This window comes from Hirundo rustica, chromosome Z (assembly GCF_015227805.2).
Source record: "Hirundo rustica isolate bHirRus1 chromosome Z, bHirRus1.pri.v3, whole genome shotgun sequence".
In the NCBI taxonomy this organism is placed as follows: Eukaryota; Metazoa; Chordata; class Aves; order Passeriformes; family Hirundinidae; genus Hirundo; species Hirundo rustica.
In genome coordinates this window covers 34,454,627-34,515,574 of record NC_053488.1, presented here as the reverse complement: position 1 = coordinate 34,515,574, position 60,948 = coordinate 34,454,627, and the positions used below count along the sequence as shown (strand labels likewise).

Below are 60,948 nucleotides of genomic sequence, written 5' to 3'. Positions count from 1 at the left end.
GTGCAGGGGGAAAATGGGCAACTGAGTAACAGAATCAATATGATTTCAGCAGATGCCATTTATTGTTTACATTAAACTCCATTTATAGATTCTAGCACTACTGTCCATGTGTACAGGTGTCTCTTGATTGGCTAAGCCACTTGTTCATGAGGCGCTCTAATTGGTAGAGCGTCCATCATCACGTTGTGTGTCCTCTATCTAGGTTTTGCATTTTTTGTAGACAGTCTCTTAGGCTCTACATTTCTACTTTTAGTCCTGTTGTTATCTCAGTAGACTTGATGAATTCCTGAGAGCTCTGAAAACAAGAGTACATGCGGCTTGCTATCTACAAACATTTTGGCTGGTACCCAGAATGGGCTAAGTTATTCAGGTACATTGATACATTGTCTGGGTTTGAAAAGACAGGTATCTGCTAGGGAGACGCGGGGCCTCTCTAGGAATGGGGAATTCTAATATATTCCCTCCAAGTTATTATAATTTAGAAGATTAAAAAGGCTTTTCAGTCAGAGCTATGGGGAAAGGAATAATAGTCTTTCACTGGTAAATATAACAGGACAAACAAACAACAACAGCAATAATAATAACAACAACAACAATAATAATAACAATAATAATAAACAGAACCAAGAACCTCGAGGGGCTTTGTCTCATAAACCCTGGGCAGTCTGATCTCTCGGGACCCCAAGAGCACCAAGCCCAAACGGTGGAAACTCCGGGCTGATGGCTGGAAAAGGTGGGTTGTCCCGGCAGGCAGGGGGTGTCCCGGCAGGCAAAGTGAGCAGTGCTGGAGAAGCTGCGGCGGCTGGACCCGGGCTGACCCAGCTGCAGCAGGGCAGGCGAGGGGCTCCAAATTCCTGGGCGCTCTGGCAGATGATAGAATTCCCAGGACTGGACCCTCTGTTAACAGTGGACTCCTCACACAGCCAGCAGTCGCCTGACCATCCTCTCCGAGACTGAGGGCAGAAGAGAGCACCCTCAGCTCCCGGAGCCCCTGAGCCTTTTCCTCCCCCTCAAACTAAGAGATCTACTACCTTTTGTGTGGGTCAAGTACCCTTTAAGCATCAGTATTTAGTCTCTTAGCAACTTATGGGGGGGGGGGGGGGGTGGGGAATTCTATAGGAAAACTTAACCCCCAACACACATAAATGTAGTTATTAATCAGAGGAATGAGCAAGTAAAAAAAATCAGGGAGAAGATATCCTAATTTGTGAATCTGTTGTCTTTCCTTATTTTTAAAGTCAAAAAGACTATGAATGTACAAAAAGAAAAGAAAGAGAAACTAGAGGAAAGGTCAAAGATGAAGTATTTAGCAAGTCTGGTAAATACACATAGCAGTCTGGCAATCTTTGTATGACACACCCCACTGTATTACAGAATAGAAGGGAAATAGGGACCACTGACTTCACTCAGGAAGCTTGTTGTCTGCTGACACATTGACTCACTACTGTTCACTTCCAGAAAAAGTGGTTCCATATGAGAAGGCTTCACAATTAGCCGAATAGTTCTGAGGAAAGTCAATGGAAAAAACACCAAGGTTTTGACTGTATGGAGTTTTTTAATTCCACATGATAAACTTTTTTTTTCTTTCTAAAAGGCAGCCTAGCTAGAATACAAATGCTGCCTAAGCCAAAAGCATACCTACTTAATGCAAATAAAACCTGATTGTGATAAAGTAAGAAAAGCTTGAAGAAACACAAGCTTTTGGTAGGTATCAGGAAAAATGACTAGAGATATTTTTGAAAGTAAAGCTTAAAGTAGGTTCCACTTGCTTAAGGTACTAAAGACAGATGCTTCCCTTATAGGGAGATGTCCACAGATGTTAAGAAAAAAGGTTTTCAGAAAGTAGTTACCTTGGAACTCTCCCACTGCTGGAGTAGGAAGGGCAAGGATATTCAAATTGCTCTTTTCATGCCTTTAGATTCAGTTCCTGCTTCCTGGGATTTTAGTGAAAAATCACTTGTAGAGGTCTCTAGTTGTTTATCCTTACATGATGCTAGCAGCAATTTCATGAAATAATTGTTAGTGGTTATCTGTCATAATTCTTGTTTGAAAGAGGAATCACAGCCTTAGCAGTATTTACTTATTAAGCAGATAAATTGGGGTGGATTTATAAACCCATTGGTCTAATCTCATAAAGGAAGAGACATATTGTTACCTTTTTTTAGCAGGCATATAGTAACTTAAGAGAATTACTTTCTGTTTTCTCTTTGTATTATCCTTCTGCTTCTAAGCTTAAATATAGAAACCTTAAGTATCTTAAAGGAACCTTAAGCAGAAAGAAGAAAACCAAAGAAACATAGAAGGAGCAAGAAGTTGGCTTGACAGTAAAAAGAGCTCTCAGCCCCTGAGGTGTTTGGGATTTTTTTGGTTGGGTTTTTTTTTGTTTGTTTGTTTTGGTGTTTTTTTGTGGGTTTTTTTTGTTTGTTTGTTTTTGTGGTTTTTTTTTGTTTTGGGGTTTTTTGGGTTTTTTTTTTGTGTGTTTTTTGTTAGTTTGTTTTGTTGTGGGGTTTTTTGGCTTGTTTTTTGTTTTTTGTTTTTTCTCCTCTCAGATGTTGTTGGTTATTGGAGCTATGAAATACTTGTTTGAAGGGCCCTGAGGCCTTCCTCCTGGAGGTTTGGCTACCTCAGGGCTAATTAAATATTTTTGAGGGCAGACAGCACCACAGAAAGTCCTTACCTTCCTGTGGGAACTGACCTAAGGTGCTGCTCTAGTGATTGGATCTTACCTGAGCTACAGGCACTACTACATCACAATCCTGTCTATGCCTGGCATTTAGCCTGCTAATCTGGTCGAGACCCCAGGGCACAGGATGGTGTCCCATCCTGACCCTGGACCTTCCTCATAACTATGGCCCTGTCTGGTGATCAATTGTTATCCTTACAGGGCCTCGTCCTAACTGAATTGCTGGCTTTTCCCAGCCCTGTCTCATGATCTTGACCTTGCCTGATATCCTGGGCTCTGGGCAAGCTTCTGGGGCCTACTTCAGCTCCAAGCTTCCCTCCCTTATGGAGTCACCAGCCTGTGCAGCGTGGTGACCTTAGATTTTCTTGAACTCAAAACCCAGTCAGCCTGTGAGGAGGGATGCACTTACAGTACTTACATTGGCATACATTAGTGTGTGAGTTGACACAGAAAGGCAGAGGGAACAGACAAAAACTTGTGGCTTGAACACAAAGGGTGAATCAATTTCTGTTACCCTGTGAACTGGGTTATCCCCAGATCAACACATGGCCAGAGGTTTAGAAGTGGACATGCAGGCAGTCTTAAACTCAGTCCATGCTAGAGGATCACTGGCCTGCTCTTCACATATGCTTATTCAGAATTATTCCCAGCTGCTAGTCACTTGAGCAATCTATAATCCTCCTCTCCAGTCTTCTGCTTTTTATTCTATTTACCACAATAATTAGTGTAAATATTACACTATTCAGTGTGTAAAAGTTTGACATTTCTTTTGGCATTTGTAGCAGTCATACTGATAAGTATCCTGGGAGAGAACTGTGAACATTCCTAACAGTCAGCAAAATGAAAGGTGTCTACCCAGACCCAGGAAATTAGGAACCAGATTTCAGTCTGGTTATAGAAAACTGTTGCCCAAAGAGGGGAACTAAAACAGTCTGTAACTGCTACCAAAGGCACATATGCCTTCCAGGAATATCCAAGATTATCTAAGAAAAGATATATATATTAAAAAATCCATTTGCAGTCTCACCTGGCATTAATACACTCTCTTAAAGAGCCTGGTGGTCTTGATCATTCCATCACATTCTTTGCTTCTGTAGTCTACCCTTTTGTCCTTTGCGTGTTCCCTTGCAAGAATAGAAGATGAAGTTCTAACAAATGACCTTGTTCTGTACACATAATTCAAGCTGGACTAATTACTTTAGCCCTGGAACCTTTTATGACCACAGTTTCACTGTCTTACTGCGGAGTTTTTTACAGGCTCAGTACTTACTGTCCATTTGGTTACAGAACAGGGCTTTACAAAGAGAGTATCAAGGTACTCAGTGTACCAAGAGAGAGTACTGTACCAAGAGAGAGTACCAAGTCCTCATTCCAGCTGTTTCAGAATTAAACCCTAGGAGACTATTCATGTATGAAATTATACTTTGGCAAGAACATAATTCTTTCAAGTTCTCTTCTGTGATGATTTTACTGCATGATTACAATAGTGTACAGGGGAGATGCAGCTTCTTTTTGTTTCAACAAAGCTAATGGAAACAGATTGTTATGCTCTACAAAGTTACAAGAGTTCCAGATCTAGAGGTTGATCTTCTTGTGTAAATTATTCATTTATTAACCCATGTGAGGCAATGTGAGATGAGTTAGCAATGTTATTTAAGCTATCTGAAATAACCAAGTGTTATTTGATGGACATGGGCTGGGGAGTATTGCACAATTCTCTCCTTTGGCAGATCTGAGAAGTTGTTGACATCTCTGTCTACAGAAATGGAGATACATGGGAAATGTTAAAGTAGCGATTTCTTCTCTATTTCTTTGTATCATTTTGTCTTTGCATTTAACCTGCCAGGGCGTCAGAGAAATAAGAACGTAGTGGTTTTATGGACTTAAATGCCTTTCATTTCCTCTTCAGTGAACTTTGTACAGGCTTCAGAATATTGTCATCATACCCTCAAATAAATATGGTTGTTCCTTTCCATAACAAATGAAGGATTATTATCCTTTAATTATTTGTGAACTTGATACAAGTGGATACTTTAAGATAGGTAATTGCTGAGCTATCCAAATTCTGAAGGTTTATGACTGATGTAATCCTGCCCTGGTGGGCACATGGGAAAGAAGACCAGATTTCCAGATTTTTTAACCTTCAGAATATACTTAAAATCGATTCAATATCTATTGATAGATATCGATATTGATAGTGCTGAATATCACTTTCAGAAATTCAACTAAGTCTGTCAAGATACTTTTTAATTATTTATATATATCTATATATTCTATGTGCTTTTCTCCACTTTTTGGATTCCATTTCAGTTTCTGTTGCAGGTTTGGAGTTTGTGGACTGCTGATGTGTGTTCTTCTGTTTTTTTAAGTGGAAATAGAACTTGGTAAAGAACCACCTTCATCATCTGCCTGTTTTACTAGCTTTCCTTGAACTTCAGATGACAGAACATTGAGAAACATCATCCCATGTCCTATTGCAAGTTGCTTGTTATCTGCCTTGAACCTGTCAAGGCAAGTTTAGCCAGATTTATCTGGCCAGAAGTAAATTAAGAAATACACCCAGGAAGTCCTTTGCCAATAAATCTAAGGAAGAGGTAACTGCATATAGCGAGAAAAGAGATTGGGAAAGTTACCTTTTCCACATGCTTTTAGAAAGAAAAGGAAAAAAAAATATTCTTAGTTTTGCCTACTGAATGTACAGTCAGTGAAAGTATAGGTTTCACACAAATTTACAGATTAACTATCAGGCTTCTTACACTATCCCACTGATATGAACTCAACAAACATTTTTCCTTCATTAGGACTTTTAGTTAGTCAGTTCAGATGAAGAATACTTTCTTACTCAGATTAAGAAAACTTTCTCCATCCAGTTGTAACATAAAGATGTAAGAGTGCTAGATTAGATCCAGAGCATAAAATCACAGAATCATAGGATAGTTTGGGTCAGAAGGGACCTTAAAGATCACCTAGTTACAAAGATATAGGGCTACAGATCAAAACTCTCCCAGAGACTGGGGGTCACTGAGTGCATCTCATATTTATTTGTTAGTAACACGTTGAACTCATAATTTTATTTTTACAATTGGGAAAATTGAAGCACTAAGAGAGCTAGAACACAGCTTCTAAGGCAACTTGATTTTGAATGTCTGAGTTGGACGTGCCTTTCAGAGGCACTGAATATCAAGAAGCTCCTGATAGAGCTGAGGAAAATTTGCCTTTGCTCACAGCCATGTCAGCTACCAGTTCAGGCTTGCTAATTTGAAAGAAAAGAAAACACTACGAGATTATAAAGCATAGTAGGATATGAATCTGAAACCAGTTACATTAACATTCCTGAGTTATTAAGTCCACTTTACTGCTGGTTTTGAGCACTGGGAGTGAGTGACTCCATTTCTGACTACAAGAATAGCACTCAGAAATAAGCAGTTAAACAGCAGTAAACAGCAACCCTGTGAAGAATGTTTTTAGGTGATATGGAGAAACAAAGTAACTAGTTATAAATTCTGTAACTTAGACTAAGTCAACACTTACGGGCTCAGTTTCCATAGCTTTGTGCTCTAGTCTAATGGAAAGCCACGTGCCCCTGTTAATAAAATCAGATACCTAAACTCTGCTTCTTACTGGAGCTGGTGAATTTGAAAGGAACAGCATACTAACACAGCAATAAAAACTTCAGAACATCTGTTTTGTGTTTAGCAAGTGTGGAATCTAGGGGACAACCTCAGTGTTACCAGTGGATTTTGAACTTTGATCTGCTGCTTTTCATTCCCCTGAATCACTGACCAGAATACATAACCTTGTGTACGTGCATTGCACAGTACATTAAGCAAGCACCTAATAGCCTGATTTAATAGTAGTGTTTGATTTAGCAGGTTGGTGAACTCTACACGGCAATGATGAGTCATTTTTATTGATTGTGGCAAAACAGCCCAGTGGGTCTTAACAGGAGTTTGTGAACATTTCCATGCATGAGTTGCATATCAGTAGCACATATTCAAAGCAAGTATCTCGTGAAGAGGACAATTTCCAGGGCTACCCAGAGATGCTAAAATGCATCTAAGAGAAAGACATTTAGCCTTGTTCAAGAAAAACAAAACAAAACAAAGCAAAACAAAACACTAGGGTGAGGAGTTTGTGGAAAACTTAGAGTATCAAGACTATCCTCTACAAATATGGCACAGTAAGAGCAAAGCTTCCAAAAGAAGGGTTCCAAAAGAAGAATGCCATCCACACTGTCAAACCTGACACTTGATTCTGTCTCCAAAGGCTTTTGCCACAGGATCTTTTGCAGCTAAATCAGGATAGAACCCAGAAAGTCAGTAATACCAAAATGTTTCCAGCAACTGTCTGGCCCTATTTTCCCTTTTTGTATCAAGTCGAAATAAATGTAAGTAGAGAAAGTTTGGATGTTTTGTAGTGCATTCATTTTAGATTCTTATGTAGCATGTAAGAATAAATATACATCTAGCAAGGAACTAGATATTTTGAAACTTAATAAAAGAAACTCTCAGATCCAGATTAAAAAAAAAAAAAAAAAATTAGTTGCTTATAAGTGGCTTGTTGATAAAACATATTAAAAAAGAAAAAAGAATGTGGTTTAGGTGTAGAATAACATGAAGTACCTCAGATTTTGTGGTGGGAAGGTCTCATGGTGCAGCCATTATAGTTTAAATAGCTATATTTTTCTAGCTAAATTTTAATTAGTATTTAGTTATATTAATAGTCCTAGAACAGTTCCTTAGTTTTAGAACAGGACCTGGACATTTTTGCCCTGTGCATTTTGTATATACCCACAAAATCCTTATCAATAACTTCATCTCCTGGCTGTTAATAAAGTACAATTAAACAGTAACAGGATCTTGTTAGCATAAATACAGTACTTGTTGTTTAACTTTTTTTAACTTTGTTAAACTTTGTTGTTTAACTTTGTTTAACTGAGGGTACCTAGGTAATTGCCAAACAAGGACTTTTTTCTTTCTGATGGTAAGTTGTTATGAAATAATTTGTCTTGTAAAATAGACTGCTTTATTGGTAACTTCTGTCATGGCCTCATCTAGTGTGTTTGACAATGTAAAGTGTGAAAACGAAAGGGGTACACATGGGCTGATGGGAATTAAATGTCACATGAGACATGAAGGCCTACTGTTACCTTTCTGAAGGGCGGCATGACACCATGGCAGTAGTTTGCTGTCTAGCCTTATGATGACATCTGGCAGTGTTATAAATGATCTGTAGCCAAAACCAACCAAACAAACAAACAAACAAACAAACAAACCTGTACAATATGTAAATATCTATAACTGACTCCCTCTCATTATCAAGCCAGCAAGAGTTAGTCTCATTCCTTCTTCTTCTGTCTTAATTAAACACATAGCATCTGTTATGAGGGTGGGTTTATAATACCTATCTGCCTGAAATTGATGATATTGTTCCTTGTTTTTGCCTTTCTTCAGGTGTTCAGAGGAGAACTGAGTTTGACCCAGTTGGTCTCTTTTGAAACAGGTGTCAGGTTAATTCTGTTGCAGCTAAAGAAGTAAGAGGTAATGATCTTTGGACAGCTAACAGAATACATACTGAAAGATAAGTACCTTCCAGAAAAAATTGAGTATGTTATAGAGAAAACTGCAGGTTGTGTTATTCAGAAACAAAAGGTGGAGTCTTTACTACTGGACAGAGTAGAATAAGGATGCTATTCTTTCTAAATACAATTAGTGTGGACTTACCAAAGGAGGATCATGTCTCACAAATCTGATATCCTCGTCTAGAGACAGGAAAACTAAGAGAGTCACTGTAGGAAAACTATTGATATGATTAATCAAGACAAGGGGAAAGTGTTTCACACAGGAACATACAAAAGGCTTACTCTCAAACCCAAGAAGTAAAGCAAATAAACAGTTTAAGTGAATAAGATGCTGGTTGCAAGTTCAAAGACAGAATGGTGCAAGACAGAATTACAAAGACTAGAAATTAATTACTGTGAGACTGAAAAGAAAGGAGAACGGTGAGAAAGCTGAGCAAAAATAGTCTTTGACAATTATGTTATTTCACAATTAGCAGTCTCAGGATGTCCAACACAAGTATGTTGATTCCTAGTTCAGTAGAATCATTTGCATCTCAAATTACAAACACCTATAAACACATAAAAGAAAAATGTTCTTTGAATATTAGACACCTTTGAGGTCAGATTAACAGGTATAATGAATTGAATTGATTATTTATGTTATGGACCCTGAACCATCCATCCTTCACAGCTATAAGCTTCCTTTGTGTCCCTACAGCATTCCTGACTGCTGGGAATACTTCAGTGCTGGTGCTGAAGGCAAGAACTTGAGGCAGAGAAGGCATGTCAGTTTTTTTGTGCTTCTAGCTACCTACTGAGAGCCTCAAAAACTGTCTGGAGACAGTCCTTCAAAGCCTGCTGAAATACACTCCCTCTAGCCACCCCCCAGGCTCTAGCTAGCTCAGTTTTTCAGGGATTTTAGGGAAATATATTTCATAGAGACAGAATAAAGATTTCAAAAGAGTGGCTCTCACCCCAGCTTCAGTCCAAGCTTTATTCTCAATGTGATGTTCCAAGAGAGCGAGGAGAGAGAGAGTGAACAGGAAGAGATGAGGGTTTATCTCATTTTGGGCCAAGGAAAGATATTGGCCCTGAGCCAATAGGGTCAGGAGTAGGTAAGATAGGGAAGAAGGGTTAAGCTACATGGCACAGGCTTCAGGGGGACTCTGAGGGGAAAAACCATTCCTCAGAGGAACACAACAGCCTGACAGCTTCTTTAAAGCCGTGGTGGACGTAATTTGTTGACAGCTCCAAACAGCCAGCCTTCTCTGCTCTCTGTTTCCAGGCCAAACAGATAGTTTTTGGATAGTTTCTCATAACACGGTTAGGGGTATGACAGCGCTTCACTGTTTGAACAGTCACCCTAAAGACTGAGAAAATGCTATGGCTAGCTATCTCAATGTGCAAGCATGACTACTTTTAAATAAAAGTAGATCTGTTGGAAGGGCTCTCAGTCCCCTATTTTTTGAGTGCCCAAGATATCCCTCCATTCACTGTCTGTGAGGCCAGGTGAAGATCCCTCCATCAGATCTGCTTAATAGCACTCTAGTTGTCAGTCAGCCTGACATCAGCATATTAGACTACACCTGTTCCTAAAGGAATATCAGCAGTCTACTCAGATCCCTTCAGACTTAGCACTGCTCTCCCCTTTGGCCTTTCTGTCACCTTGTTAGGGAACAGCTGATAACCTGGTCTCAAGAAAAGTGGAAGTACCTGTCTCCAGCCGGAATTGTTGGTCAGGGCCTCGATGGCATAGATGGGGCTTACTGTCCCTGCCCACCCTTCCCTAGAACATTCCTGCATCCTGCCCTCTCAGCTTCCCCGGGGCTGCCAGTCCCTGCCCCAGTTATGCCACAGCAGGGATACTCTCTGGCTCCCCTGAGCACTGCTAGGCCCCGGGGTTGATGTTCCAGCAGTTCCTCCACTTGGCTGTACTAAGATGGTAAGAAAAGCTGAAGGACCCATGTTATCTGTTGCTGCTATCTTTGCCAGAGCTGTGTTACAGAGATAGGAGGCTGAAACCTGAGGTGCTCTGGATCATGAGGGACATTATAATGAGTTTAAAAGTGATGTACAAGAGGATAGATAGGTTTATTGTCTGATCAATTAACTCATATATTTTTTTTTCTGCATTAAGGATACATAGGTGGACTTATATTCTAAAATGTTAGTTAAACAGATTTGGATGAATGAATGTGCTGATGTATTACTGTGAGTTACTTCTTGAAAGAAGTACTTATTTCATTAGATGCATTACGTGACCTTAAACATCTGCCCTTGCCTCATGGAAGAGAAGGGTAGGGTGTACTATTATTGACTTCCTCTTTTAGCAAGCGCTGCTGCATCATGCTTTTATGTTATCTGTTGCTTTTCTTGATGCTGTTCTGCCTTCCTCTTCATCAGTCTCGACATGGACCACACCACTGCTCTCTCTGTTTTATGATATTTGAAGAATTTGATCGATCCAAGATGTAAGGTAATCCTCTCCCCCTTCCTCCCCCTGCTTCTCCCTGGCTGCCTGCCACTGTAACAAAGGCAATGTTCTCAAGAGGCAAGTTTGTAGATTTTCAAAACTTCTGATAAGCCTGTCCAAGTTTATAAAATACAGAAGGGCACCTAGTTGTAAAGAAAAACATGATCACAGTCTATGTTCTTAGCCTGCCAAGGACTGTCAGGGGGTTGGTACGATCTCTAGTTACTCCATTCTGGCAGACTGCGTCACTGGGCTGTGCGAGTCTTGGGTGTTTCTGTACTATAAATAACGGTGCTACTCATTAGTAAATAAACCCCTGGAACAGTCTAGAATTCCCTGTAGAGACGCTCCTGTCGAAGGGAATGTAGCCATGGGCACGATAATCTTGTGGTAGCCACGGGCACGCTGAGTGGTTGACACTTGAGAAGTCACATGACCGGGAAAAGAAACAAAGAGAGCTCTCAGATGACAACAGTGTAATGGAAAGAGCCGAGCGCTTGTAAGTGTTTGGTGGGCGAGCTAGCAGAGGTGTAACAAATCTGTTCAAAGAAGTGAAAGGTTCTGGTTTGCTTCATTTATTCTGCTCTGCTGTCAGAGGAGGTTAAGGTTGAATATTAGAAACAAGTTCTTCACCTCTGGGGTGGTTGGACAGGGGACCCGGGAAGTTCCCCGCTCCCCAGGGAAGTGATCACAGCGTGACAGAGTTCAAGAAACGTTTGGACAATGGTCTCAGGCACATGGAGTAACTTTTGGGGATGTCCTGTGCAGGGCCAGTAGCTGGACTCGATGATCCTTTTAAGTCCCCTCCAACTTGGCATACTCTGCGCTTCAGTGACCCGACCTTCTGCAATACCGGTTGCACCCGAGCTCCCCTCCCCGACGTTCGCGGACAGGGCAGTGCCCTCCCGCTGACCGCCGTGTCCGGCCCCGCCCCGCGCCAGCGGTGACGCGCGCCGGCGGTGACGCCCCATAAATAACGGGGCGAGGCCAGCGCTCCCCGCTCAGCGGCGGCGCCCGTGCCTGCCACCCTGCCCGTGCTCCAGTCGGCGGCGGCTCCGGCTCCGGCTCCTCCTCCCGGGTGAGTACGGCCGGCCCGGTGCCCCGGCGCGGCTCTCGGTGGTCGCGGCAGCGCCGGGCGCCCGCCCGCCCCACGGGGCTGTCTCCGCAATATGGTGGAGCCCGGCGGCGGAGCGGACGGGGGCGCGGCCCCGTGTGCGGCGCTGACCGCCGGGCCGCCCCCGCTGCTCCCGCCCCCGCGGGCCCCGCGGCCCGGCGTTGTTTCGGTGCGCTGGCCGAGGTTGTCCCGGGACCAGAAGGTCCCGAGAGCCTCGTCCGCCCCCGGGAGCGGCGCTGGAATGCCCCATCCCGGAAGCGGCCCGTGGAGGCACTTGGGAAAGCGGTGCGCCTTCCTGCTTTGGGTACCGCGGCGAGCCAGAGCAGGCGCCGCGGCTGGTGTGCGTGGTTCATTGCGCTGCTTTCTTGCACTTCTTTCATCGCGATGGGGGAGAGTAGGAGTGAAGTTTGTGACGTAGCCTGTGTGCTTTCCTCTCCAGAATCTCTTGCTGTCTCTGAAATATGCTTGGACTTGGATTCCAGACGTCTCACTCACTCATTTACCTGCTCCAGAGGGGTGCATCCGACTTTTGCTAGGTCTGAACCTATTCAAGGGGTCTCTGAAACCGTGCAAGAATCTAGTTACCTTCCTTGTCTTTAGGAGCAGGAATAACTTCATAGGCTGACTGACTATAAACCTTCATAGGTTTATAGACTGAAATTCAAACGCGTGCCCTGTGTGGATGGATCTTATGAGACACACTACGAATATTGAATAATCCTTAAACTAACGGCCCTCCTTCCTTCAGAGGCCAGATTCTGTGCTGTTAGCATCTTCTTCTATAGCATGCTTTGCAGTTCATGGTGAAATTCAGTTGTACTACAAGCGATCTAACTTGTTACGCTGTGTGAGAAACATAGCACGTTCTTGTGGGTATTTAAATTCTTGTTAAATGAAAGGAGAACTTATTTGTTACCACTGTAACCGTTGTCTGTTACTTGTTTGCTTGTGTTCCATGTACAATGGTTAAATTTATTACAGGCATTAATTTATGGCACATGTATATTAATATGTGCAAATCTGCCTGCAGAGTCTTAATAGGCTGCCTTTGTGCTTGTTACCCGTTATGTAATGGGGAAAAGTTTTACCTCAGATGGAATATTAACACATTCCTTTTTTGCTGTCATACATATGAGACAGAAAACTGCTGTTGGCTCTTTGACAAACCTAGCAAAAGGCCTTGTAAACCACAATCCTTTTGAGGATGGACTCCTAATTTGGCTTTTTGTTGCCTTCATTCATGCAGAATCTTCTGGAACTTAAGTTTTATGTGGAATAATTAATGGAACAGGTGCTTTTTGCAGATTTAGTTCAGCCTGCACATGTGTACAGGTTAACAGTATGCTTCAGTGTGTTCCTCTTACGTGTTACTGCAATATCCTGCCTCTTCTATATGGGTCTCGTGGGGAGTGCTATTAGTATTTTCTCCATGGGAATACATCTTGGAATGCATGTTGAATGCTGTAGATTTGTTGACTGACTGATGTCTGCAACTTTTTTCAGTGGGGAATGTGTAATAATTTAGTCTAAATCAGCATAAAGGAGATTTATTTTCTGTAGTATGGAAATCTGATGCTTTCCGTGTCGCAGGAATGCTAACTCCTTAGCAAGCAGAACAGTGAGCCTTAGGTGGGCTCCCTAGAAGATCTAATCTGATTAAAGCTATTGGTGGTGGGTTCTTTGTCTGACTCGGACATTCTAAACTAGATTTTTAGTGATTTATGGGCTGGCTTTTGTTTGACCTGTTTCAACAGTTAAGTCTGTCTTAATTCTTCTAGAAAAAACAAATTACTCCACCACTTGCATCAATGAACTTCTGTATCTCAAAGCCTGTCTTGTGCATATGCTTTACTTGCGTTACCTAAACCAAGTCTTGGATTTGTAAATAGTTACAGTACAATCTAATTCCTGTATGCATGAACGTGATCCACCCAGTAAATGGGGTGGATCACAAGAAGGTTGTTGATTTTAAAGTTTGGCGCTTAGATGAAGTAGATATGATGCCATAACTCACATATGCTTCTTTCACAGGCTGTGTAAGGTTCAAGACCTGAAAAAATGGCATTGGCAGCAATTGATCCACAGCAGGTATGTCTGAGTTAGTCCCAAAATTTCTTTGTCTAGATCATAAAAACCGGTGTCAACTCACACCTTTCTCTTTTTAACAGAACGTTGTATCCAGGGTTGCCAACCTTCCTTTGGTGAGCTCCACCTATGATATGGTGTCCACAGCTTACATCACCACAAAGGATAACCATCCATATCTGAAGTCAGTATGTGAGATAGCAGAGAAGGGAGTGAAGACGATTACAGCAGTAGCCATGACAAGTGCTATGCCTATCATCCAGAAACTGGAACCACAAAGTAAGGCAAAGATGAAGCTGTTGATAACTTTAGTTCAACTGATTGTTTTTTATACCCAGATGCACTTATGGTTTAACGTGGTTGTGCTGATCTTGAATGCTGTTTTGGGTAGCTAGCTGAGCCTGTTGCCTGACTTGTTGTGTAACTGATTGCACAGTGATAAGACTTAAAAAAAAAAAAAAAAAGGTAATCCAGAGTGAAAGCAGATTCCAGCTCTCATGATACTAAATTGATGGATGACTTTTGATATGTGAGATGATTACACAGTCTCTTGCCCAACACCTTCCTCACCTTTCACCTGGTTTCAAATGCTACTATTTTACTTTCTTATACTGAGAACGGGTTAAGTTTGGAAGCTGTGTCACAAGGCTGTTGTAACCAGAAGCCTAGTTTCATAGAATGGCAACAGGCCAGGTATTTCTTCTTCTTCTGCCAGTTGCTTGTAAATTATCAAATGATTTTTCTTTGCATGAAAGGATTTTTTTTTTCTGGCACTGTAAAGTTGCCTTGTTCTTTGGCTTCAAATCTCACTGAGAAGTGGAGGAAACTACTTCAAGGATGTTGCATGAGTTCTTTTTCGAGAGGAATTTTCAGTTTGAGTTGTTTTACTAGGGGGAAAATAGTAAAAACTAACTCTTGTAATTTCTTTTTTAGTTGTAGTTGCCAACAACTATGCTTGTATAGGTCTAGACAAAATTGAAGAGAGACTGCCTATACTGAATCAACCCAGCGACAAGGTATGTTCTTTCCATTTATGTATGCAGAAGAACCATACACCTTTCTTTTCTATTATCACTAAAACCCCAAGGAGACAGATTTCAAAAAGCTGTGCCTGAAGCATGGCTTGGTAGCAATGAGAAAGTCAAAAGTCTATTGGTAGAACTGTTAGTTACTATTGAGAGACCATTAAGTTTGGTGTATGGGGGGTTTTTTTGGGTTTTTTTTTTGTTTTTGTTTTAAATTATTTTAAATTGCCCACCACTTTACAACATCTTTCTATGGGTGCAGTTCCCTGGTGGGTGTCTTTTAAAACTTAAGTCTATCTCTTTCTTGTACAGTGTGAAATGCCTGGATTACATTCACTCAAGTTTTTTGAGCTGAAAGCTGTGTGGCAGTCATGTTCTTTTTTCTCTTGTACATTTTTTCAGGGCATATTTTCTCCTAGATAACCAATACTTGTACAAGATTTAGCATAAATTTATTGTTTCATGGATTATGTAGCTCTCACTAGTTAATACCTTTAGTAAATTTGCGTATGTCCTACGGCAGGTTGTTGCCAATGCCAAGGATGTAGTTGTTGGAGCCAGAGAAGCTGTAACAACCACTGTGACTGGTGCCAAGGAAACTGTTGCTCACACGATCACTGGAGTTGTGGGCAAGACCAAAGAAGCAGTGCAAGACAGTGTAGAAATGACCAAGTCAGTTGTCAGTGGCAGCATTAACACTGTCCTGGGAAGTCGTGTGGTGCAAATGGTGAACAGCGGTGTGGACAGTGCTCTCACAAAATCAGAGACCCTTGTAGACCAATATCTTCCACTTACAGAAGCAGAACTAGGTAAGACCAGTTGAAGGTTTGATTTTGTTGAAAAGCTTATTTTGGAGAGAAGCAAGCAATCATTCATTTATTGCTTACTCATAATGGGTCCCAAACTGCCTTTTACCTTGCTGATCGTAATAGCAGCATCCTCAAAAGGAAGCAGAATGAAAGTAAGGATTTCTCTGTAAAGGTAGTCTATCAGCCTAATAATGGTGCTAAAGGACTACTCAACAAGCTCTATATTCAGCTGTTACTAGGCAGATAAAATTGTCTTAGATCTCTTAAGTTTTCCTGCAGTGATCAATTTGCTTTCTTTCTACATACCTAGAGAAAGAAGCTGCAAATGTTGAAGGCTTTGAAGTTGGAGTCCAAAAGCCAAGCTACTATGTTAGACTAGGATCCCTGTCTTCAAAGGTCCGCACACGTGCCTACCAACAAGCCTTAAACAAAGTTAGAGATGCTAAACAGAAAAGCCAGGAGACAATCTCTCAGCTCCACTACACTGTTAGTCTGGTAAGTTTAAGCTTTCATTTTATGTGTAAAAAGCATATGTTGGTCTTGGTTTAGAGTGAAGAAAACAGCCAAAAGAGCCACGGGAAAAAGGGGATTGCTTTCTGACTAAATGCATGAATACATTATTACGTGTATTACATTAAATACAAAGAATTTGCCATTAAGAGGTTTTCATCACCATTCATGAGAGTTCTAAATCAGGCTAAGCTGCGAACTAATGAACAATTTCTTGTAACTGCAAGCACTGCAGAAGTAGAAGTGACATGTTTAAATTTATTCCTGTTTTGTAGTGCTGCTTTTGACACATACTTCATTCAGTGAAGAGTGTCATGCAATTTAGAAACACATGAGTCCTTTTTTATTAGTAAAATTTCAAATTCTCTTGGGACTTGCTGTTTTGCTGCTTCTGTCTCTGAGCTTTTCTGGTACTTCAGTAGTCTTTTCCCAGCAAATACCTTTATGTACATGACAAACTGTACATAGAGTCATGGCCTTCTATACACTTTCAATTTCTCCTATAGAATGGAGGGCAGGGGAAATAGCTGAGGCAGAGAGGAACAGTACGTAACATCTTTACACTGCTTCCGGTTTTCAATTCATTGATGAGACTAAACACATTCTTATACTCCCCAAAGTTGCTTATCTTGATTTTCTGAAGTATTTTAAAGAGAGGTTACAAAACAGTCAAGGTAGAGTAGCCCTAAAGGAACTGTTTGGATTCTTGGCTCTACTTCCTTATTTGGCTGTGTTTCAGATCGAGTATGCCAGAAAGAACGTGAATAGTGCCAATAAGAAACTTCTTGGTGCTCAGGAAAAGCTTTATCAATCCTGGGTAGAATGGAAGAAAAATACAGGCCAAAATGATGGTGATGATCTGCATAGTGCTGAGGTAAATAGATGTAAATGTACACCAGAAATAAATGTATTGTATCCCATCAAGGTGACAGCGACCTAAGAGTTCCCTGAAGTGTGCAACAGAAAGGCTGGATGTTGAAGCTAAGGGCAGCTGAATTCTGAGAAGCAGGGAACCCAAACTCTTTAAATGAGCTTACTTCCTCCAAACACTCTGGGGTTCATTCTCTCTTGAAAATGCGCATCCTGTTTAGCATGTGAGCCTGTGTTGGGATACGTGTATGTAGATTAGCTAGAAACCGTTTATATGATGTGTCCAGACCAGAATTACTGATTTGTCAGCAGTCTTAGGCATAGAATCACTGAGTCCTATATGTAGCTTTCAGGGATAGCTAATTGATTTGAATGTACTTACCTGCTGTGACTTGTTGTCCAGAGTTGAAACAAGAATCTGCTTGACTGGCGCTCACTAGAAGCTATCAGTTTCTTTTCACAAAGTACTTGAGTGTTGAAGAAATATCAAGTACTTCTAAGTCTTCAATGCTTCAGACTTAAAACCTGGTTTATTATCTACTATAGCTTTATTTCACTTATATCCCCATTACTTCGCTTCTTTAAGTATCTTGATCAACATAAAGGTGCGACAGTCATAAAAAGAAACTAATGTGCTGTTATACTTGTTCTTTCTAGCACATTGAGTCAAGAACTCTAGCTATTGCACGGAGCCTCACTCAGCAGCTTCAGACCACCTGCCTCACACTGGTCTCAAGCCTACAGGGGCTGCCACAGAATGTACAGGATCAAGTTTACAGTGTTGGGTCAATGGCAGGTGATGCCTACCAGAGTTTTCGGTCAGCATCCTCCTTCCAAGAATTATCAGACAGCTTTATTGCAGCTAGCAAAGGACAGCTGAAGAAAATGAAGGAGTCTCTGGATGATGTGATGGATTATCTTGTTAACAACACACCGCTCAACTGGCTGGTAGGTCCCTTTTACCCACAACTGCCTAGCATTCAGCATGCTGAAATCAAAGGTGAAGGGAAGGAAAGTTCCAGCCAGAAAGACAAACAGCCTGAACACACTACTGAATGAACTGCATAGCATGCATGTACTCTGCTGACTGACTAAATGAGTGGCCTTGCTAAGAGTAGCTGTCGAAAATATAAATTTTCACTGTTTTTTGGTGAAAATGCAGGAATAGGGGAATCTACAGGCCACGACACTTACACATGGGCTGTATTGTCCAGTGTAAAGCCACTCTTTTAAATTTCAAAATAGACTCAAGTGCCTAAGTATTGTCAAACACCTCATCATGCTTCAGTGGTATTAATGCCATTAGTCTAAATGAAACCCCCTGTAGTTGAAAGCCTTTGATTTGTTGCTTGATCTCTACCAGAATAATACAAAAGCCTTACATACTATGAAATGCATTTAAAAGCTCTACAGTCTAGCTATGTATGCTTAAAGGCTATGTTTGCTGCGGATCACGCATTTGATAATTATGCATCTGACTATCTCAGACTGTATTGCTACATAATTCAGGACAAAAGTTCTGTGAGTGCAGAATGCCAAAACTGAAAGTGGGGTTTCTGAATGAGTCAGCTGGGGTTAAATGCTGTGACAGTGTTAACATTAGCTGTATAAACTTAAGTATTGGATAACACAGTAATTTGACCACAGAATTATAGAATATCTCCAGCTGGAATGGACCCATAAGCATCATCAAGTTTGACTCCTGCTCTTTGCAGGACTACCTAAAAACTAAACCATATGAGTAAGAGCATCATCTAGATGCTCCATGTACACTGTTCCAGTGACTGACCAAATAATTATCAACACATTTTTTAATATGCAGTATAAAGGCATGATTCATGCTGTTTGTACCCAGGTGCCTGCTGTTGTTCGTGTGTGTTTTTGTAGCCACTGTTTTGTATCTCATTTTTGTATGTTAGTAATAAATGCTTTAGTAGCTAAAGTCTGTCTCCTTTGTTTTAAAACAATCTAACTTGCTCTTCTGTGACTCCTCAAACTGGGTCCAGCAAAAGGCAAGTTTGACATGCAAATGAAGTAGATGTGCATTGAAAATGTTTGTGTATGTACTGATAGATAAGATACTGCTGCAGCAGTATCCTCCCTTTTGAATTTGTATATCCATCCATTGAATCTTAGCTTTACTGCTGCTTTTGCTGATCCTTGCTGTTGTCACCTTTAAAGATGATCTAAGCTGTGAGCTGCTGGATGTTGTAATACTGAAAAGAGATGGATATGGACAAAAGAACTCTCTCCTCCCTTCACAGTAGGTGTTGAGTGTGCATGACATGGCCATCTACCTGCTTTGTCTTCTGATTCCCTATAAACAGTGTTTACTTCTCAGCTGCATCGATAGTTTTAACTTTATCCTTTTCAACAAGTGATGAATGTATGTTAATACTCAACTACTTCAGTGGAATTGTTTTCAGTAAGTCCTATGAACCCCTCCACTGGAAAAGAAGTAGTAACTAAGGAATAAGCTTTCTTGGGTTAGTGCTGTCCAGGTAAGTGTTATCGTTTTTTCCTGATGCATGCCCTATACAACTTTGGGTTGCAATCATCTAGTGTAGCAATGCCAGCCACCATTTTCAAAGAAGTCACCAAATAGTGTGAGGCGAAAATGCAGTTCAAAGAAAGCTTATCACATTCTCACACATTGCTACATGGAACAAATACCTCCACCTTGCATGATGTAGGCACTAAAGCAAATTACATGCTGTCCAGCCTTCTAATATGAGAGGGTTAGTTCTTAGATCAAGGTTGGCCTAGAAGTGTGAGGAAGACTTTTAAGCACAGTATTAAACAAAACTCCAGCAAAACGGCATTTCAGGTAAAGATTCTGTAACTTACAGCTTTTAATACTCCGTTTCTATAAGGGAGGTGTTTAACATGAAATTAACATGAGATGGTGAGATTCCTGTGGGAACCGAGCTAGCTGGGATGGCTAATACCTTAGCCCAGGTAGCTTATGCAGAAAGTGTAAACCTGAGACCATGGGAGGTGGGGAATATTCAAAGGATGGGAATTAGGATGCTAATGGCATCATTCCAAAATAGGTCATGTCTCTGGTTCTGGTTCTTCATTGGTTCAGGACCTTTGACATATGAGGTAATGTTGCTGTCCTGCATTTGGGATTGGGCCCCTGCCCTTGGGTAGCCTTATATATTGTTAAATTAGCCCTGCCCCTTGGTCTTTGTATGCTGCCCCTTGGACCATGCAGTCTCTGCGTTTTTTTGGGGTTTTCTTTACAACTATTAAAGTTTTATTTTTTGGGCGCTCTGTCGTTCCTGCCCCTCTATTTTTGCCACACTCCCCTGGCTGGACTGGATCTGGAGTCACAGTGAGCTGGACTGTGATAGGCTCCTTTCCAGCTAGGGCCTGAGTTAAGACATGTGGAGACAGCACTTTCAGGAGTTAATTTCTTTTTTTAAGTTTATTTTACTATTGCATGGGTCCAGCAAGATTATCCTTTTTATCTCTATTTGCAATAGTACTTGTAGAGTGCATCCACTGTTGTAGATGTCCTCAGGAACTGAATTGAACTCATTAGGTGTGGGAACAGTGGGCTGTTCAAAGAAGGGAATACCCATTCTTCTATACGTGTTTTAAAGTCTAATTGCTCTGGTGAGTCTGATTGCTGGGGTGATCAATCAAATAAGGTATTTAAACTTTTCAATGTCTTTTAAGGCCTGAGAAATAAACAGCATCATCTAGCATTAGTGCAGGTTTAGTACATTGTTTGTTTTGTCCTGTGTTACTCGTTTATATTCTTGCATGGCTGTCCAGCTTTACTAAATCTTGGCAAGCATATGAAGTAGAAAGCAATGAAAACTTGTACCAGCCTAGACCTTCAAAGCACTTCTTCCTTCCCATGCACTGTTGGGTGGCTTCTGTTCAAAAGTTACTTGGACTTCCAGCAGCTGACCTACAACTGGTGGCTGCAAACAAAGCAAGATGTGGTTAGATGCTTACCTAATGGCCGGGCTGGACTTCTGTGTCATGCTGGGCAACTACATGCTGTGTAGGTGCTTGTTTTGTTGGGTGCTGCCCACCCCCCAAAATGTTTTTAAGTTCCTATTCACACACAACCCCCCACTCCCCATCAGAATTAGGAACTCTTCCCTAGTGGAAGAGATAGCTGAATAACAGCAAATTGGTATTTCCCTGATTTTTTTATATAGAATAAAGTTCTTTGATTAAGATTATTAGACTCTGCTAATAAGGAGAGCATTGAACATTTAAACTGATTTGCAACTATACTTGCATGGGTATCTTATTGCAGGTAATTTAGCATAGGCCATGCCTCACTCCAGTCTAACTGCAGCTCTACAAACAGAACTTCTGATTTTTCTCTAGTGCAGCTAGAGAGAGTGACTATTAATACGTCCACTAGAGGGAAGAATGATGCTTTCCAAAGGGGTTTTTTTTTTTTTGCCACTTGTTTTTGACTGAAGGTGAGGTGCTTCCTCACAAGTAAAGAAGGGAAATCTGAGATATTGGCATCTTACCTGTTTCTCTCTAAAGAACTGCATGTATTGAACAGCTCAGCTGCATTGTACAGAAGCTTGCTTCCTCAGTCCAAAATCACGTTTGAGGATATAGCTTGGGCTAGAAAACTGTTAGGTTTCTCTGGAACCTTTTCAAAAAATTAAGACTGGATGTGTTGAAAATGATAGGAAGTAGATCCAACTATTTTCAGCAAGACAAGTAAACTAGAATAAATGGAAGAAAGTCAGAGTCACACAAAACATAGGATGGTAAAGGTTCATTATCACCTGTAAGGTTATTTAAGGTTTATTTAGAATTCAGAAAATCACTTTGTCAGAGATCCCTCAAAAATTTTTCATGCTAGTTGACACTTCCTCCTACCAGTTGCTTTTAACAGAGAACTATTATTCTATCATTGTTAATAATTTTTAGAAAAGCTTACAATATAAGCACTTGTAAATAGCTCCATATGGTATGCAAGTTTTGCAAACATATTTATAGTGTTAGCTAAAGCCAAGTTACAAGATTCATATAAGGCCTGTAGTTGCAGCATTTTGCTGCAATCTAAAAAGGTGTAAAGCTTTGGAAATGTCTCTAATTCTTCAAGATTAATATTTTTGCAATAACCTTTTCCAGAATTCAACTTAGGGTAATATTTTATAGCTAGTAAAATAGGTGAAAGAATTTGGGAAGAACTGATGATTTATTTATTTTTATTTAAAAAAAAAAAAAAAGGCTACCACCAAAATATACAAACTCTAATTAAAAAGGTGAAATGGAACCAAACTTATTTTTAAGCATGCTCAGTTTGTAATTTGCACGATCAGAGAGTCTTGCATGCAGCAACTTGCTGGAGGCATTATGCACAGTGCTTTGCTAAATGAATTTATTTATTGCCAATTCGTGGCAATTTAATTTCCTTTGGATTACGACTAAAAACAAGTGCTTGTTTTGGAAGTTCACAAAATGAGAATGTTATGTCAAAATGCTAGTGGCTCAGTTTTAAAAACTTAGCAAGAAAAAAAATGGATTGAAGTTCTTAGTATTGACATTAACACTTGTATATGAAGACAGCAAAATGCCAAAGTATTTTTTGCACTGTGCTGTGTAGGGGTTTTGCCAATATTACAGCTTTGTAAATGGTTTACTGAACCATACAGAGAAAATGCATGAACAAGAGATATATCTGGTCTTTCTCTTTTATTGCAAGAATTGATAGGAAGTTGAAAGCAGGGAGTCAATGGTGAAAAGTGATGTGGAAGCAAAGGTCTTTTACATAAGCAATCTCATAACACTAAGTGCTTTGCATTGTTTCTGGTGCAGATGTCAGAATTTGTAATTCTAATAAAATTTAGCAAGGTCAAAACTGAGGTGAGTCATACTGACATCCTGTTTGTTTTACTCATGCTGAGATATACTGCAATTTGAAGGTCTCTCATAGCTATGAAAATCTTACTGTTACATTAAAGGAGTCATATTCTTCTACTGCATGCATTAAACAGATGAGCAAAGCAGAAACTTAAATTTGAGCAATTACTCTGTTGTCACTAAGAACAAAATGGATATAAGTAGTAAAAAACCTCTTAAATGTATGATAGAGAAAATTCTTACGAGTCAAACACACTTACTGAGCATGGCAGTGTCCTGGTCAGTTTAAATACATAGAACCATCCATTTGAGTACATTTTTCTTAAAAATTGCATATGGACTACTTAGACTTATTAGGGTGCCTGTTTTATACTACAGTATGAAATACAAGGTCATGTGCTGATAGTTGGGGAACTTGTTGCTTTCTCTAAGTGCAGTAATGAGAGTTTTAGGAAAACTGCCATAAGCAGAAAGATGCAAGACAATTACTGCTGGTAGAAAGATGTGGTTCCTGTATTCCTAGTGCCTTTTGATCTTTTGGGAAACAAAATTACTGATCTTATTTTGATGAAGCTTAAGTTCTCAAAGTTGTCCATGCATTTTATGGTATTCACAGTAGTGCCTGGTTAGCTACACACTGCTTAAGTTCTTCTAAAGATCAGTTTTGATAAATAATTAGTATTTCAAAGATCCCTGGTGTCTAATGACTTCCTATTCTGTAAGACCAGTAAATTAACATGCAGTGCTTCTGTGTTAAGTACAACCTGGTAGCTGAAGCAGTAGTCTCTTTATTTGTTATGTTGTCCGTCCTTCTGACCTGTCTTCATAGCAGGCAAAGCATAGATTTTTCTTGCTTCATTAAAGTAAGTCATAAGGTGTTTTGCAGTTAGGGGATGCATTAAAAATGCCTCTTCAGTCCGTGCTGAGCTTCAGTAACAGAAATGCCTACAAGCTGCTGTTGCTTTGAATGTGCAGATCCAAAGTCCTGTCAAAATGCAGCAGTAGTTACTTGCTGATACTGTGTCTGGCTCCAAGTATGCCATATCACCAACATTAAAACTAACTATATGTCATCTTACAGATGTGAGTATTTTTCACTTAGGCCAAAAAACTTATGAGTAAATTGCTTAATTTTCCCCCCATTTTTCAGAAGTCCCTAAGTAATCTAAGTCCTACAAAAGGGACTTAAGGGTTGGGACTTAAGCTCCTAAGTGTATTAGCCAACATTTTTAGAAGTCTGTAACATCCACTGATGTCTCTCTGGCAATTCCTGAAACCCTGTGCTGCTTAGCAGTACAGAATAGTATACATGTATTTAAAAGAGAGGCCATAGTGAGATTACATTTCTGGGTATTTGTTTTGTCAGAAAAGGTCTGATGCAGTTGGCAGGTAGAGGAACACAGCAATCTGCATCAATCTCCTCAGGGCAGATTACTTTATATAATCTACTGCTTCTATGAAAAGAAGAAAGGCAAAATTAGTTTAAAAACCTCCTTTCTTAATTTTCCATTTACCAGTTTCAACAAATTCAGTCCACTACATTCAGCTCTTTTCTATCTCTACTATAAAATCCTTCATTCTAAGCAACTGATTTCCATTTTGAGCTGTCTTAATGGTTTGTGTGTCCTATGTGTCTGAGCACATTTCACTCTGTAATCAGGATGTTTTGTCAGATTTCTAGAGGTACTGAGCATCTTTGTGTCCTGTCTTCAGTGAAGGAGTACTGCACAAACTTGTTTAGTTTTACTTTTAAATTGACTGAAATTTCATTCCTACACAGGTTCCAGATTTCACTATTACAGACCTGTCTTCAGAGTCAGATGATGTCCCAGATATTTTGGATTTGGATGAAGAGGATCAACAGGATTTTTCACGCACAAATGGCCCTTACACTACGGGGCAAAGAGCTGAATAGAGAAGCATAAAAATATCTTTTTGATATGGTGTACCTTTGCCATGTTTAATTTAGATTTCTCCTTTTTAAAGATGAACCTGCCTAGCTTAGGGATTATGGGGATATTATTATTATTTTTTTTTAATCAGTACTGTTTCACTTAGCTGCATCAAGAATCTGGGTTTTTCAATGTAAGGAATGCATGCTACATTAATTGGTTAGCATGGGTGTCAGGCTCCCATTCTACAAGCCAGGTATAGCCTAACCAGTGTATCCAACTAATATAATCTTTGTTTATGATGGTAGCAGCCATGAGAACACCCCAGTGCTTTGCATAAAGGGCTGCCAACAAAAGGAGTTCATGAGGATTTGCCCACAAAATTTCCCCTTTCAGTCTACGTGAAAAGCAGTGCTGCATCTACCTCTTTGCTGCTGGAAGGGGTAAGAAACTTCGTCTATCTCAGATTTTCTCAGGATCTTTCGTTAGGCTCTACACCTACGGAGCTTAGATGCTTAGAGCTTTTTTTTGTCAAGAGTGCTTTACGCACAAAAGGACTTCCTTTCTTTCCACATGCCTTCTGAGTACAAATGCTTTGGCTGTCATTATGCTATCAGATGTGGTGCCCGAGACCAAAAAGGGAGTAAATACTTCAATAAAAGTGTTTTGGGTATAAGGGTAGCATTTAAATAAGAAAAGGGAAGAGACTGTAAAAAGAAAGGAAAAAATAGCGTAAAGAGGTAAAGACTTTGGACAAAAGAAAATTTGGAAAAAAAGGGGAACTGAATGTAAGGAGAGTTCTGGTGAGTGATTTTTAAAAAATGTTTTAATAAAAATCAGTTATTTGCGAAGGACTGGTGCGTCTGCATTTGATTGCACATAGTAACTTCTCTAGGAGTTGGGGAGAGTGGGAAGGGGACTGGAGGTGAACTTCCAACGTTTCTTTCCGAGGACCAGGCTAAACTGCTATCGCAGAGGTCTCTCCGGTGTGATTGCAGCGCAGCCACGGGAGTTGCAGCAGAGCTCCGATCTGCACCGCCCTCATCCTTGGACTGCTATCGTGTGGGCCTGGAAGTCTGGTCACTGAAATGCCTTAGAATAAAAGTTTGAACCGTGCAGCCTGCTTGCCGATGCGAGTTTTTCTTGTTAGGCTTTTGTTGTTGTTGTTGGTTTTGTTTGCTTGTTCCCCCCTCCGCCCCCGCAATCTGTAATTTCTGCAATCCATTTACAAAAACCCTATTTTAAGGAAGGGCCCTTTGGAGGTATAGAGGCACCCGGACTACAGCTCCCGTGAGGCAGCGCGCTCTGCTCGCCTCATATCGGGCGCGGGGGCGAACGGGAGATCTCGCGAGGATAGGGGCGTGGTGTGAGCGGGCCCGCGCGCGAGAGTTTTTGGCGGGCTCGGGAAGATGGGGCGGCTATGAGGCGCGGGAGAGATTCACTGCCTGCCTAGCCTGTCCGGAGAGCTGCCATGGACGCCGCGTGGAAGAGCGATCACCTCTGGCTCTGTTTGCTGGCCTTGGGCTTCAACCCGACGCTCCGCTCTCTCGCAGAACTAGGGAGGTTAGTGCTAGGGAGATCCGGGGAGGGCGGAGGCAGGGGGTTCGAGCGGGGCCGCGGATCTCACTCGGGAGCGCGAGGTGGGAGCGTATCGCCATGGCCGCATAGGGGCCCGGTGCCCCTGGCGACATATAGTGCCCGGGAAATGCCCGCTGTGCCGCCGCAGTCCACATTATCTCAGGCTTTCTGAAGAAGTCAAACCCAGGAATAGTAAGAACTCTCCCTTACCCGCACAGTTGGGTTGGGGAAGGAGGAGTGAGGGGCTTCCTGTCGCGTGTTTTGAAAACTTTCCTGGAATTGTTTCGTTGCATCGTAGATTGTTAGGGGGCTGGAACGAGCCTTAAAACAGCACACAGATCCTGCCTCCGCCCCACCGCCGTGGAGCGGGACATCTTCCACTAGACCAGGCTGCTCAAGGCCTTACCCAGCCTGGGCTTCAACGCTGCCAGGCTCGGTGCATCTGCAACCTCCCTTGGCAGCCTGTTCCAGTGCCTCACTACTGTCGCAATGAAGATTCTTTCCCAATTAGCCAACCTAAATTTTCCCTCTTTCAACTTGTACCTATTACTCCTTGTTCTGTCACTACAACTCCTGACGAAGAGTCCCTCTCCAGCTTCCCTATTGGCCTCCTTCAGATACTGTAAAGGTTGTTGTAAAGTCTCTATGCAGCCTTCTCTTCTCCGGGCTGAACAGCCCCAGCTGTCTCAGTCTTTGTGGGGGAAGTGCACCAGTCTGCTTTTCAACTTCGTGCCCCTTTTCTGGACTCGCTCCAACAGTTCCATGTCCTTGTTATGATGGGGGCACCAGAATTGTATGCGACCTGACTCCGGGTGGAGTCTCAAAAGAGCAGAACTGAGGGGCACTGACCTGCTGGCCACAACGTTTTTGTTGCAGCCCTGGATTTCACCCGTTTTAAGTAGAGGTGTATACTTTTGCATAGGAAACAAAGCATTCAATTAATTACTCTGTAACATAACACTGTTTTGTAGTCTTGAGCAGCCAGTAAAAATGCTCAGTTAATTTGTCACCACTACTTCTGATGTGGCTGTCTGTTTGTGTATTAGGGATATGTTTGATATACCAAACAGCAGAGCATTTTCTGTCATTGCCCGCTTCTTGTTTACTAAGTTGGATGAACGCCGTGCAAGAGAAGCTTTCAGGTAAGTGTTTGGCTTCTTAGTGTTGGTTATGCCCTTAATTAAGAATATATTTTATACATTTGCTGGAGGGGAAGGAGGTTTCTTGGGGAATATTTTGGAAGAAGAGCATGCAGTCAGAGAATTTGTTTCTTTTTGATCACAACTCAGTCAATCAAACCTTGCCTTATTCTGTTGTTTCTGTTACTATCTGTTCCTTGGCAACTATGATATAAATTTTAATAACTGAGAAGGAATCTACCTGTCCCATTCTTTCTGACCAAACAGAAAATAACATTCGCTATTTGTGGATTGTTGCCAAGACCTTCAACATGACAAGAACCCCCTGTTCGTTAATGGTTTTCTTCGTATAGCATAGTTGTTTCAGCTTATGCATTTGAAGACATGGCAGAGGAAGACCAGTGATATGAAAATGGTCAGGGTTCTGGCCTCTGTTTTTTTCCTTTTTCCCTTGTCCCAAGTTAGAAAGAGCTACAGACAAACCTCTCTCTGAAATAATCTGTAATTATCTTATAGAAAGAAGGCATTGTTATTTAACAAACTTTCATCTATTCTTGGTCTTGGGTATATGCCCCTCATTTTCTGGCTCGGCATCAATAAGAAATGTGTCTTACTCTTGTTTTTACAATGGTTAATTAGGTATCTGAATATTTGAATGTGTTTTGACATGGCTTTTTTTTTTTTTTTCCTTTTCTTTTCTTTTCTTTTTTTTCTTTTTCCCTACTTCCTCATCCTTTTTAAATGAAAAGGCAATGTGGATTGGGAAGATTATCAGGTCCTAGATTTAGGAAGCACTGCTGTCTGTGGCTAAGAGAAATTTCAGTGAGTATTATGAAAAGTGGAAGTTGATGCTCAGTTGGTTTCTGAGACCTTACTCCTTTTTTGAGGGAACTGTTTTATATCAGAGTTTTAAATAAGGATTTTTTTTAATGAAAGAATTCAGTTTTGCCTTTCATATTCTTTCATATTCTTTCGTATAGTTTATCTTGGACTTGAAGAAAAGATGCTGGCATTGGGAAATTTAGAAGACAGAGACCTAGCTGGGTCCTAAAAATTCTATGGCTTGCTCTTGGGTAACAGTATTTGATTAAATGGAAGTCTAGAGAGTCCCCTAGCCCTGGGTGAGAATAACTTTCTTCAGCTTGAAGGGGCCTTGTTTGAGTTGTCTGGGAAGGTGTTTATTATTGTTAAAGCTGATTCACATGCATGAAAAACTTAATAGTATTTTCTTGTATATCGGGAAAGGGGCTAAAATGTAAGGTGAGCTTTTTAGAGACAAAGCAAAACTGATTGCAGCATATACTGTTGGTTATGTTATTTTCTTATCCTGCCTTTGTTGTAATGATTGTTCTAAAAATCGTGTCTTAATGTTCTTCAACACTTTTTAGTGTTGAGGTAGTATTTTAGTAATAGTGAGTGAGGTGAAAACCAATGATACAGTATCTTTAAATATGATTAAAGTACACTGATTCATGACTTCAGTAGAAAATAGAAAACTTGAATGTGTTTTCAGAGATTACCAGCTAGGAATGAGGAAGACATCAATTTTTAACATTAATCCAACACTGATGTCTGTCTTTGCTTTGAAACTGTCTTGTGTACAGAATTAGGTGGGTGTTTGGAACATTGAAAAAAGCTTTATTCTCTTCTGCTGACTACAGTAGGTATCAACTGAGGTGCCAAAGTCATTTAGCTTTGCATGAAGCTTGCTAGAGGGTAGTTTGCAGCATTTTGGTACACAGACAAGTCTTTGATAGCTGTTGTTTTTGCTTTACTTCTTAGATTAATTTTGCATTTAATGATTGTATTTTTCTAGAAGCAAAAGGAAGTAGGTCTTCCACAAATTACAGCATCCATACTGATTTGTCCTGGTGGTGTTAAATTTGTTGACATGGTCTACTCATTTGCAAGATACGTAATGATTGAGGACATGAAAAAGCTCTCTGTAGGTAAGCTGTATGGGACAATAAGAAAGCTTCATTTGTTATGTTTGTAAATCTATAAAGGCTTTAGTATATGGTGGGAGCTTTAAGTAGTTCTTAGTTGGCTGCTCAGGTCAGTCTTCCACAGGATTCTGTGCATTTGCGTAGAGCTACTGCTGATAGAACAGTGCAGGTGGTTTTGCTCTCTATTGCTTTATGGGTCTTGTTCCAAGGTTCACCGGTGCATTGTTCTGCACCATTACCTGCACAAGCAATATTTTGGTCCAGAAGTATTGGACAGCTACGCTATTTTCTTTCTCGGAACTTGGGGAATTTTGAAGGATCAGAACTTTCTGTTTCAGGCATCCTGTATTATTGTAACCTAAAGAATATAGAAAGGGAGTGAGAGTGAGGGAATGAAGATGTATACAACAGGAAAAAAGGCTGTAGAGGCAGTACACTGTATGCTGTATTTCAGTCCAGGTAAAAATGAGCATCTTGATTTGTGATTCTTGCAGTTTGATTTAGGTAGATTAGGAAGTTGTCCATTTTTTAAAAGCAAATAATGTAATCCAAATGCTGACTTCTATTTAGGCACTGGTATACCTTTTGCTGAAGCTGTAATGCAGGGACCTAAGGATATGTCCATAGCAAAAGCAAGACACAGAGTTGCATACAATAAACTGCTGCAAATTCTTCAAAGGGAAGACTTTGTTCTTCAAGAATATAAGAAAAAAGCACAGTAAGTAATGCAGTAAAAGAAAGTGAGTCTTTTCATAAAAGCTGACTTATCTGTATGCGTTTTTAAAAGGATTTGAAAAGTCTATCTGTGCTTTACATCAAACTCATTCTGTTGAACTTCTTCCATATTTTCCCCTTTCACCTTCTTTCATCACCAGTTCTACTGCTTGTAGGTCTTTCGTGAAGCATAATAGTCTAAAGAAATGAATCATTTAGGAGATGCTATATATTACCTGAGCATTAAAATGGTCAGGGAATTCTACATGTAAAGCAGTATGAGTTCTTTTGAAGGTCATATCCTAAAATAGGACATTTTCAGGATGAGACACTTGGTTTTGTTTAGTGACTGTGAGACATTTTATTCACTTAAACCTTAATTATTTCACCAAAAGTATGCTATTCTTAGTTCTTGTTTATAGCAAACACTCCCAGCTTGAGAAATGTTAGAAGCTGGAACTTTCTCTGCAGGCATAGAGTCATGTATCCGCAGAATTTACAGAATTTGTGTGGGATAGTTTACATGACTAGAGCACTGTCGTGGACAGTTGTGAGTTGTTTAGTAAGTGGCAGGAAAGGGCGAGGGGTTGCACTGTAGGTGAAAGAGCAGTGTCAGTGCATGTAGTATAGCTCCATACAAGAGGACCAGTTATGTTTCATGCCTTTGGATGAGGGTTTAGCATCCAGGGAGACCTCAAGGTGTGTTTCTGCTGGCCTTGATTCTCATAGAGGACTTCAGCTTGCCCTGGTATTTGCTGGGAAAGTAGTTCAATGGTGCATTGACAATCTCAATCTTTCTTCAACTTTACTCTTTTCTCTCTTTCTTCTTTACGTCTGTTTTATAGTATTTTTATTTCAATTATTAAACTGTTATCTCAGCCCATAAGTTTTACTATTTTTCAGATTGTTCCTATTCTACTGGGGCTGGGGAAGTGGGAATTGAGTGAGCAGCTGTGTGGTACTCTACGTTCAGTTTTTATTAGCCTGCTTATGGTAGAGAGTAGAAGATGGGAGAGATAGTTGCACAGGACTGCAATGGGTTAGAGGGCTGCAGTGTGTGAAATGAATGAGTAAAAGCTGCAGAAATTTGGTTTGTTTAGCCTGAAGAAGGCAATGCTAGGAGTTCAATCAGAGTTTCAGTGTCTAGAAAGTAGTTGTAGAGAACATGGAGGTAGTCTCCACAAGGATGTGTCCTCACAGGACAAGGCAACGGGCCCAAGGTGTTTAGGGGTAAACTCCATCTGGATTTGAAAAATTCTCTTGTGAGAGCAGTTAAACTGAAAAAGGTTGCCTGCAGAAGTGGAATCTCAGTTCCTAGAAGTATGCAAGACTTGATTTGGCAAGACTGTGGGTAGCATAATTAAAGGCTTTGCTTTCAATGGAAGGCTCAAAAATACAACTTCCAGAGGTCAAAATCTCCTAAACTTCTCCGATTTCTGTAATTCTGTGCCTCATGTGACCTTGTTTGGGAAATATTACTGCTGTTTACCTCGTGAGTGATACCCTTCAAAAATGTAATTCTTTACAGTTTGGTTTTTTTCCATTCTTGATAATGCATCAGAACTCTGAAGATCCTTTTGAATGCAGCATGATTCAGGCACCCAGTGTTTCTGAAAATCAGACTTAAAATGTCAATAAAATGTCAATGCTTAAAATGTCAATAAAAGCACTTTGACAAAAGAGCCCAGCTGCTTGTACTCCAGTATTCTGTTCCCTGGTCTTTTGAAAGTGAGGGATTTGGGTACGGTAGAATTGCTGAATATATTTGTAGTTCACACAGATAATAGATACTTACAGTAACTTACGTACTGTTCCTGGGTATAAGAAACAGCTGCATCAGTATGTAGATTTGGAAAGAAGACACCATTAGTTAGTGACTGTAAGCAATTCTGATAAGCCTGTACTAGCTGTTGAATTTTTTCCTAGGGTTTTAATTGGAGAAATAAAATGGATAAAGTCTGAATATCCAGTTGTGCAGAAGCAGTCTTGCAGGTAAGTGTTTTTTCCTTTTAACTAAGTTAGGATGTATGAAGTAGATTACCTGCTTAGTTTTATGAAGTATGAACTATAATTTCACTGCAGTCCAGTTGAACTTTTGTTTTGCATGTGCATATAGGATGAAACAAAATGACCAAAACAAAAGTGACACAACTGAGAGAATTCAGAAGGTAAGCATTTTGTTCCTGCTGTGGCATGATGTTGGATTTTAACGTTTCTGCAGCACCTACTGTCAGATACTGTTATTTGCACTTTGTCTACCTCATTATTATGCTAGCACTTTCATCTGCCTTCATGCTCTTTTGATACTCTGTCATTATAGGGATTAACAGCAAGCATTTTAACACTGTTTTTGTCCTTTCCTATTAAGGTCCGCAATATGTGGACACTTATAGTGGAAATGTTTACATCTCTGAAAAAGGAAAAGGAAGTTGTGGATTCTGTACTTGAAGACTGTGTTAACCCATGTATTCTAGATGGAGCTGGTGTTGTTTTGAGTGTTCCAGGATTGTTGACTTCCACAGTTGAAAGAAATATATATGGAGTAAGTGGTTTTTGTCCTTCTTGCTAAATTGCTAAGCTGCTTTCATTTAGTCCCCAGGGATGCAATTAAATGCCTTAAAAAATTAAACGGGTGGGTAATTGGATTATTAGAGATGATTGTGGAAGGATGCATGAAATACATATAATTCATATGCAAAGACTTACTATCATAATGCTATTTTGTGTTTTTTATGTCTAACCTATTAGCTTTTAAATTATATATAATTTATATTAGCTTTTAAATTATATTGCTAAGTCTGCCTAATTAGTACTTGACTTTTTTGTTGTTTAGGCATTAAAATTATGTTGACTGGTTTAACCAGTGCTTCAGCTAATTGGCTTTTGTTTCCATTCTGTAGTGTATGGTGTTGTTCAGTTATGGCATTAGTTTTGTTTGTGCCATATCTTTTGGGGCAGTGGTCAAACAATATCTCACTGGTTGAAGTTTTCTTTGCTTGTATTGCTTTAAACTAGAATGTATTTTTTAAAAAATGAAACTATCAGGACCTGAATCTAAGTATAACATATACAGTGTCTTGGCTCTGACTACAGAAGACATAACTTTCTGATATTGGTACCGTCCACTAATTATTTTTTCTTATTGCTTGCTCGACTTCAAGTTTTGTACTGGAAATTTGTATGAAGATGGAAACTTGAATTTCCTAACAGTTATTCAGTTGTTAAATGAAGCCTTGATGACATTGAGAGATGAACATTCTCCATGTGAATTAACAGAAGTTCACAGAATTGAGGATGTGGTTACATGCTACAAGAATGCACTACAGGAGTTGAAGACAAGCAGGTAATTGTTGGGAAATTTTCTCTAATTGCTTGTTCTTAAATGGTAGAATCAAGTCTACTATAGTCTTGTCTAGAAAAATGTTACAGCAAAAACAAGTTGGTTCAGTCTTTGTCTTGTGTCTCTGGGAAAATTAGTGTTTAATTATTTATATGACTTTTTGTTGTGTTGTGTGGCAACAGTGACCGTCCTGTCCAGGGAGGTTACCAGCAGGGGATACTGATGAGACAAGTCCTTGCTAAGCTTGAGAATCCATTTATTCCCCCCTAGCCTGGGCCGGGAAGGGGATGGAGACAAAGACGTGTGAAGACGAAGAGGACGAGAAGGGGCAGGGTCGTGAGTTTTACTGGATATTCTGAGGGAGAAGTCTTAGGGTTTAGGCCAAGGAAGGAGATCAGATTTCAGCCTCCTCAAAACAGGACTCCACAACTTTTTACTGAGATTCTTCTCTAGTTAACTTCAGCTTCTTGCCTTTGTTTCATTAATATTTTAGTCTTTGTTCCTGGGGACCTCATTTGCTTGTTGATCTGATTTTTGCTTTTTTTTGTGTTGTTGCATTAATAAGTTCTGAGATTTTTAAAACTTCCATCTGTAACTGGCTTAGGGAAATCTAAAGTGTTTATTGTGTTTATGTTTTAGTGTAGTTTTTTTCCAATTCTGCTGTAGGAAACATGAAGACTACCTAGCAGCAGCTTTTTTGGTTGTGAATTTCAGTTCTTAGTGTATGCGTAAGTTCATTAATAAATTGATACGTATCAAAGGTTTGTCAGGATAAGGGAGAACATGTAATACTTTCTCCCTTTATGTAGAATTGTTATCTCTAATGACAGGTGTATTCATTTTCCATCTTTATATGTTACAGTCTAAGAAGAAGGGAACAGCATTATGAGCCAAAGCATCAGTCTATTTCTAGAAAACAGGAGATCTGGGAATCCAAGTGGAAAACATTTCTTGGCCAGTGTCCTTTTAATTTAATCTGTAAAGATGATCCAGTAAGTAGTGTTCATTTTATCTGATTCTGGGAAAGAGAAAAGAGTGAAGTGAGAGAGGATGTAGGTCTAAACTATTGTGTTCCTTTGCAACACTTCAACTTTATGTGTAAGGTTGGGGGACTTACATAGAGCAGTATATCTGTTTCTGCTTTAAGAAATAATGTTTCTTAAAGAGAATACATTTGACTTTAGGATACCTAATGTATTTGCTGGAGACATCAGAATGGTAGATTGGCATAAGAGTGAGCAAATTTGGTTTTGTTTTGTTTCTCTCTGTCCCCCTGTGGAAGCTGAACATTTGTATGTTCAGTCTGAATTTTTGCTGATTTCTGTTTTCCCCTTTTAAAGTGATGTACTTGATGAACGAACAGTTCCCATTTTGATGCTCACACTGACAGAAGGTTATGCCCTTGTGTAGCTACCCAGCTGAGAGAGGAGAAACTTCATGTTGAGTCTGACAGCTGGTTTGCGGAAAAGCGTTTTTAAATAACTGTCTTCTAATTGCTGCTGATAGACTGACTCTGCCTGCCTGCTTGTGTAACTTTTTCTTTTCCTTTTGAAAGCAACCAGGTTCATCACTCCAGTCTTCTAGTTCTTCAGATGAAGATGTCTTTTGTCAATCATTTTCAGGTGGGTGAGCAGAAGAAGCTTCTTTCCCTTCACTCCCACCACCACAATTGTCAAAAGTTACCTGGAGCTAAAAAGGCTTCCTGCTTGCATTTGCAGATGGTCTTTGATACTCTGTGGTAATTGGTTTTGAATGACTCTTTGCCAAAATTGCCTTGCATTTTTCAGCTTTGTAGTATCTTGGAGATTCTCTGAAGCTTGGCAAAAACCCAGCGCCAAACTGTTTGATACTTTGTTGTTGCACAGAGAATGTTGAGATATGTCCATGTACAAAGGTTTATTCATGGATTCTAGAGAATACATTTCAGTCTAACAGTAAAGGTTACTTTGGGTTGGAGGAGTAATAGAGAAAGAAGGTAAAACTTTTCCCATTGACCATCTAGGAAAATGTCCTAGGTTACAATGTAAGATATGCGCTAAGTATGTATTCTATCACCATCCAAATGAGCTGTTGAAGCTAGGTTGGGCAGTGTTTCTCTTGCCCCCTCCCTCCAGACTATCTTCTGTTAATGGCCCATCGATGCCCTGCTGCGTGACTCATAGATAACTTCCTCCGGGAGCTATCTCTGTTGAATGGGCAATCAAGGACCCATTACAAGACTGATAAAATGATATCAGCCCATTGTGAGATGCTCCACCCAAGGGGAGGAGCCAAGCATTCCCACCTGGATATAATCTGGGCCTTGGGACAGCACAGGCAGCCTTACCCACTGGATTCCTAGAGGACAAGAGCTACCAGACCTTTCTACAGGAACACTGCTTCAACAAGACCACTTCATCTGGACTGCTACCACCACGGTGTCAGGTTGTATTCTGACTCTGTCAGTGATCTTTTGTACTATTGCATGTGTTTTATTTTATTTTATTTTACCTTTTTTTCTCTCCTATTAAATTGGGTTTTTTGACTTGGAATCTCTCGCTGGTTTTGCCTCCAAGCCAGCACATATTTTCTGGTGCCCAATGTGGGGCAGGAGGTACTGAGAAAAGTCAGAATTACAATTTTGTAGTGAGAAAAAAAACAACTCTCTGCTATGATGCTCAACATGCTTTCATGTATCTTAGACCTAGCTCTCTAAATTTTCCCGCACATGAGGCAGTATATGCAGGTCTTGAAGCTCATGTGTAGACCAGGGTATGGTACCAAAATTGCTTTATTGGTCTGTTATGTTAATTGTATGATAACCTCTGAGGCAATGAGCATCATTCGGAATATATTCTCTATTTTGTTTTCTTGTCCTGGTCCAGAATGCTACATCTGGGCTCTCAACAATTGAACCCAGCCCCTGTGGGGAGGGGTAAAGAATGATTTTTTCCAGTCTTTTAGGCCTGGCACAGCCGTTTTCGAAAGTATTGAGTTCTCTCTAGGTTCCAAGGACAGCATAATATTGTTGTTAGTTCTGCTTTGTCTTCTCTGCATGGCCTGCACCATGCTCACCATGCTTAGAAATCAAACACTACATGGGGTGGTGCAGCGTCTCCTTGAGGAAGAGGGGAAAAAGAAATAAATGCAAAACAACAGCATTCATGTCTACACAAACTGTCACAGAGAAAACAGGAACCGCATCTACGCAGACTGTCACAGAGGAGAAAGGAACCAAAAATAAAGCAACAATGTCAGTGTCTACACAAGCTGTCACAGAGGAGAAAGAAACCAAAGCCGCCATCAGCATCTCCACACAAACCGTCACTGAAGCAGAACAACCTAGACCAGTAGCAGTTGCCTCTGTTCAGAAGAAGAAATCAAAGAGCAAATCAGTCCGCATAGTGACTGATGAGGATGTGGCAGGACCTTTGCACCCAGCAGAAGAGACAGAGCCAGAGATCATCACCCACTCTCTATCCCTGGGTGAACTGCGTGACCTGCGGAGGGAATTCACCCGCCAGACAAACGAGTCCATCCTGACCTGGCTGCTCCGCATCTGGGATGCTGCAGCCAATGACACCATTCTGGATGGAAGTGAGGCCAGGCAACTGGGATCGCTGTCCCGGGATGTGGTCGTTGACCAGGGGATCGGGAGAACCCAACAAACTCTCAGCCTCTGGCGGCGACTGCTAACAAGTGTGAGGGACAGATACCTTTGTAAAGAAGACCTCCAGATGCACCAAGGAAAATGGAGCACAATGGAACAAGGTATCTGATGCCTGAGGGAATTGGCTGTGCTGGAGATCATTTTCTCAGAAGACGAGAGATTTCCTAAAAGCCCAGATGATGTCCAGTGCACATCGCAGATGTGGTTGAGATTCGCACGGCTTGGACCAGAGATGTACTCCCATTACCTGGCAATGCTGCAATGGAGGGAAGGTGAGGACAAGGTGGGTGTCTTGGTCAATAAACTAAGAATTTACGAGGACATTGTCACTGCCCCATTTCGTACCCATGTCTCATCCATGGAAACAAGGCTGGCTGAGCAAGTCTGGAGCTTGATTGAAGAGGGACATCAGAAACTGAAAAAGGAACTTAAGGAAGAAATTTACCACATCTCACCAGAACCAACAAGAGTCTCTGACAGTAGGAGCAGGTATCCACCAGCCAGGGAGAGAGGATACACTCCACAGGGTAACCTCTGGTCTTTTCTTCGGGAGCATGGAGAAGACATGAGAAAGTGAGATGGAAAACCCACCTCCTTAGCAGCCCAGGTACATGAACTGAAGAGAGAGACACCTACCACAGAGATCTCATCTTGAATCAACACTGTTCCAGTCTCTCAGGCACAGAACTCCAGACGGTATAAGAAGAATGATATGACTGATCCTCTTGAAGGGACCTCAGGAACATATTTACAAGAAGAGAGCAACATGTACTATGACCAGGAAGAGGGGGGCCCTGCCTCTAGCCAGGTAGAGGAAAGGGACAATCGGATCTATTGGACTGTGTGGATCCAATGGCCTGGCACATCTGACCCACAAAAAGATACAGCTTTGGTTGACACTGGTGCCCAATGTACCCTGATGCCATCAAGGTATGTAGGAACAGAATCCATTTCTATTTCTGGAGTGACAGGAGGGTCCCAGCAGCTGACTGTATTCGAGGCCGAAGTGAGTTTAACTGGGAGTGGGTGGCAAAACCACCCCATTGTGACTGGCCCAGAGGCCCCATGCATCCTCGGCATACACTGTCTCAGAAATAGATACTTCAAAGACCCAGAAGGATATTGTTGGGCTTTTGGGATAGCTGCTGTAGAGACAGAAGACATCAGACAGCTGAATACCTTGCCTGGTCTCTCCGATGACTCCTCTGCTGTGGGACTGCTGAGAGCTGAAGAACAGGTACCAATCGCCACAGCAATGGTACGCCGTTGGCAATACCGCACCGACAGAGACTCTGTGATTCCTATCCATGAGATGATTCGTAAACTGGAGAGCCAAGGGGTGGTCAGCAAGGCTCATTCACCTTTCAGCAGCCCTGTATGGCCAGTGTGTAAGTCCAGTGGAGAATGGAGACTTGACTGTAGATTACCGTGCTCTGAATGAAGTCACGCCACCGCTAAGTGCTGCTGTGCCAGACATGTTGGAGCTTCAGTACGAGCTGGAGTCCAAGGCAGCAAAGTGGTATGCGACCATTGATATTGCCAATGCCTTCTTCTCCATTCCTTTGGCAGCAGAGTGCAGGGCCCAGTTTGCCTTCACCTAGAACCGACTGCCCCAGGGGTGGAAACACAGCCCCACCATCTACCATGGACTGATCCAGACTGCACTGGAAAAGGGTGAGGCTCCTGAACATCTGCAGTACATTGATGACATCATTGTATGGGGGAATACAGCAGGTGAAGTCTTCAAGAAAGGAGAGAAGATTATCCAGATTCTGCTGAAAGCTGGTTTTGCCATTAAGCAAAGTAAGATTAAGGGACCAGCTCAAGAAATCCAGTTTCTGGGAGTCAAGTGGCAAGATGGACATCGCCAGATCCCCCCAGAAGTAATCAACAAGATCACCGCAATGTCTCCACCTACCAACAGGAAGGATACACAAGCTTTCCTAGGCACCATAGGCTTTTGGAGAATGCACATTCCTAAGTACAGTCAGATTGTGAGCTCTCTACCTGGTCACTCACAAGAAGGATGATTTCCACTGGGGCCCTGAACAGCAACAAGCCTTTGCCCAGATCAAGCAGGTGATCACTCATGCAGTAGCCCCTGGCCCAGTCAGGATGGGACCAGAGGTGAAGAACGTGCTCTACTCAGCAGCAGGGAACAATGGCCTGTCCTGGAGCCTTTGGCAGATGGTGCCTGGGGAGACTTCGGGGCCGACCACTGGGATTCTGGAACCGAAGCTACAGAGGATCTGAAGCCAACTACACTCCCATAGAGAAGGAATTCTTAGCCGCCTGTGAAGGAGTTCAAGCTGCCTCAGAACTGGCACTGAAATGCAGCTGCTTTTGGCACCCCGACTACCAGTGCTGGGGTGGATGTTCAAGGGAAAGGTTCCTTCCATGCATCACTCCACTGACACCACATGGAGCAAATGGATTGCCCTCATCACACAGCACGCCTGTATTGGAAACCTGAATCGCCCTGGGATTCTGGAAATTATAAACTGCCCTGAAAGTGAGACTTTTGGGTTATCTTCTGAAGAAGAGGAGGAACAAGTGACACGTGCCGAGGAAACCCTACTGTATAATGAGCTACTGGAGATTGAAAGCCAATATGCCCTCTTCACTGATGGCTTCTGCCGAATTGTAGGCGCTAACCAGAAATGGAAAGCTGCAGTCTGGAGCCCTACACGACGAGTTGCACAAGCTGCCGAGGGACAAGGTGGATCAAGTCAGGTTGCAGAGGTTAAAGCCATCCAGCTGGCTTTGGATATTGCTGAACGAGAGAAGTGGCCAAGACTCTGTCTCTACACCGACTCGTGGATGGTAGCTAATGCTCTGTGGGGATGGCTGAATCGCTGGAAAAAGGCCAACTGGCAGCGCAGAGGGAAACCCATCTGGGCTGCTGAGATTTGGCAGGATATCACTGCCCAAGTAGAGGAGCTGACCATGAAGGTTCGACACGTGGACGCACATGTGTCCAAGAGTCGGGCTAATGAAGAACATGGCAACAAATGAGCAGGTGGACAAAGCTGCCAAAGTGAAAGTATCAGAGGTGGATCTAGACTGGCAGCACAAAGGAGAAGTATTCCTAGCCCATTGGGCCCATGATGCATCTGGTTATCAGGGGAGAGATGCAACATACCGATGGGGCCGTGACCGAGGGATGGACCTTTCTGTGGACAACATCTCACAGGTCATCCACAACTGTGAGACCTGCGCTGCAATCAAACAGGCCAAGCGGGTAAAGCCTCTGTGGTATGGTGGACGATGGTTGAAGTACAGGTATGGGGAAGCCTGGCAGATTGACTACATCACCCTTCCCCAAACCCACCAAGGCAAGCGCTATGTGCTGACTATGGTGGAAGTCACCACTGGATGGCTGGAGACCTACCCTGTGCCTCATGCTACTGCTTGGGCCTTGAAAAGCAGGTCCTGTGGAGACATGGCACCCCTGAGAGAATCGAGTCAGACAATGGGAGCCATTTCAAGAGCGGCCTTATAAACACCTGGGCTAGAGAACATGGCATTGAATGGATATATCACATCCCTTATCTTGCACCAGCTGCCGGGAAAGTTGAACAGTGCAATGGGTTACTTAAGACGACCCTGAAGGCGCTTGGTGGGGGGACCTTCAAACATTGGGAAGTGAACTTAGCAAAGGCAACCTGGATGGTCAACACTCGAGGGTCAATCAATCGAGCTGGTCCTGCCCAGTCTGAACCCTTGCACACACTGGATGGAGATAAAGCCCCTGTGGTACACACAAAAGGCATTTTAGGAAAGACTGTTTGGATTAATCCCACCTCAGGCAAAGGCAGACCCATCCGTGGGATTGTTTTTGCTCAAGGAGCTGGTTCTCCTTGGTGGGTAATGCAGAAAGATGGGGAAACCCATTGTGTACCACAGGGAGACCTAATTTTAAGTGAGAACTGGGTGTAAGGTTTCATTCTGTGTATATGTATGTATAAGCATGTGTATATTTATCTATCTAGCTGTAAGAATGTATTAATTTGGCTGTGATGTAGATGGTCATAGAATAAGGGGTGGATTATGTCCTAGGTTACAATGTAAGATGTGCCCAAAGTATGTATTCTATCACCATCTACATGAGCTGTTGAAACTGGGTTGGGCAGTGTTTCCCTTACCCACTCCCTCCAGACTATCTTCTGTTAATGGCCCATCGATGCCCTGCTGCGTGACTCACAGATAACTCCCTCCAGGAGCTATCTCTGTTTAATGGGCAATCAAGGACCCATTACAAGACTGAAAATGATATCAGCCCATTGTGAGATGCTCTGCCCAGGGGGAGGAGCCAAGCATTCCCACCTGGATATAATCTGGGATTTGGGACAGCACAGGCAGCCTTACCCACTGGATTCCCATAGGACAAAAGCTACCAGACCTTTCTGCGGGAACACTGCTTCAACAAGACCACTTCATCTGGACTGCTACCACCACGGTGTCAGGTTGTATTCTGACTCTGTCAGTGATCTTTTGTACTATTGCATGTGTTTTATTTTATTTTATTTTACCTTTTTTTTTTCTCCTTTTAAATTGGTTTTTTTTTTGACTTGGAATCTCTCGCTGGTTTTGCCTTCAAGCCAGCACAGAAAAGAAATTGAATGTGTCCTCCCAGGTAACTATCTGCCCTGGTGCATTCTGAAATACTTTATTTCTTAGTAATTGTGCCATTTAATCAGGACCTCACTTGTTCTGTGGTGGTTGCATTCAGTCAGATCAGACATGGTTGCACATGCTAATCAGCTGATGATCTGATAATATTTTACAGGTTAACCTCATTTTACTTACTGAGCAAATCCTGTGTGTTGCTAGTACAGAGTTAGACGTTAAAAGCTACAAAGCAAGGGGGAAGACTGCTTGAATTATGTCATTTGCAGTTCCTTTTAGGAAAAATTGCATAGCAGAGGTGTATTGGAATGTCACGATTCACAACAATGGCGAGAAGATAATTTTGGTTACAAAGGTGAATGTACTGCTCCAGCTGTCTGAGTGTATGTAGGTATAAGGCTAGAATCTGCAGAGGAAAGGCTACAGAATTGGATATGGAACATAGTTGGCCTTAAAAATTAAAAAGATTGAAGCACTGTACAGTGAAGCCATGTGCTGGTAGAATCAGAAAGCTTGAGACAAATTGATGTCTGTGACATTCTCTCTAGTCTGTGGTTAAGATGCAATATTGGAAAATACAGCCACTAAGAAAACTTAACTTCTGCCTGTTAATAGAGTCAACTCCAAAAACAAAATACTGACCTAACTACTGGAAGTGAGCTTGGGTTTTTGATATTCTTGAGTTGAATGTGACAGGAAATGCCATTTGTCGTTGCAGAAGCTGAAATTAGGATTAGTAGAGAACTACTGAGGTTAAACTTGGCTTTGTATTCAAGATGTGCCAGACTTAGTACATTGTTCTAGACAGTGCTTGATTGAAGTATGTGTACCTCCAAGTGTTCATTTACTTCTGTAACACTTAATTACGCAAAGCTTCACTTTGCTTGACCTGATGCAGCAAGAGGAATGAGTATATCCAGAGGTATTTATTGATTAATGCAGTTGGGGTAGAGGTGGGTGGAGTTGTGCTTTGTAGAATTGAGGTGTACATGGAGAGGAGGGGTAATGATGATGTGGCTGGGATTGTAGTTTGGAGGAAGGTGGAAAGTCTGATTGATATGTGCAGGGCAGCAGGTAGAATCATGCTTCTTGGACGTGTGTTCAGGAACAACAGAAAGAGGTGCTGGCTGCTAGTAACATTTGTAGCTACAGGTACTGCCTGAGCATAAGGACTGATAGTCTGTTCTGCTTATGTATTAATTTATTTTTCTTGAAGTGTTCATAAAATCCATCCAATGAGTAGTCTACAGAAATAGTGTGAGTGAGCTGTGTCACATGGGAAGCCTAAGTGAAGAAAAATGATGAGCATACAGAAAAAGTAATGCCAATACTAAAACTTTTGGGTTGCTTTTCTAGATAATTATGACTCTTGTCATGAAGAATATCATGGGGAAAATGATGAGGCTTTGGAAACCATGATGGATACAACATTAGTACCCTCAAGGTGGTATGCTTAATGAGAATTTGATTTTAAAAAAGTAGAAAAATTAGAAGTTTACTTATTGGACTTGCATATTTTGAATCTCTTTAGTCTTAGTGAAATATTTCAGTAGCCCACTCATTACATCACAACTACTTGATTTAGCAGAATAGTCCTAAGTTAACTCCTGTGTTCTCCTGCTGATGATGGATTGATCAACTGGTTGCTGCTGAATAGGAGTAGCAATCAAGTTGCAAGGGTTTTTTCTTGCCTTTTAACTATATTCTGAGATTCAAGAGAGAGATGGAGAGAACAGTAACTTCTGTTTCTTGGGCTAAACCTTCTCTACAAGACTTTTTTCATTACTCTTTATTAGAGTTACAGTCACATTGTTCTGTAGCTACTCTTCCTACAGACCACCAAAGGCTTAAACACAGAACAATGGTATTGTAGTCGTTTTTCCCTTGTGTCATTTGCTTAGGCCAGGAATATTTCATGACCTTTTGAATAATGCTGTCTTTCATAATATGGCTCCCTACAGATGCTTGAACGTTGCCTCCTAAGAGACCAAGGGAGTTAGCAAAGGAATGCTATCCATTCTTAGACATCAGTAGATGTAGTTGCATATAAGTCTCAGAGGCTATCGGAGTAGTTAACAATTAAATCCTGGGTTTCTTTCAGTGACTTCATAGAGCATGGACATTTGTCTGCTTCAGAGGCTACAGACAGGTAACATCAAAAACATTTTAAGGTGTGCTTTTCCTAGCAAGTGAGGACTTGGCAGTTCTGAGAGCTATGCAATTGGTACAAAACTTACCAGAAGTGATAAGGCTGAAGTTTTTGGAAGCCACATGATTGTTAAATACCAATAAGTTTATATAGGAATAGACCAGCAGATGCCAGAAATGGTTCAGACAAAGACTGTATAGGAAAGCGAATTGTCAAGTCTGCAGAAGACTTTTCAGTTGTCTTTTACATAGAACTCAGAAGACTTTTTTACAACTGTACTGAAAAATCTCTTATTTTTCTGTGCACTGATCAATAGCAGAGTTTATTAATTTACTGTTTTTGGGAGGCTGATACACAACTAGGGCTAAAGCTGCTCTAATTGTCACGCTGTTCTCCCTATAGTAAAATTGCTTTCTGATGACCGGGACGAATTGAGGGAAATCGTAACGGACAGATACGGAGCACACAATACATAACAGCCTTCTAAGATTTGCATTCCAATTGTTTAATATTTGTCTCTAAAATTGTGATTTTTTTTTTTTTTTTTTTTCCTAGTGACTTCCACTCTCCTTTCTTGAGACCATCAGTGCCAGCGTTGTCAAAAGCATCTGAAAACAGAGACCTGTTAATTAAAAATGTAACTTTCTATCTCTGAAATTAGTTAAACTTAAGACATGTCCTTTTCATATTGGTTGAAACTTACACTTCGTGGAAAAGGGTTTTGGGGGTGTTTTTTGGGGGGCTTTGTTTTGTTTTGTAAAAGCAACTTGAATGTACAGTTGTCCATTGCACAGCTGTTCACTGTACTCTGATCAAGGTAGTTGTAAATGAGTCATCTGTGTTGTACATAACACCTATCCTAGTCACTACTTAGGTCCTGCTTTGAATACAGTTGTAATATTTTGTATTTAGTTAGAATTCAAAACTGAAATGTTTTTGTTGATTGTACACTGTGGCCATTGCAGTTCAGAATTTTTACAGCAGTTCATGCTAATATCCTTGCTTGATTTAAAAATTGATAATTCCTGTGTATTCCTGTAGAATTTGCATACTTGTGTGGGAAATGAAAAACCTGTGTCTCCAAAGATCTTAATAAATGGAAAAGAAGAATACCCCACTTTGGAAATGGAGAGTGCACATGAAAATGTTAGCCAGCCAAAGTCTCCTGTGAAAAAAGATGACCTTCTTAAGAAAGCCAGAGATGTACTGGCAGAAGAGGTTAGGATGTAATTTTTTTGTTTGTTTTTAGTAAGTGATCACTAAGTTCAGAGAACAAATCACTAATTATAACAAAAAAATGTCTCTTGTAATCCACATGCATCAAACATTACATTTTTCTGCTAGATATTTACAGAGTCACAGAATTGTAGAGTGGACTGATAAATTACACACTGAAAGCATAGAGTTTGCGCAGGTATCATACTTAAAAATCATGATGAAGTGAATATCAGTACGTTCAGTAGAATCACGGTATGATTACATTTCAGTCTGAAATACACTGCATTTATTCAGAAACAAAAAGAACTTGTTGAATTCTTAAACAGGTTAAGTATTTAACAGGGACTTGGTAATTTAAGCAGGAATGTAAGTATTTTTCTTTTAGGTATTATATTTGGCTGACGAATTCCTTCACAAGAGTTACTGTAAAATGTGCCACATCTTACTTTGGAGAGTAAATTGCATTTTTCACTGAACTTTCTGCTAAAATTTTTGATACATTTGAATATATCTCTAGTCTTCATGCTTATGCAGTTCTTGGCTAATGTCTTAAATATATTCTATGTGAGTACATTTTCTTGTTTGAAAGGTGGATTCATAGATGATAAATGAACTGAGAATTGAATCTAATTTCAGTCCCATATCTTCATTTTGTGTTTGTAGGATACTATGGTCATTGTGAACCGAAGCAGTAAATAACAGAAAAGTTAGGATATTCCAAATTCCCCAGATGATCTGGAGAATGAGATTTGAGCCATAACTGACAGAAACAAAGAGGTTGTAATTTTGCTTTCTCAGAATTTGTTGTTCTCTACCATCCTACAGATTGCAAAGTCAGTGATATCTGAGTCACCTGACAGTGTTAAAGAAAAAGGAATGGCGTTAGATGATCTCATTAGCTCCCTGTCCTTTAACCCATTTTTAACGAGGAAACAAATACCCCGAACTCCAGAAAATCTGCGTGAGTTTGAAACTTTTTTTAAAAATGTGGTTAGTTCATTGACATGTGGCACAAGAAGAAAAAGGGTTGTTTCGGTGATGTTGTATGTTTTTGTAATGGCTCACTCTGTAACACCACACAGTAGACCTAATAAAATGTGAATACTGTGAATTCAACTTAAAAGGTTTTTTCCTTATGTGGAATCCCCTTTGTATTGAGGAAACATAAACAATATAAAGTAGCTATATATATTCCCTCTTGGATTGTTTATGTCACTGAAGGGGCAGAATAAAAACAGACTCATTGAAAGTACTAAAATTTTATTTTGTTTTGTTCCATTTAGTTACTGAAATTAGAAGTTCATGGAGAAAAGCTATTCAGACTGAGGGCTCATTAGACCTAGAGCTGTCCTCAACTCAAGTGGTGACAGAAGAATCTTCAATGGATGCTATACCCCGTATGCAGGGGGAGGTGGACTCCACTTTTGCGTACTCTGACTCTGCATCACCTGTGTCTGATTTTGGTCCTGTGTCAGAAAAGAAGTCTCAATTAAGTTCTACAGAATCTATTTCTCAGGACCAGGTGAGCGTAAGTCATGCACTTGAATCTTCAGATTCAAAACCATCTGGAATTCAAGAAAGTGAGAGAACTGAATCAGAGGAACTAGATTGTTCTGCTCTGAGTGGAAGTTCTGTAGAAAATCTAAGCCAGACTTTGCAAAATACAGAGAAGAGCCTGAATATTCCAGATACTTGTTTGAAAAGTAGTAGTAGAGCAAGTACACTACTTTCAGACTGGTGTTGCAGTTTTCCAGTGGATGAGATGCTATGGTGGAATGAATCTGTGTTAAATTCTGTTGATCATGAAACTAGTGACATGGGGATATTGGATGAGACACTTCCAGAATCTGATGGTATAGATCTCAGCATATCTGCAGGTTCAGACTCCGTTTTTTATGCAGTCGACAGTGAAAATTTAACAGATGGCTCAGAAAATAATGATGACATAAAAAAATTGGACCTAGATATACAGTCACTGTCCAACTCACATGACGTGCTAAAAAGGACTGCATCTAAGAGTGAAGAGGAGCTGCATCAAACACATAATGGAGGCAAATCTGAAAGTTGCAGAGCTGAAGTAAGTACAATACCAGAAGAAGGAGACGACAATGATGGTGATCCTGCCATGGATGAAGGATTTGCCAAGATGCCATTGCCAAGCGCTCCTAATGAAAGCAAATATTCCCTGTCATCTTTGCTGGTATCCTGTCAACAGATGGATGGTACATGAAGTCCCATTAACTTACTACATAAATTGAAGGGTAAGTGTCTGTCTTTATGCATCAAGATTTTGTCCATTCTGTCCCTGGTTATACTGTCATGAATAACCTCTGAGTAGTTGAACTGTGCTGTGGAAGTGGAGGGAAACTGTTTGTATGCTTATTCCTCATAGAGGATGAGACAGTAAAAATAAAGGAAATGTGTTTCCTTTAGTTCTAGAGTTCTATCAGCGTCATTCAAGTAGAAGAAAAAAATGTTCATCTGACTTTCTGCTGTAATCTGGAGCTGTTTAAAAAAAAAAGCTTTAAGGTGCTTCAACTGCAATCTGCAGTTAGATTTTGAGCATTCACAAAGATAGTTTGAAGTTTTTTGTTTACTTTGAACAAATTTGGTATTTAGAAATGTGTCATAGGTAATTGAAACTTCTCTGAATTCATTCAGTTGTTGATAGAACTATCCTACATTCCAGCCTGCCTATCCCGTTACCCCATTTCCAAAAGAAGTTGTGCTGGCTTGAAGGCAAAACCAGCGAGAGACTCCAAGTCAAAAAAAACCCAATTTAATAGGAGAGAGAAAAAAAGGTAAAATAGAACAAAACACATGCAATAGTACAAAGATCACTGACAGTCAGAATACAACCTGACACTGTGGTGGTAGCAGTCCAGATGAAGTGGTCTTGTTGAAGTAGTGTTCCCATAGAAAGGTCTGGTAGCTCTTGTCCTCTGGGAAATCCAGTGGGTAAGGCTGCCTGTGCTGTCCCAAATCCCAGATTATATCCAGGTGGGAATGCTTGGCTCCTCCCCCTGGGTGGAGCATCTCACAATGGGCTGATATCATTTTATCAGTCTTGCAATGGGTCCTTGATTGCCCATTCAACAGAGATAGCTCCTGGAGGGAGTTATCTATGAGTCCTGTAGCAGGGTATTGGTGGGCCATTAACAGAAGATAGTCTGGAGGGAGTGGGCAAGAGAAACACTGCCCAACCTAGCTTCAACAGCTCATGTAGATGGTGATAGAATACATACTTTGGGCATATCTTACATTGTAACCTAGGACAGAAGTGTAAACTGTTCAACCAATATTGCAGTGTTTAGTGTTTAGCTACATGTGAACTTAAATTGAAATGCATTGATAAAAATGAACTAGTACTGGATGACTGTCGTGAAAACAGATGGTTTGCAGGCATGTGATGAGGCAGGCCACTGCCGACTTGGAATTGTGTCTGGCAAGGGATGCCAGTGATAAGTACATCAGCAGAAGAAGGAAGATTAGGGAAAGTGTGGGACCATAGTTGAAGCAGATGGGTGTCCAGGTGATGGAGGACACAGTGAAGGTGGAATTATTAGTGAATGCCTTCTTTGCCTTAGTCTTTACTGCTGAGGCTATCCTTCAGGAATCCCAGACCTCAGAGGTAAGGGAAGAAGGCTGGAGGAGGGAAGACTTGCCCCTGGTCATAGAGGGTTCAGTTAGAGATCAGCTAGACAGACATAATGCCCATAAATCCATGGGCTCCATCAGGATGCTCCCATGGATGCTGAGGGAGCTGGCAGATACGAACTTCTCCATTATCCTTGAGAAATGGGGAACAGGAGGTGCCTGATGACTGGAGGAAAGCCAGTGTTACACCTTCCAAAAGGGCAACAAGGAGGAACCAGGAAACTACTGGCCATTCAGCCTCACCATCATCCCCAGAAAGGTGGTGGAGCAGATCACTCTGAAGATTATTACCATGCATGTAGAAGAAATGTAGGTCATGAGGAATAGTCAAGATGGCTTCACCAAGTAGTAAGGATTGCCATTGGGATAGACAGGTGGAAATCATACTTCACCAATAGCCTTCTGAGATGACAGGATGGGTTGGCTAGGGGAGAGCAGTGGATGTTAGCAGAACAGTCTGCTGTTCCAGAAACTTCTCAGTCTGGCCATTCATGAGACTCTGGCAGTGAATATTCCCAGTGCCAGAGACTTTCACTATTGGTAGTGAAGCCTCTGCGCAGTGGGTGACTCCAGTGAGCTTGTGGGTACTCTGCTTGACTCCTTACACAGCGCACACTCACATGCAGTCAGACAAGGTTTCCTTAGAGGTTAGACCCCAGGTTTCCCATAGCAGTGTCTTAGATGTCTCAGTCCATAAAGCCATTTATTTGCGGCGCAGTAACACAGAAACAGCTTGAGCTGGTGCCTCTGAGCAGGATCCCCAGCAAAGGAGCCCCAGATCTTTTACATCCTCAGTCTCCCTTTTTGCAAGTCTTGCTCTTCTGAGTCTCCAGCTTCTGTCCCCACTCTCTGTCCATCCACCTAGATGGTGTCACCAGTCTTCATCTCCTTTGTTAGCCAAAAGGCAGGCAATTCCCAGCTCCTGATGTGTCTGTCACTGTCCATTCACCTGGCTGCTGTCACCCATACTCAAGCCCAAAGTTACCCTAATAAATTGGCAGTTCACAGCCTCTTGTCTCAGGCTCTCACCCAGAGCTCAGATTACATCTCATTCATCAGTTTGGGTATCCATCTGCCTGGATCAGATGGTATCAGCACTACCTTAATTTCAGCAAGGGTTTTGATGTTGTTTCCCATAACATCCTCATACGTAAGCTCAGGAAATTGTGGGTTAGAGGAATGGACAGTGGGGTGGATCAAGAAGTGGCTGAATGGCAGAGCTCAGAGAGTCATGATCAGTGCAGCAGAGTCCAGCAGGTGGCCTGCAGTCAGAGGTAGTTCCAAGGAGTCAGTACCGGGACCAATCTCATTCAACTTATTTATGAATGACCTGGAGGAAGGGATCAAATGCACTCTCAGCAAGTTTGCTGGTGACACTAAACTGGGGGCAGTGGCTGATCCACCTGAAGGCTCTGCTGCCATTCTGTGGGACCTTGATCAGCTGCAGGGTTGGGCAGAGAGAAACCTAATGAGGCTCAGCAAGGGCAAGTGCCGGGTCCTGCACCTGGGGAGGAACAGCCCCAAGTGCCCGCACAGGCTGGGGCTGACCTACAGAGCAGCTCTGTGGGAAAGGACCTGGGACCTGGATCACAAGTTGTCCATGAGCTGTCAGTGCCCCTGTGGCCAGGAGGGCCAATGGTATCCTGGGGTGCACTGGGAAGAGTGTGGCCAGCAGGTCGAGGGAGGTGACCCTTCCCCTCTACTCAGCCCCAGTGAGGCACAGCTGGAGTGCTGTGTCCAGTTCTGGGCTCCTCAGCACAAGAGAGACCAGCAGCTGCTGGAGAGGGTCCAGTGGAGAGCCACGAGGATGATCAGGGGTGTGGAGCTTTTCTCTTCTGAGAAGAGACTCTGGAAGCTGGGCCTGTTTGGTCTGGAGAGGACAAGACTGAGAGGGGATCTCATCAATACATAGAAACATCTCAAAGGTGGGTGCCAGGAGGATGGGGCCAGACTCTTTTCAGTGGTGCCCAAAGAAGTTCCACTATAACTTGAGGTAGAACTTCTTTACACTGAGGGTGGCAGAGCACTGGAATAGCTTCAGCTGCGTGGGGAGGTTGTGGAATCTCCCTCTCTGGAAACACTCAAAACCCACCTGGGCACATTTGTGTGTCACCTGCTTTAAGGTTACCCTGCCTTGGTGGGGGGGTGGTGGGGGGCAGGGGTTTGGACTGGATGAAGGGACCAGAGGTCCTTTCCAATGCTAACTATTATGTGATTTAATGAAGTACTTGGAATTTAATATAAACTAGTCTCAAGGAGTAGTTAATTTTATTTCTTTGTGCAAGCTTTCTGCAATATAGGTTTCATTTAGAACTGTAATTGTGTTGCTGGCAAGTAATGGGAGCACTTATCAAAATTAAGAGTACCATTTAATTATGCTGTATTAATACATGTGAAACAACTTCAGTATTTCTGTCTTAATAGTTGAATATGATAGAGTGCAAACTAGTATGTTTTCTCTTTCAGGTAAGAACAGTTGAGTTAGAAGCCTATGGAACCTTCATCAGGATGGAATTTCTAAAGCAGCAGCATAACCATAGCAGTGCATTTATGGTTCACTGGAGTGTGTAGCATCTTCTCCAAGCATTGTCTGGATTTGGAAGTTGCACTGCTTTTGGTGCAGACTCTATTCTAGTCTCCTTGTTTAAGAATGTCGCTTGTCTGCTCTGGCACTGCCAATTCCATAACATCCACTGTGGCTTTCTGTGTGCAGCCCATCATTTATATACAGAACTATATTTTCTTTCTTTAAGCATATTTTAAGCAGCACATGTTGAGTAAACGGCATAATCCTAGGAAATGGAAAAATGAAATATCAAAGGAGAAAAAGTGAAATCTGTTAATTTGCTTCTAATCCACATCTCATACCCCATCCCAACCCTTGACCGAACAGATTCAAATTATTTGGTGATCTGCGTTCCATTGCATTAATCTCTCTTACTTCTAGTCTCTATCGCCATTGTTGATAGAGACTGTTCCCTTTTTCTAAACTTCACTGGAGTGCATTTTTCTTTAGCTGTGTTACTGAATCAATGCTTTTACACTGAAGTTATAAAAATGTGTTGTTTGTGGTAGTGTTAATGCTACTTGATTTTAACAAGATTTTGACATGCAGTTACTATGTTGTGGAGATTCCAAGAGTTAGGTAAATTTCTTGTAAAAGTAAAATTCTTTTAAAAGTACTGACTCCTAGCCTAATGTGTTTAGAGGCATTGTTAAATAAAAATGTTTTTATGTTCTGGATTGTCTGCCTCCTTTCTTCCAAAACAGTTGCCTTGGGTTTTTTAAGAAGCTCCACTGGTATTTGACATCTTCCTTATAAAGCAGAATTTGACAGATTATGAAAAGGCATGTGGGTGGCTGAGGAAGCTGTAACGTGTATAATGTGGCTGTGTACGTTAGCAGATGAGAGGGAAGTGCTGCTTAATAGCCAGTTTACGTGTTGGTCAGACAGTGAATCAGGTGTTCTCCAGTGGCAGGCGGACTAATCAGTCTCCCATATAAAAAGGGACAGGGCAGAGGAAATGGGCCCAAGTTCTACCAGGGGAACTTTACATATTAGGAGAAATTTCTTCATGGAAAGGGTTATAAAGTACTGATACAGGCTGGCCTGGAAATTGGTGAAGTCACCATCCCTGGAAGTGTTGGAAAAAAAGTGTGGATATAGCACTTCATATGGTTTAATGGTGAATGCACTGGTGGTGCTAGGCTGTTTGTTAGACTTGATGATACTAAAGATCTTTTCCAACCTAAGTTCTCTGATTCTGTTACCACCTTAGCTACTGGCTGCCTGGAACAGGTCTGTCCAGGCCTGGGCTCTAGAGCTTGGCACTGGTGACTTCACAAACATTGCCCAGGTAGCTAGATGGGCTGTTGGGTAGCTAGATGGGCTGTTGGCTAGCTAAATCTGTGGATGTAGATAATAAGATTGTGACCTATCTTAAGGAAAGTTAAACTGCATTTTGTGTTGCTACTGCATTGACAGTTTGGGATTAAAAAATGGCATCTAAAATTTTTGTGTTTCCTGTGAAGACCTGGGCTCACATTGTGAGTTATGTATAAAAGCAGAATTTTTCCTGCTTGCAGTTAAATCTAGTACTATGATTTTTGTACTGTAAGTAGTAGCTCTCCTATCCACTGGTTTGTGTTGTATACTTATGTCATTTTTAGTTTGGCTTATAGTGGAAGTCCATCATAATTAATTTGAAATTCTAGGTAAAATTCTCATTTAGAGTGCTAATCTACTGATTAGTAAGGGGAAGTTGAGAAAAGCTGGGTATTATGAGCAGCCAAAAATACAACTCTCTGTTTCTGTGACTTCTTTAAACCTAGGTATTTGCTGAAGGTTAATACAGTATTCCTAATGCAGTGTTAAATATCTTAAGATACCTATCCGAAGTTCTTGTCCATTAAGCCAAGGGAAATTCAGTTTCTCATGAACTTCCTAATGAAAAGATTCCTTTGTTCAGCTTCCTAAAAGTATGAAATTTTGGCTTCTGAAGTTAGGTGCACTGTATTATCATTAGTCTGTGCTTTGTATGTTCTGTCTGTACTGAGCATACATCCGTCTATTTTTATTGAAAAGGAAAGCTGAAAGAATGTTTGAATGTCACTAATTCACTGAGCATTGAAAAGTGCAAGTACAGTCCTGTCAGTGAATTTCTGCAGGTAATGAGAGAGAATCAGAAAGATAAAAACTACAAAATTATGGCTTGAGCCCCAAACCAGCCGCTGTGAACAAAATCAACCCTACCCCAGCCAAAACAGATTGGGGGAAGATGGGATGAATAAGAACTTAAAATATGAGTACTTAGATTGCATTCAGAGAATCTTAGCGAGCCTGAATTGCCTTCATGGCTTGATAGTTCTGGTACAGTTTTCTGTGTTGCATCATTTGGAAAAATTTGGCAGAAATTACTCTATTGGTAGTGATGGCAAAACACTGTAGGAGAGCTCTGTCTTACTCCCTGCAGTGCTTACAGCTGGGTTAGCTCCAGTGGGGCACGATTTGGAGGTAGCTCTCTGTAGCAGAATGCTTTCAGACCATCCTCCCTGGGGATACATACCTAGACTTTAGTGTATGTGGAGCTGTTCAGCTGTGTTGGACTGTGCATGGGCTTACAGCTGGGGAATTCTGTGTGTAACTGGCAAAAAGCCCAACTGCAGAGAGTTTGAGTACCTTTTTGTCTCTACTGTGGGCATTTTATCACTTCTAAATAATATCTTTGGATGGTGTTTTTCTGTGGCACAAACACTGGTTTCTGATTCATTTATGTGTAGGCAGTCATCCCAATGTGTGAATCTAATCCACAGTCACTCATTTATGTATTTCTGGCAGTCAGTTTCTTACAGCTGTATATATTTTACTAGTTTGCATGTAGAAATACCAGTCAGAGAAGGCTGCAGGCAAGTTTCTCGTGTTTATTATAAAGTACTCCAGTAGCAAGGGACACAATAATTTTACTGGTGTTGGGATATTAGGACATCATTAATTTTTAAAAGAGTTGATTTACATACTTTTTTAAGTAGAAGCAGTTATTGTTCCAAGTAGAAACAGTTACTGTTCCAAGAAGCTTTCAAGCTTTCATACTAAAATCTAGTGAAGAATCCCATTAACCCATTTATTCATCCTGTTGAGATCCCTCTTGATGGCAACACACACAATGGGTGTATCAACAGCTCCCATTTTTGTATCATTTGCAAGCTGTCTGAGGGTGCCATGTCTCCCATTATATATGGAATTTATAAAGATGTGTAATAGTTTTTACCCCATTTCCCATTCACTGGGATCACAGCTGGTGGCAGCCCTCTGACTGGACTTTGTGCCACAGCTTTGTGATCACAGCTCCTTGAATCCAGTAGCTCAGAACATTATATAGTTTGCCTCATGGTCTACTTATCTGGCCCTTATTTCCATCAGTTTGTTGATGAGGTTGTTGTGGGTGACAGTGTCAAAAACCCCTTACCAAACTCAAAATATGCAATATCTACTGCTCTGTCCTTCATCCTGCAGAGGACTGTACCAACCCAGTCTTCCTGTAGAATGTTTTCAGTTTGGTTTAAGCATGATTTCTCTTCATGCTAATCACTCCCTATGAACTCCAGCTGACTTGACAGCCTGTATCTGGAATTGATTTTCCAGGATTTTTTAACTCAACTGTCTTTACAGGGACTGAGGTTGAAATCCTGCTTGCCTTTCTTGAAGACAGGAATGATGTTTACTTTCTCCCAGACATAAGGAACCTCTCCCGGTTGTCACAACCTTTTAACGATGGAGAGAATCACCTCAAAATTGCATGGACCAACTCCTGTATTGCTTGTGGGTTCTCCATGGACCTGAGCAGGCCATTTGTTTAAGTGCTTCCTAGCCTGTTTCTCTTCCTTGATCCAGTCTTTCCCATCAGTCTCAGGGACATGGGATTGCTGAAAGCTAGTCATACCAGTAAAGACCAGGGCTGAGAATGAGAGTCAGAGGTCACACCTTCACTCTTCAATGTAGTTTCTGTGCTCAGGGAGCATGAACAGCCAGTTCTTGCAAATCAAACTGTTGGTCTTGAAGACTTGATAAATCATTCTTGGTGTGAGCCAAGAATGATTTATTGGGGGTTGACTGTCTGCTGGCTTTCATTTTAGGCAGATTTTCTGCAGTAGGAGGAGCAAGCTGTGTGTTAATTCTGGTCATGCAGATAAGCTTTACTCACCATTTGTCTATAAGTTTTCTCCCTGCTGCTTAGAAGGTTTTGATTTGGAAACCTGTATTAGTCATCAGTTAGTATTTGTTGCAACCATTGTTTTCCAGTTAGTGGGAAGTGATAGTGGTTAGAAAATCCTGACTTTATCCAGGACTTAAAGTTTAATGCTCTGGCAGTAATTTTTAAACTTATTGCATAAGCAGGAGGAGTAAATTAATATTTTTTTACATGTCACTTCAAAATAAAAATTTTGGAAAAAACTTACTGAATAGAAAAATAAAAAATTCTAATGCAAATAAATAAAGAAGTGATGCTGAAGACACCTTTTCCTTCTGACAGTCCGGGTCATTGCATGTATGGTAAAGGGTCACTGGAAGGGGATTTATGAAAAGGATCCTTAATCCCTGTGAGATCGCAAACCTTCTTGTTTTTCACTAAGTAATTACTCCACAAGTAATATCACATTGTCTTCCTGTGGGACGAAAATCTGAGATAATGGGAACAATTGTATTTGCCGTTTTTTAATGTCCTAAACTTTTCACCAGAAGATGGCAGCAGGCTAATGTTAGTCACAAATATTTCTGCGGCTTATTGTGGAGATATTGTGCCAGATACTTGAAACTGATTAGCTTATCGGAGCTGACATCAAGAAATCTGGCATGGCAAAGTGTTGCATGTCAAGCCTTTTTGTGGGTTTCTAGCTCTGACTGGCTGCTGTCCTGCAAGTGCTCTGCAAGTCCTGGCCTTGTTGAGTGATGTCCTTTCATGTGAGTTTTTCAAAAGCATTTATTTTGGAAGAAAGATCAGAGCAGGTAGAATTGTTGCATTTCAGTTGTTACATTTGAATTGCATTTCAGCTCAAGGAAATATTTCATTCTGTTCCTAGAATTAATTTTTCCGGCAACAAACTTCAGTTAAATGTGAATGCATCTTTTCTGTGACAGAAACAGCAAAAGTGGAGAAAGAACTTGAGCTGATATTGGATGGTGCAAAAAGAATTTTTGTTTGCAGTGAAAAGTCTATGTAAATAATGATAAAATAAGTGGAATTCAGCAGCTCCTGCAAATGTTTTATGGTGTCTTTAATGGAAAATAAATTATGTTAGCCAGAGAAACAAAGATGGATTTTACCCTCTATCCATAAATTAATCTTTGCCATAGTATATGTTTAATATAGTCAAAATGTCAGAGTTAGATACACTTAAGAATATTCTATTTTCAATGCATTCAAATACTGCAGAATAAATTCACCATTGCAAACCCATCCTGTTAAAGAATGTAAACACAGGAAAATGCAGGTCTTGTTCTTAGATTAGGAGTAAAGCAGCAAATCCAACCAGTGTGATCGATTGTACCATGGGTTGATGAAACTTACTGTCAAACCTTTATATTTCCCTGTGTGCTGAAGGCTGAGTTACATGAACATGTTCAGAATGGGCAGACATGTAAGAAGAGTTAACCAGCCTAAGGTCCCTTGCTCTTACCTCTTGTTTTTCTGTCCCGAGATTCAGGTGGTTTTAGAGTCTTTTTGCCTTCTGCAAAGCCCTGAGCCAGACGCAAGAATGAGACGGAGTCTTCAGCTTCTGATTTTCAAGGTTGTGCGCTTTGTTTATTGTTTCTTATCTTACAATTTTCTCAGTGCCCAACTCAGGTCTGTGCAGCTGCTCGGGCATCTGACGACTCCTCCCACACTGGGCTGTCGCTATCTTTTATACTAATTGCTACGTGTTCTTTATTTATCATTATTTGCCAATACCTATCACTTACACTAAACAGGTCATCCCTACTTTGACCCAATCTCCTTCAACTACTTTGTGCCACTGTCACTGCAGAAAATTGAGTGAATAAGAAGAAAGAAGAAGCAAGAGACAATGCCCAAATCCTCCATCTTGCTCCCATCTACTTCCATACTAAAAACCCAAACCCAAAGTTTTTCACCCTGTGATAAGCTAAACTACTATCTTTCACAGTCTTGTGGCCTGTAATTCATCTTGCAGTGCAGGAAGCCTTTCCCATGGACTGGGATCAAAGCCAGTGTCTCCCCGGGCCCTGTGCCAGGGTCCCAGACCCCCCTGTCCAGGTCCCAGACCCTTCTGCCCAGGTCTCAGACCTTCCAGGGCAACCAAAGGAATGCCCTGGACTCCAACACTTACCAGATCCACTTCCCCACTAGCAAACTACAGATTGAGTCCAAGATGCCACAGTCTATGTGCTGCATGCTGTTGCTATTTATTACTGTCTGCTGATTCCTAATCCACATCCAAAACAGTGATGTGCCTGCAGTTGTCTTTAATGACCTATTTATAGCAAAACATGGTTGCAGTTCCCAAAAAATGCCAAGAAAAGTAAAAGATCCAAATGCTTTTGAACTGTGGCTTTCAAGTGAGCATTCATCTGTGGAAAATTTGATGTTTGTTGTGTAAATTAAATTATACAATACTCCATATTGACAGCAAATCTGCTACAGACAATCTTAATTTCAGTAATTTTTGCTGCTAAAGCCTACATTCACACCTTATTTCACACACATATGATTAGGCCCAGGTATTATGTGTGGTTGTCCTGGGTTGAGTTTATGATGCTGGTATCCCCATCATCTGTTTTTCTGCTCAGAAATGGGTCCTGTAGGTTTAAGCTGTGCCCAGAGAGAGAGGAAAGGGAGGGGGGCAGTGGAATTTCTCACCGTTTGTGTTCAAAACATGGAGAGATAAGGAGTCCAGTGCTCTTCAAGTTCTTGGCTTTTGCAGAGAGAGACAAGCAGTTTTTCTTTGTTTTTTTTTTTTTCACTGGTTTTCCTCATTAGCTGCAGCAGGAAAGGCTTTTGCAAGACTGTGTCTTTTTTCTGGAACCGTTCGTCTTCTCTCTGTCCCAGAACCTCAGGACAATCTCCCGGGCCCCCCGAAGCTGCTCTGTGGCCTGGACACTGGGTCCGAGCCCTGAAAGACTGAGCAAGCTGAGGCACACCCCACGAAAGGACCCTCTCAAATACAGTAGGACTTTCTGAATTTGCCATCTCTTCAGAGCAGTAAGAGGTTTCATTGTTTTATATGATGCATTTTTTCATGCTTGTGAGTACTATGCTTGTTAGATAAACAGTTCTTTTCCACTTTTCTCTAAGGAGATTTTTTCCCGAACTGGTTGGGGAGGGACTGCTGGAATTTGCTATCTAGAGGAGACCCCTTTGAGAAGTTCCCTCCCAAATCTGTCCCAAACCAGGACAAGCTTATTAGGAATATTACATATGAAAACTTTAAGTTTCATTATATGAGAACAACCTTTCCAACCATATTTATAAAAAGGTAATCACAATGTCATTATGAAAATAGTCCTTTCAATATGCAAGAGGTCATTAATTTCTGACATTTAGTTAGCTTAAGACATGCGCTTGCATTCCCATTAAAGCCCATTATGAGGCTTTCATGTCTTAAGACCAACTTTCCGTAAGCCAAAAAGTAGGAATGAAGAATGTCAGATTTCAAATGTTTGTGTTTAGTTTTATTAAAAATGTTTTCATGCACACTACTTAGCATTAAAAGGCTTCACATGAGTGTATTTCCAGTAGATTCTATATATTTTTTGAAGGGGACAAGTACCTCTGGCTAGAAAGCTATCATGAATTCATGCATCTGCAAGTAAGTGGCTTTAACAGGCCAAAGACACAGTGTATATTTTGTCAGATTTTTTTACAATTAATGTAAGCTTCCTAGTTATATAATCAATTTCATCACTAAAAGCAAACTTGAGGTTTCCCTAATGATGGTTCTTCTAGAGTTTTGATGCCAGTTTTCCCTTCTCACACACTTCTTCTCTTCCTCCTTAAGTCCTGGATGCCCCTCTGAGGGGTTTCCATAGTCCCCTCCAATATGTTCATCTCCTTTTACTTTGTCTGTCCTCTTGTGTAAGGACAAACAGTGCCTTCAATGTCCTTCAGCATGGTTTCTCTCCAGCCTCCATCTAGGCATATTTGCTCCTTCTAATTTCAGGAGTTCCTCTTCCCCACTTACAGCCCAATTCCCTTCATGTATCTAATTCCAGCAGAGATTCTTCTGATGTGAAACTTGTGAGAACTGTGTTTTTAAAGCGAATGAACAAGGTATACCTTCTGAGATCGTAGTTGCTTGTCAGAAGGGGTGGAGGAGATCCTAACTGGATTCACAAATTATTTAAGTGCTTACTGCCTGCTTCTTCAAAGCAGAAAAATTCTACAGAAAAGCTCCTTCACATTTTCTACTGTTTCCAGAAACATCTTTGAGAATATCTATGTGGTTTGTTAATTACATTGTGTATCAACACTTCATATAAAGCACGGTGTCAGTGAGAGGTGTTATTCTACACTCAGGAGTTACCCTAGGAATTTGATTAGAAATGCATGTTGTGAGAGGCAAGAGTTTTCTTCCCACACACAAAGTCCTGTACCAGAGTTAAAAGATGGATGGAACTTGCAGCTTTAGGCTTTAAAGAGGTGTATTCAGTTTCTTATCTCAAGGTCCACATGTCGCCAACACCTGGCTTAACATGCTGGAAAACACAGCTGGCAAGAGCGCCAGCCAGAGAATTCCAAGGTCTTTTAAAGGTTTGTAGTCCAATTAACTCTTAAAACATACTGTATTTACAGTTCTGTGCCAATAATCGCTACCTATTCTCAACACAAAATTTCTGCATCAAACTCATTCTACCAATGTCTCTGTGCCACTGTCACAGCAGAAAATGGAGAAGAAGAAGATGAGACACTGCCCAAAATCCTCCATCTTGATCTCATTTATCTCCATACTAAAAACCCAAAACTACAAATTTTCACCCTGTGACAAACTAAACTGCTGTTTATTTCAAATCTTTGTTGTTTTCAATTCATCTCTAAGTGTTGGAAGTTTTTAAGTTTTTCCCATGGACTAAAGTCAAAGGCAGTGCCTTCCTGGAGTCCCAGCCAGGATCTCGGATCCCCCACGGCAGTTCGAGGAATTTTCCATGTGCCCTGAACTCGCAACACATGTATACTGTGCTAAGACAGCAGTGACTGTGTAAGACGTTCTGAATCTAAATTTCCAGAATACTTTGAATTTTTCTGCATAGGAAAGCAATGACTGAATGGAAAGCAATGGCAGAAATTAGGGAAATGAAAATCGAACAATTAAAATTCTCATCGGCAGTGTATTTGGAAAGTTTTACAGATATATGTAGGAATAAGAAAGAACACAGAACTGTATGACCACATTAACACAAGGGGTAGAGAGCTTCACCTGGCTTCACCTGTATAGGCACAGTACAGTGATGCACCAATTTTATTATTGGTAATTTCTGCTGAAGGCAGCTGTAACGGAAAAATTGGATAGGTTGGCTGCGTTGTCTCTCTCCCGGAGCCCCAGC

The 60,948-nt window shown here is 41.2% G+C and overlaps 2 protein-coding genes and 1 non-coding gene across 8 annotated transcripts; all 3 read left to right on the top strand.

Moving 5' to 3' along the window:
- The first annotated feature begins 11,684 nt into the window (after positions 1–11,684).
- PLIN2 (perilipin 2) lies at positions 11,685–25,725 on the top strand. Of its 4 annotated transcripts, none has more exons than XM_040089707.2 (9): positions 11,685–11,794; positions 13,862–13,918; positions 13,999–14,194; positions 14,849–14,931; positions 15,464–15,749; positions 16,060–16,244; positions 16,999–17,133; positions 17,787–18,077; positions 24,763–25,725. In XM_040089707.2, exons 2-9 carry the CDS (start codon positions 13,889–13,891, stop codon positions 24,895–24,897), a joined length of 1,341 nt encoding a protein of 446 aa, XP_039945641.1. In that variant the 5' UTR covers positions 11,685–11,794; positions 13,862–13,888; the 3' UTR covers positions 24,898–25,725. The 4 variants fall into 4 exon arrangements, with proteins under 4 accessions (XP_039945641.1, XP_039945645.1, XP_058280035.1 ...); XM_040089709.2 differs by lacking the exon at positions 11,685–11,794 and adding an exon at positions 12,277–12,366; XM_040089711.2 differs by lacking the exon at positions 16,999–17,133.
- Positions 25,726–26,221: 496 nt separating this feature from the next.
- On the top strand, positions 26,222–52,136 carry HAUS6 (HAUS augmin like complex subunit 6). 3 transcript variants are annotated; one of them, XM_040090865.1, is made up of 18 exons: positions 26,222–26,437; positions 27,499–27,594; positions 28,341–28,413; positions 29,408–29,540; positions 30,108–30,255; positions 32,178–32,243; positions 32,368–32,419; positions 32,620–32,793; positions 33,413–33,594; positions 34,454–34,583; positions 35,147–35,213; positions 43,226–43,313; positions 43,971–44,018; positions 44,574–44,655; positions 45,060–45,236; positions 46,062–46,197; positions 46,520–47,497; positions 51,360–52,136. In XM_040090865.1, the coding sequence occupies exons 1-17, from the start codon at positions 26,346–26,348 to the stop codon at positions 47,464–47,466; spliced, it is 2,691 nt and encodes an 896-aa protein (XP_039946799.1). In that variant the 5' UTR covers positions 26,222–26,345; the 3' UTR covers positions 47,467–47,497; positions 51,360–52,136. The 3 variants fall into 3 exon arrangements, with proteins under 3 accessions (XP_039946799.1, XP_039946800.1, XP_039946801.1); XM_040090866.2 differs by lacking the exon at positions 43,971–44,018 and having other exon boundaries at positions 26,245–26,437; XM_040090867.2 differs by lacking the exons at positions 26,222–26,437; positions 28,341–28,413 and having other exon boundaries at positions 27,501–27,594.
- On the top strand, positions 44,359–44,489 carry LOC120766017 (small Cajal body-specific RNA 8). Its single transcript, XR_005704559.1, has one exon. It is a non-coding gene; the product is annotated as a small Cajal body-specific RNA 8 (non-coding RNA).
- Positions 52,137–60,948: the final 8,812 nt, after the last annotated feature.

What these genes read in the sequence shown, in the direction of transcription:
- HAUS6 (XM_040090865.1), top strand. Translation starts at nt 26,346, where the DNA reads ATGGACGCCGCGTGGAAGAGCGATCACCTCTGGCTCTGTTTGCTGGCC. An exon ending in GAATATAAGAAAAAAGCACA is followed by an intron (nt 30,256 to 32,177) that starts GTAAGTAATGCA and finishes ATTTTTTCCTAG; the next exon opens with GGTTTTAATTGGAGAAATAA. An exon ending in GAGATGTACTGGCAGAAGAG is followed by an intron (nt 45,237 to 46,061) that starts GTTAGGATGTAA and finishes ACCATCCTACAG; the next exon opens with ATTGCAAAGTCAGTGATATC.
- PLIN2 (XM_040089707.2), top strand. Translation starts at nt 13,889, where the DNA reads ATGGCATTGGCAGCAATTGATCCACAGCAG. An exon ending in ACTTACAGAAGCAGAACTAG is followed by an intron (nt 15,750 to 16,059) that starts GTAAGACCAGTT and finishes CTACATACCTAG; the next exon opens with AGAAAGAAGCTGCAAATGTT. An exon ending in ACACACCGCTCAACTGGCTG is followed by an intron (nt 18,078 to 24,762) that starts GTAGGTCCCTTT and finishes ATTCCTACACAG; the next exon opens with GTTCCAGATTTCACTATTAC.